The sequence below is a fragment of the Lathyrus oleraceus genome, chromosome 4, assembly GCF_024323335.1.
Source record: "Lathyrus oleraceus cultivar Zhongwan6 chromosome 4, CAAS_Psat_ZW6_1.0, whole genome shotgun sequence".
NCBI classification, from domain to species: domain Eukaryota; kingdom Viridiplantae; phylum Streptophyta; class Magnoliopsida; order Fabales; family Fabaceae; genus Lathyrus; species Lathyrus oleraceus.
In genome coordinates this window covers 424,883,959-424,956,047 of record NC_066582.1, presented here as the reverse complement: position 1 = coordinate 424,956,047, position 72,089 = coordinate 424,883,959, and positions in this window count along the sequence as shown.

The following is a 72,089-nucleotide window of genomic DNA, read 5'->3' as shown; positions in this document are numbered from 1 at the left end:
AGATCCTTCTGAGTTCATCTGCAACATGATCATTGTGAAGTTGTTATTTTGAACCCGTGACTTATGAAATTCATATGTTATATGGGCTATTTTGAAGAAGATCATGGAATGGATAAGCTTGGATGTGGCCATATTTTTTTGATGCCTTTTCTCTTCAAGATTAATATAATTGTGCATTTGTGTGTTGCTTGATTCTAAAAGTCCAAGAGAATTCTGGGTTTCTATTGACATTTTTGTCTATTGGATTGCTACCCATTTGGTCAGATCTTTTCAACTCTAAACTTTTAATTTTGTACATAGGATAGTCTCTTCATCTTCTCCACACGTTCTTTAATTTCAAAATCTCTCCCTCTCTTTTTCAAAACCTTCTTTGATTGAACTTGTTTTGTTCTAAACTTTGACCACTTTGCAAAAAAGGTAGAAACACTAGGCTTATGCCATTGCATTTTCAAACTTCTTTTCTTAAATCAAACTTGTAAATAAACTTAATTATACTTGACTTAAACTTTCAAAAAGACAAAAAGAACTAACTCATTCAAAACATTTTTAGGCCTTTGTGCCTTTCAAACTCAATTTTGGTTAAAAAGCAATGCATCCATTTTGAAATTTGTATCACGAACTACGAGGTTTTGATCCCTCATTTTTATGTTGGTATGTAGGCACAGGACCAAAGGTCTTGTCAAACACAAAAATATAATTAATTAATTCTTTTCTCATCCCCCCATTCTATTTGTTTGTAAACATCGCTTTATACCAAGTCCATATGCACTTAAAAAGGGCTCCTTGGGAGTACCTTGGACACTTTGGGTGCTAACACCTTCCCTCTGTGTAACCAACCCCCTTACCTGTAATCTCTGACATTTTATTAGTTTTGATTTAAAAATTTCTTACTTTTGGGTTTTGTTCGTACTTTTTCCCTTTTCCCTTGGAAACAATAAAAGCGCGGTGGCGACTCTTGTTATTTGATCTCTAGCTTATCCATAGCTTGATGATCATGAATTTACCGCTACAAAAATTAAGTGGCGATTCTGGTGGGGAGTAGTCTCAAGTGGGTTTAGCCTACTTTTGGTATGTATATTGTTGATTCTAAGTGTTGGCAGCAATTTTGGTAAAACTAAAGAGTGTTCACAAGATGTCATGTGTGATGTCTTAACATGAGATATCCTATGTACCTACTGGAGTTAAAGAATATATGCAAGCAGGATTGTTTCAGAATGCCACTTACATTGAGAAGGCGTCTGATATTGGTTGTACCTGCTGGAGCTTTTATGGAAGACATGCTCATGCAGGATTGTTTCAGATGACATACACAATGTCATGATATCTGATAGGGCTGTACCTGCTATAAAAGGAAATTGGATTATGCAGGATTTTTCCAGGATGTCAGACCCGATGTCATGACATCCCGTACACAGAACATTCAGTATGAATGTCTGGTGTTTTGTGATTGCACAATTACTGGCAATCATTGGATGATTGAAGATATGGCTAGCTGGTGCATTCAATCATGGATTACAACCAGATTTACATATTTTCCAAGGAGATCTCTACAGCTGTTATAAAAAGATTTGATTGGAAAATATATTTAGGGTTTTCAAGATGTCCAATGCTTCTATAAAAAGGGACTTAGAAAACCTGTTTGTACACACAACCAAGACTAGGCGAAATATAGAGAGAGAGCTAGGGTTTGTGTCTGTTTAGTCGTAAGACTTGTAAGCCTCAAAAAATGTAAAAATTAGAGGTGTGTGTGAGGTAAACCTCCTAACCTGTGGGAAGGTTACCAGGTGTTTCTCAGTGCTTGAAAGCATGAGATTATTTGTAACTTAAAGCCTGTAGGCAAGAGTTGTTATGTTCTTGAACGAAGCTGTGAAGCATGTTCAAGTTGTCCAAGCATTACATGGTAAATGTAGTGATAGGAATGGAAATTGGAGGTTTCTATCTAGGAGTGCCTAGGAATAGATTGCATTGGGTAGGGATTAAGTGAAGAGTTGTAAACGGGGGAGTTTAACTCTGAATTAATACTGCTAATAGTGGATCTTCTTCCTGGATTGGTATGCCCCCAGAGTAGGTAATGTTGTACTAAACTGGGTTAACAATTCTGGTGTTTTTACCTTCTGCACACTATATTTTGTCTGTTATAACTCAATCTGTTTCTAGTCTGTTTATGGAGGCAATAACAGACCTGACACATAGCCTGCAGTCTGAATGCAAAACAGAATGTTATGACATTCATTATTGACTGTTAATACTGATGTATAGACTGGTCTGTTACAGTTCACCCATCTGTAATGTTGAGACAAGTGATGTTCAAATCAATGTTGAGACATCATGTTGATAACTTGGCAGGAACAATAAACATAAGGGTTATGTTTGATCTCTACCGTGTCTTTGCACTAGATGGACAAAACAGGATGTTCTTCTTTCCATGGTGGTATTTTAGCAGATGTCTTGACATCTGTGACTGGGTGCATATGAGTAATGGGTTTTAATTTGTATAGTTGTCTTGCTGTATTAGTAACAATGTTGGATCAGATGTCATGACTTCGTGTAGAACATCTGAACTCTGACTATACCAGAATTTCATATATATTTGTATATATGTGATGTTTGTATATATGTATGTGTGATATAATCTGCTTGTTGTGCTTGGTGATCTCTGAATGGTGAGATAAGTTCTAACCCGAACATGAGTGCAATTAAGATAGGAGGATTATATAATCATGTTCGACTTGTGTGGAGTAGTCCTTAACAAGTTTACTTGAGACCCATCTGGTCAGTGGAAACTCTTTTGGATTTAGAAATGTCACACAAGTATTTGTGGTTAGGCATTACTATCTCTAATTCGGTCTGAGAAGCTGGGACCGTAGAACATCTACCCCCTCTTGGCCTATTTAGGACATAGTGCGGATACTGTTCAAGTGTAGACTTGATAACTGTTGTTACGTGATACTACACTCAGACGAGTTTCTCTTGAGAATATTATGGGTCAATGAGTCAGTCATCTTAACCTGTAATATCCGATAGATGGAATTAAGACTCTGGGAACTTTTTAGAACATGATCTATAGATTTTTATCCTTAGTTCACTCCTTTGGTATGGTTCTTACCCAGACTCCATGCTCATGACTCACAACAAACCCTTGATTCTTGGTTGATCCAATCAAGTCTTGTCAATATCAATGGAACTTGGGTGTTGATAAGGTGTAAACCATAATCCACCAAAATGGATGATTGATCTTGACAAGGACTTGATTCATCCCTTGACCTTTGTTTGTTTTCCTTGTGTATGATCCCTTATTTGTGATTGTTGCATTCATGCATTCATGCACATCATAACATTCATCACACGAAAATTTCAAGGAACTAAGGTATCATTTGCAAATATTTTTAGACTATGGATTATGGATGAAGGAACACTAAGAAGTACAGTTTCAGATGTCCCGACTTGAAAGAGTTAAGGAAGCTATCATCTTTTGTATTAGATCCCTTGGACTTCAAACAAAGTCATGGGAAGCTTCTATCCATCTTGTCTGCCGATGTGGTTGAAGGACTTTTGAGTGTGCTAGTGCAGTTCTATGATCCTCTCTACCGTTGTTTCACTTTCCCAGATTTTCAGCTTATGCCTACCTTGGAGGAGTATTCTCATCTTATGGGGATACCTGTTTCTAGTAGAGTACCTTTTAGTGGATTGGAGGAGATTCCCCGATCTAGTATTATTGCTGAAGCTCTTCACTTGAAGAAGTCTGAGATAGAGGCTCATTGGGTGAAGAAAGGAGGGTTATTTGGGTTGCCATCTGATTTCCTCATCAAGGAAGCTACTGCTTTTGCTCAAGCCGGTAGTGTGGATGCTTTTGAATATATCTTTGTGTTGCTCATTTATGGATTAGTTTTGTTCCCTAACATTGACAGTTTTGTTGATGTTAACGCCATTAGACTTTTCTTGATTGGGAATCCTATGCCTACTTTGTTGGGTGATATGTATTGCGCTTTGCATTTAAGGAATTCTAAAGGTGGGGGAACAATTGTCTGTTGTATCCCTCTTTTGTACAAGTGGTTTATTTTGCACTTGCCTCAGATGCCTGCTTTTGTGGAAAACAAACAATGTCTACGGTGGTCTCAGAGACTTGTATCTCTCAGTAATGATGATATAGTTTGGTATGATCCGTCATTGAGCAGTTTGGATATTAATGATAGTTGTGGTGAATTCTCTAATGTGCCTTTCATTGGTACACAAGGAGGAATTAAATACAACCCTGCTCTGGCTCGTTGTCAACTTGGGTTCCCCTTGAGAGACAAACCTAATAAGACTTTGTTAGAAGGTCTTTTCTATCAAGAGGGTAAAGATCCCCAACATTTGAAGTAGAAGATTGTGCATGCTCGGCATAATATGCATAGGAAAGGAAGATCCGAGCTTGGTCCGTGCAATTGTGTAGCTTTGGAAGCTTACACTCTTTGGGTGAAGAAGAGAGCTTTGGAGTTGAAGATGCCTTATTCTTGTGAAAGACCTATGTCTATGGTTGTGGTAGAGCCATTAACTCTCCCTAACCAAGATGTAGAGGAGTTGGAAGACGCGCTCATCAAGATGAAGCAAGAGAGGGATATGTGGGAAGAGCATTTTCGTGTTTTGAGCAAGAAGCATGAAGAGTTGCATCTTGAAGACCGAGTGACGAAGAGACAGAGAGAGCCCGAGGTTTCATCTTCTAGCATGCCTCAGCCTTTCGTTGCTTGGAAGAAGATTTTTGATCAGCTTGTCCTCGAGAAGACTCAGATGAAGACTTCTTTTGAAACCGAGATCCGTCGCATTCGAAGGAAGTACGCGCCTACAGCCAGATCTTCTGACATTGTTGTTAGGGATCCTTAGGATGATTAGTCTCCTTTTCTCTTGTATTTTTCATTTGGTTTCTAAAATTGTACTAAGTGTAATCCTTCCAATTATATAAATGAAAAGAGATTTTTGGTCATATGAAAATTATTTCAATGGTTAATATATATGTTTGCAAATGATATGGTAAGTTCCTTGAAAACAAAAATAAATAATCAAGCATTGCATTTCATGCATCATTTGCATAAGCAGGTTTTTGCCAGATGTCTGATTGGTGTTTCTTCTGTGCTGAAGCCAAGCTGACTCACCGGTACAATACCCGAGCCAATCATCTGAGAATTATGGAGCATTTAGAGTAAGAGAACAGAGAGCTGAAGGACGAGATCGCCCGCCAGACTGCCATGATGGAGTCAGTTCTTGCTGCTCAGAGTCAATGTTCTCCAACACTTGCAAATCCTACCGCGAGGATTGTTACTTCAATGGTGACTACCTCTACCATGCCTACTACTACCGCCCACTTCGCGCCAAATATGCCTTCCGGATTCCCGTGGTGAATACCTCCTAACTTTGTGCCCGAAGGCTTTGCGCCTACTTTTTCTTCCATGCCGGCATCTAGCCCAGTCATGTCCGTGCCACCTCCCGTTATGCACACCTTGCCTCGTGTAGAGGATACCATCTATCATTCCGAGCCGTCTGAGGGTCCGGATGTTTATGAGAAGATGGATGAAAGTAAATATCAGTTTCTTGAGTTGCGCAAGGAAATGAAGACGCTGAGAGGTAAAGACATGTTTGGGAAGAATGCTGCTGAGTTGTGCTTAGTGCCCAACGTCAAGGTCCCGGTGAAGTTCAAAGTGACTGACTTCGAAAAGTATAAGGGGAACTCTTGTCCGCTCAGTCATCTTGTGATGTATGCTCGCAAGATATCTACTCAGACCGATAATAATCAACTTCTTATCCACTACTTCCAAGGTAGTCTGACCGGCACTGCACTCCGTTGGTATACGGGATTGGACAGTGCCAGCATTCGCACCTTCAATGACTTGGGGGAGGCTTTTGTCAAGCAGTATAAGTATAATGGGGACATGGCGCCTGATAGAGACCAGTTGAGGTCTATGTCTCAGAAGGACAAAGAGACATTTAAAGAGTACGCGCAAAGATGGAGAGAATTGGCTGCCCAGATCACTCCTCCTTTGGAGGAAAAAGAGATGACAAAGATCTTCTTGAAAACTCTGAGTTCATTTTACTATGAACGAATTATTGCTAGTGCCCCCAGTGACTTTACCGAAATGGTGAACATGGGGATGAGGCTTGAGGAAGGATTCCGAGAGGGACGTTTGTCAAGAGATGAGGCATCAAAGAGAAAGAAGTATGGCAGTAATTCCGGTAAGAAGAAGGACAGTGAGACGAACGCAATAAGCAGTGGGAGGCAGAGGAGGCCTCAGATCAGAAGGAACCCAACATCCCGTCAACATCATCATCATCAAGTATCCTCGGTAATTCCGGTATTTTCTAATCCACAAGCAACACCAGTTCAGCAACAACAACAACAACCGCAACAACGAACAAACACCTACAACCACAACAATACTAACAACAATCATCATCAACAGAACCTTGAGAGGAAGAAGGTCTCTTTCGACCCGAGGAACCCATCGCAGATTCCAGAACCACTTCCTTGGTGGTATAAACCTGAACTCCGTTGTTCTTTTCATCAAGGAGCACCCGAACATGATATTGAAAACTGCTATCCATTGAAGTATGAGGTTCAAAAATTAATGAAGAGTGGTATGGTGTCCTTCGAGGACTGTGCGCCAAATGTGAAAGCAAACCCGTTGTCCGCTGTAGCAGGGTATTCGTTACCTTTAGATTTATTGACTAAATCAAAAGTAAATCATACAATTCGAGTCGCCACCGCACTTCTATTTATCCAAAGGAAAGGTTAGAAAGCAAACAAAAATCGAGAAGTTTTATCAAATCAAAAACTAATAAAAATGTCAGAGATCGGGGTAAGGGGTTGGTTATGCAATGGGAAGGTTTTAAGCATCCAAAACATCCTAGGTACTCCTACGGAGCCCTTTTTACAATTGTTGTAAGGTAGGTTGGTATTTGTGAAAAATTATTTGTGCAAACATGATTGGGGAGATGAGAGAAGAATATATAAGTTATTTACAGTTTTTGTGTTTGAATGGATGAAACCATTGTCTACGTACCATCTTAAAAAGATTAGGATCAAAACCTCGTAGTTCGGGGTAAAAATCTCAAAACAAGTTGGTAAATTGATTGGTCCAAAAGCCTTAAGGTCTTTTGTTATCAAAGGGAGAACACTCAACCTAAAACCACAAATCCACCATGTGAGGAGAGCTTCAACATGCTAGTGAGGGGTTAACCCTATAATAAGCATGGAAGTCTTATGGTCCATCACTAAGGATATAGGTGAGTATTATATCAACCTCAAGGATAACTCAAACCTAATAGCTAATGTTTATGAAAAGCTTTGGTAAAAAGTGGTCATTGAAACCACAAAAACAATTGAGTGAGTTGTATTTACCAATGAAAAGTATTTACAAAGGATGGTCAAAGTTGACTTAAGGATTCAATTCAAAATAAGTGTTATGAAAAGAAGTTGGAAAATAAAAAGCATAATGTTTAGGTTTCTAGGTTTTGAAAACAATGTCAAATGTTTGCACAATTTTTTTGGCTTGGGTTAGAGTGGAGGGAAGAAGAAGAATGGCTAAGTCCTAAACATACAAAGATGAAGGAAGAGAAAGAAAACCATAAATGGAGTTCCCTTCTTGAGATCATAGTGATGATCCAAGAAGCTCCCATCCTTTGGAGTAGCAAGCAAATAGAAAATAACTCAAACAATCAAGCACACAAATCAAGCTCCTAGGAATCTTCTAGTGGCTTTTGTATCTCTCACTTTGGATGCTCATGACAATGGTTTTTCTACTTGGCAAGTTTTGGAATCCCTAGCACAAGAACACACAAATCAAAAAGTCCCACAAAACAAATAAAGAATGGACAAGAGGGAGTTTAGAATTTGGGCCTTTCAATGTTCATCTTCAAGCTTTAAGCATTCTAAAGGCATGAGGCCTAGTTGCTCTTTGACATTTTAAGCACTCTAAAGGCATGAGACCTAGTTGCTCTTCAAGCTCCATTAGCTTAGGTGAGGTCCTAAAATCTAAGTCCTTTGTCCATTTGTATTTGGTTTCACACAATCAAAACAAAACAAGCACAATATTATATACACAATAATGTGCTCAATTGAGCAAAAGGAAAATTGCATTAACATAAACATGAGCTCAAGTGAGCAAAGGGCAAAAGCAAATGAATTATATGTACAAGAATATTAAATTTGCATTAAAGTAAATTGCAAGAATTAAATGACTTGAATTAAAAGTTAATGGTAAATAGTTAGTGTTAGTGTGCCATAAGGCAATTTAGTGCTATGTTAAGCAATCGTAAGTGGACTAATGTAGTAGTCGCACCTATCTGAGGCCGGTTAATAAAACTATAGGCAACAAACACAAGTGAGAGACCTTGACTAGTGATCCAAGCTCCTACCACTTGCCATGCCAAAAGAAAAGAATAATGATCTTGTATTGATTTAGGTTTTTTGCTTGACCAAGAAGCAACCTATCCTTAATGCAAAGCCACTCACTTGATTTATGATCAAGATGAATTAGATTTGAATCAAGGAAGGTTAATCCTCCCATATGTCAAGGCTTACCACCAATCTCTAACTCATTGATCAAAAAGAAAAAGAAGAAGAAGAAGATGAATAAGAATGTACATGAATGGAATTCAAATGAAATAAGCAAAGTCCATTGACCAAAGATAAATGGAATCAAGGTCAAACAATAGTAAATAGAAGCAAAATGAAACTTAGAAGTCAAGAAACAAATAAAATATTTTTGGTATTTTTCAAAATTAAAATAATACTTGAATTAAAATAAACAATTAGAGGTCAAACTTCAAATCCATTTCAAATCAACTTTGAAAAGTCCAAATGGATCATCCTAAGTTCAACAAGGTCAAACAAAGTTTGACAAAAAAATTCAGCATTTTTAGAAACCAGAAACTATTTTTAAACAATTAAAAATGAATAAAAAATAACCTAATTGAACTAAAATCTCAAATAAATCTCAAATCAATTAATAAATTGATGAGAATATTTTTCAAAGATCCATCATCATTCAAAGAGGTTAAGAAAATATTTTTGCATTTTTTTGAATATTGGAAACTATTTAAAATGAATTAAAAATAACCAGAAAAGAGAAAATTCACAAAAAATATCAAATGACAAAATAAAAAATGTTAAAAATCATTTTTAGAAACTAGAATTTAAAAGGGAAATAATGCAATTGGTCCCATATTTTTTGGAATTGAAATGAAAGAGTTATGATTTTTTGAAATAAAATGGAATTAAGAAAATAAAATGGCTTAATTCAAAAATAACAAAAATCCTGGCGCGTTGGATTGAATCTCATTAAATGACATGGCATATCCAAGGATGGAGTGAGACGCGCGCACCAAAGGCATGAGTAAACTGAGTAACACAACGCATTTAAAAAAGTCATAACAAGGAAAGGTTGAGATTAGATCTGGGGATTCAATCACACGGTCCAGATTTAAACTGGCAAAGTGTTGGTTCTAAGTGTTGGCAGAAATTTTGGTAAAACAAAGAGTGTTCACAATATGTTGCATGTGATGTCTTAACTTAAGATATCTATGTACCTGTTGGAGTTTAAATGGAAAACATAATTATGCAGGATTGTTTCAGAATTTCATACATCATGTCATGGCATCTGATATTATGTACCAGCTGGAGTTTAGAAACATAATTATGCAGGATTGTTTCAGGATGTCATACACAATATAATGGCATCTGATATGTCTGTACCTGCTGGAAATTATAAATGGAATTATGGAATTATGCAGGATTCTTCCAGGATGTCAGACCCGATGTCATGACGTCCTGTACACAAAACATTCAGGGAGAATGTTATGTGTTATGTGACTGCGCATTTAATGGCAATCTATGTATGATTGAAGATTCGATTTGCAGGCGCATTCAATCATTGATTACAACCTAATTTACTTATTTTCCAAGGAGATCTAACCAGCTGTCATGAGAAGATTTAATTGGAAAATAGTTTAGGGTTTTCAAGATGTCCAAGCCCAGCTGAAAGCTTCTATAAAAAGGGACTTGGAAAACCTGATTTGTACACAACCAATACTGAGCAAAATACTGAGAGAGAGCTAGGGTTTGTGTCTTGTTTAGTCGTGAGACCTGTAAGCCATTCAAGCCATCCATAGATGATTGAATTGGTCTGATTTGTGGGTTGTAAATTGTCACTCTAAGCTTTTAAGCAAGAGTGTGTGTCTACTTGATCAAAGTTGTTAAGCAAGATCAAGTGTGTGTCTACTTGATTGAAACTGTGAAGTAAAATCAAGTGTGTGTTATTGAAAAGTGTTTTCTTTTCACAAGGAATTGTTGTTTAAAATCACAGGTGTGATTGTAGAGAAGTGAATGGGTTCTCATATCTAAGAGTGCTTAGGTAGAAATTGCACGGGTAGAGATTAGGTGAGAAAGACTGTAACTTTTTGAAGTGTACGGAGAGTCTTTGAACTGATTCTATTTTAGTGGATTTCCTTCTTGGCTTGGTAGCCCCCAGATGTAGGTGAGTTGGACCGAACTGGGTTAACAATTGCTTGTGTCTCTTGCATTACTATACTCTATCTTTATCCTGTTTGCATTACTCAGATATTAGTGTCGTGACATTACCTTCGACATCTCATATTTGATACCAGAATTTCACAAAGGGGCGGTGGTATACACCACCGTCTTCTCCGACGAGCTCAAGGATTCCGGCCAGAGTTGCAGCTATGGAAAACTTAACCAAATGAAGTGATCCTCATATCATTGGAAAGCTGGGGTGATGTGCATCACCCCTGTACCATTGGTTCCTCCTCTAGACTCTCATGGAAAGAGAAATCAGAGAGAGAAAATCATGGAGTTCAATCTGAACTTAACAGATTTGCAAAATTAAACACACAATTCAATTGCCTCTTATGAGAGGACTTCATACCAGCCAAGAAACACAAGAAATGATCTATAATCAGTGAGTTTCGATTGAAAAAAGTTTGAGCATCAACCTTGGAAATGCAGATGTATGGAGCACGATCCTTCTCCAATCTTGATTGCAGTGTGTTCTTAAGACGGAGATAAAGCAAGGCTAAGGAATTTAAGTCCAATGATCAACCAATGAAGTTGAAAATTGGATCTGAAAAATGAAAGAGAAATTGCACAATTCCTTTGGTAGGGTGTGGGGATTCACTTCTGCAGTATCTAAGGCGCCTTAAGGTTGGAAAATGATGAAGGTATGCAACTCTATTTATAGCAAAAGGCAAGGCAAGTGCATGTGTGATGAGGGCCTCCATACATGGGCCTGTACAGGCGCATGGAAGGCCCAAATCCAATGGGAAATGCAAGCTTAACCTCAGCATAATAGTTTTGGACGTGCAAATATGATGTAATTGGAGTGTGCATGAAGTTTGAACAAAGTTTCCATAATTGCACCAAAATCTTCTCCTCTTCAAAAATGCATCTTCCCAAAATAAAACAAGGCCTTGTGGGTAATGGTTGGAAAGGTCTTGGCATGAAGATCAATTGTTATGTTGAACAAAAATCCATTTGGAGTTGGGAAATTAATGAAAATTAATAAAACATGTGCATGTGAAATTTTCCAAAATGGACCAACTTCAAGCCTTTATGTTCCAATGATGCAAGCCTCAAATGACAAACCCTTTAACATAAAAGTTGTATATCTTTTCAAGACAATCATTTTGGACTCAAATTTTGCATCATGTGTATTTTTGATGAGAAAGTTATGGGTACTTGAAGTTGGACTTTTTCACATTTCAATGCCTTTGGTCCAAAGTGACCTATAATGTTTTGCATTATCATATGTATTTCTTTTAGGATTATGAAAATTTGTTCAACATAACAAATGAAGTAGACATCTTAACCTTTCCAATTCATTTGATCCCACCTCAAAATCATGAAAAATGAATGAATTAGGTCCTTGGGAAGTTGACCCAAAATTAGGGTTTCAGTCAAAATGACCTATAATGTTTTGAAATGGATGATGACCTTCCAAGCTTCAAATAAATTTTTTATGAACATTAACGTTGTTCATATGGTTCTCAAGAACTGTTTTTCTCTTGGGGTCATCTTCATTTGACAAATACATCCAATGTTAGGTCTCAGTGGATTTCAAAATAGTCAGATGAATTGACTGATCAACTTCTCAAGTCCAAACTACAAATCTTGATGAATTGATGATTAAGGACACTCAAATAAGCTCAAATATGCATGAAATGATGAATGAAAGGACTTCCCTTTATTTTATTTGATCATGGGTTGAGGTTGCTTCATGGGCAAGGCACAGTTGATGCATATTTGAATTAGGGTTTCCTTGAGAAACAAGCCTCAAGCCCTTTGGTTTGATTTGATCAAATTGACAAATTGAGATACTTGGGAGGCATATATGATGAATGAGAGCTTCGGGAAACATTTTCATGCTTGCTTTCACCTTCATCTGGCCATATCATAGAGCATAGGTGCCTCCTAGGAGCCTCAGATCTTATGATTGCTCAAGCTACAAAACAAAAGATGTTAGTGACATATTTTTGTGCTTTTTGTTAGTAAACAAAATAAGAAAAGAAATAATATACAATTCAAGCATGCTTGGTGGTATCAAACCAACTCACACAAGTCTCAACCCTAATGTTATACGGTGAACTGACTTTTGTGTTTTGCTTTGAAAAGCAATGTCGCGGATAGCAAGAGTCGCCACCGACTTTTCTTTTATCCAATAAGGAAAGACGGAAAAGAACAGGAAAGACCTTGATTAGATTTTGAGTTCGGGAGGTACATTATACAAAGGGAAGGTGTTAGCACCCTTTGTATCCATGGTTATCCATGGGCTCTTAATTGCTTAACTCACTTATGTTTTCCTTGTTTGAGAAAGTGTTTGGGAAACTGTTTTGAAAGGAGAATTTAACTTTGTAATGATTCTTGTATGAATGTATACAAAGTGTTTATCTCGTTTGATTCTGAAAGATGTTTAGAAAAATATAACTCGACAATGATTCCGGTGCGAATGTATACCAAGTGGTGATTTTCTACAAAAGATGTTTTTGAAATGTATGAGGTGTGAAAAGTATTTTAAGCCGTGAGCAAGCGTTTAAGAGTTATACTTAACCAAGGTCTTTATAGGTATTTCCTATCCTTAGGAGGGTAAAACCGTCCTTACTATTGAGAAGTGAGTAGTCTTATCCTTTGGATGTAAAAGGACATCGTAGGGTCATCGATTGGTCATTGAAGGCAACATTTGTAAGGATACCTTAGCATTCGAAGGGACGATCATCATTTAACCGTAGGCTACCACGAGGGGTCATCGAGGGACAAAGTCATGTATTCGAAGGCAACATTCGAGGGACTATGATCTATCTTGTAGGGACATGACGATTTAACCGAAGGGTCTTTGCTAAGGGTATCCTTACATTTGTGGGACATAACCGTAATATCATAAGGCAACAAAGAGAGGGCCAAGATCATATGTGCGAAGGCAATGTAATTAGTCAAGTAATTAGAATAAATCTTCACAAGGGTATCCCACAAATAAAGTGGAATACCTAGCAAGCTGTCTCTTAGGAGTATGCGAACCCTCGCAAAAATTCAACAAACGGGTTAAAATACCAAGCTAGGGTGCAACCAAGAGTTGCACCGAACAAAAGAATCACAACAATAATAGTGTCAAGCAAACAGCGTGCTGATGCAATAGGAAACATGTCAATCGAGTACAGAACATATTAGAATGCAAACGAAAAAAACAAATACTATCATGTTCGTTACTGCCTCGCCTAGCGAAGGCTTGGCGAACTCTCGCTACATGTTCGCTCAACGAAGTGCTAGCGAACGGCTGCGGGTTCTGGGTTCTTCTTTGATAGCAGTGCGATTTCAGGAACCCCAAACCCTATGGCATCCATTACAGAAATTACATGGTTAAACATTCAAGATATTGTGTTACACATTCATGTATACTTAAACCCATATGCAAAACCTAAATGAGAAATTCAATCATAATGCCTCACGTATTTACAAATGTCAAATTAGGAGCATAAAATTAGTGGGGGTGTGGCAAACCTGTTTGCAATTGCAATTGCACCGCTGGACTTGCAGATCACTCTTATGGTTTGTACCGGATTGAGTTGGGCGGAGGTAACCTTTGTGCAGATGAGTTTCCTTCGGGGTATCCGGGGGTTACTCTGAATTCTCTTCGTTAGCCTCCAGGGTTTTTCCGGTTGCCTCTGTTAGGGTTTGCTTGTTCCCTCTCTATCCTCTCTGGCTTTGTTTGTTCCCCTGTGTGTCCCCTCTTTTTTGAATAAAGTTCTGATATTTATAATAATTGTGTCTTGGTGGGCTCAGAATTAAGCCCAAAATTTTCTGGTATTTCGTGAGCTCGCTAGGCGAGTGAGGTAGCGAAGGATTCGCCTAGCGAAGGGTTTGCTCGCCTAGCGAGCATGCCAGTTTAGGTCATCTTCTGGATTTGGTAACCTGTGCGTTGGACCCTTGTTCCTTTAACATTAATGCCTTGAAAATGGATTAGAATGTCTTGAAAAATGTCCTGAAAACTTAACGGGAAAATTTTGGGGTATGACAGCTGCCTCTGTTCAATATTCATAAACCGAGAGAGTTAGAATGGTATGTATGCCATTCGTGATCTGGAGGTGTAAGATTATTGAACACTTAGAATGCCCCAAAAATTTGCGCTTGTTAATTAAAAGTTAGCCTTGATGGAGATGGGCTTAGAGATGCCATCCAGAAAGTATGATGATGGGGGCTTCAGAGTGCGTCGTACATTAGACCACATCTGAAGACGTGGGTGTCATACTGGGTCGCACGCTAGGCCGTATAATGAGTCATCCATCAGGTGATGTTAGGGTGAGCTTAACTTGATGAGATAAGGATCAGAGTGGGTCATACGCTGCTGGGGATAAAGGATCAGAATGGATCATACGTTAGATCGTATCTGAATTGCAGAATGAACCGTCCGTTAGACTGTATCTGGAGAGGTAAAGATCAGAATGGATCGTACGCTAGATCGTATCTGAGTAGCAGAATGAGTCATCCATTAGGCGGGTGACTTCACTGGGGATGAAAGATCAGACCGGATCATACGCTAGATCGTATCTGAGTAGCAGAATGAGCCGTCCATTAGGCTGTATCTTAGATAAAAGGTAGTCGTACGCTAGACTACATTTCAGAATACACCGTATGCTAGGTAGTATCTGGATAGCAGAATGAGCCGTCCATTAGGCTGTATCTGGAGAAATAAAGGTCAGAATGGATCGTACGCTATATCGTATCTGAGTAGCAGAATGAGCCGTCCGTTTGGCTGTATCTGATGATAAAAGGTAGTCCTACGCTAGACTACATTTCAGAATATACCGTACGCCGGGTAGTATCTGAGGAATAAAGATCAGAATTGATCGTACGCTAGATCGTATATGAGCAGAATGAGCCATCCGTTAGGCTATATCTGATGGTAAGGGATAGTCGTACGCTAGACTATACTTCAGAATGTACCGTACGCTAGGTAGTATCTGAGGGGATGAACATCCAAATGGGTCGTACGCTAGACCGTATTGGAACAGTTGAAGGAACCATACGTTAGGCAGAATCAGAATGAGCCGTACGTTAAGTTATATCTGATAATGTTTGTATATGTTGTATTCGCGATAAATGTCTGGGATGGGCTTAAAGATGCCATCATTAGGAGGATGTCAGAATGCTTATCAGAATGAACATTCATATGGATTATATCTGAAAGACGCATCTGAATCTCAAATGTAACCGATGAGGGTGTCCGTCTGAATGAACCTTTATTTTGACTGTATCGGGAGGATAATTAACCTGAAAAAAAGTTAGCCTCATGCCATGTCATGATGCATGAGATGTTTTATGCTTTTGAAAATAAATACGAACATTGCATGCATGTATATGATGTGAAATGATGCGTGAATGAATTATGCGTCCGAAAAACTTTGCCAGGGGAAAATAAATCCCCATATTCTGGTTGGAGATATTTGTATTGATGACCCTTTCTTAGCTGGGGATAATTGATTTCTTGCTTGATGGTAGAAATATTCAACAGGACCTGGCTGGGGGATGAAAGAGATGACTAGTCTGTCTAGTGATGCCAATTTCTTCTGGGAAATAACCGGTTTTGCTGGGGAATAGGATTAGCAACCGGATTCATCGGAAAGCATGGTTAGACTCTATCCTCGACCCTAAAGTCTTTTAGTAACTGCTATTTCTATTTTATGCATGTATTTTCGGTAAACATAAATCATGTTCAAATGCATATACTAATTTGAATTAAATCAATGGACGTTTATGCAAACAAAACGGAGAAGGTAAAACAAAAACATCTTTTTGGAAATAAAATTGTATTGATTTTGAAAGAGGCCCTATAAACAGGCAATTTGAGTACAAGGAGACAGAGATCCTAGTAAGAGGAAATTGTCAAGGAAACAAAGAAAAAGCTATGAAGAAAAAGTCCTATTGATTTTAATTTCACTACTGTCATTATGTCTTCAAGCCTCTCATCTCCTGCTGTCGGATAGAAGTGATTGGCTTGTTCAGTCCCTTTGACTTGGGTGAAGCTGACCGAGAACGGGACATAGTCATACGCTTTAATCCCTAATTTTTGCCTGGACCACCTTTTCAGATTTTCAGTCCACCAGGATACCCTTTTTTGCCCAAGCCGCCTTTTCAGGTTTTCGACTTGCCGGGTGTACATTTTTATATGTTTATCCCTAATTTATGCCCGAACCCTTTTGGTTCGCCGGGATGCCCTTACTTTTTCCTAGATACGTCGACCTAGCGGGTCTCTTTTATGCGTAGTATTTTTTCACTATGTCCGCGTTCACGGGATGCGGGAAGTCTTCGCCATCCATTGTAGCAAGCATCATGGCTCCACCAGAGAATACCTTCTTAACTACAAATGGCCCTCGTATGTGGGAGTCCATTTGCCTCTAGAATCACCTTGTGGTAGAATGATACGCTTTATTACCAAGTCGCCAATTTGATATACTTGTCTCCTGACTTTTTTATTAAACGCCTGGGTCATGCGCTTCTGATATATCTGCCCATGACAAACAACCGCAAGTCTCTTTTCATCAATCAAATTTATCTGATCGAGTCGAGTCTGAATCCATTCATCCTCATCTAAGCCTGCATCTTTCATAATTCTTAGAGAGGGAATCTGAACTTCCACTGGTAAAATGGCTTCCATTTCGTAGACTAAAGAGAAAGGAGTTGCCCCTGTCGAAGTGCGCACTGAAGAGCGATAACCATGAAGAGCAAAGGGTAACATCTCATGCCAGTCTTTGTATGTTACTGTCATTTTTTGTATGATCTTCTTAATATTTTTATTAGCAGCTTCTACGGCGCCATTCATCTTTGGTCGGTACGGAGAAGAGTTATGGTGTTTTATTTTGAACTGCGTGCAGAGTTCAGTAATCATCTTGTTGTTCAAATTAGTACCATTATCAGTGATAACTCTTTCAGGGATGCCATACCGACAAATAAGACTATTCTTGATGAATCGTGCCGCCATATTCTTGGTGACAAAAGCAAATGAGGCTGCCTCTACCCACTTCGTAAAGTAATCAATAACAACAAGAATGAAACGATGTCCATTAGAAGTAGTAGGTTTAATCTCTCCAATCATATCAATGCCCCACATTGCAAAGGGCCAAGGTGTTGTCAACACGTTCAATGGAGCAGGAGGTACATGTACTTTGTCCGCATAGATCTGGCACTTGTGACAAGTTCTGGAGTGATGGTGGCAATCAGCTTCCATGGTAGACCAATAATACCCTGATCTCAGAATCTTCTTGGCCATCGTATGTCCACTAGAATGAGTCCCAAAAATACCGTCATGTATGTCTTCCATAATCTTTTCTGCTTCCCTTTTATCCACACAGCGAAGCAAAGTTGAATCATGATTACGTTTGTATAATACTCCATTACTCAAAAAGAATTTAGTGGAGAACTTCCTCAGAAATTTTCTGTCATTGATGGATGCCCCTTCAGGGTATTCCTGAGTTTCTAAATGTATTTTTACTTCATGGAACCAAGGTTTCTCTTCTACTTCGTCAGTATTAAGTTCATAACAATATGCTGGTTCATCTAATCGTTCAACGGTGATCATGGGAGCTTCATCATCCCATCTGACTCTGAACATAGATGACATGGTAGCCAATGCGTCTGCCAACTGATTCTCTTCTCGTGGAATATGTTCGAATGTAATCTCTTCAAAGTATGGGATTAATGGTAACACCCGCTCTCGATAAGAGATGAGATTCGGATGTTTAGTGTCCCATGCTCCTTTGATCTGACTGATTACTAAGGCTGAGTCTCCGTACACACTCAAAAACTTGATTCTCAGGTCTATAGCAGCCTTGAGTCCCAAAATACATGCTTCATACTCAGCCATATTGTTGGTACAATCAAAACATAGTCTAGCAGTGAAAGGCGTATGGCAACCCCTGGGAGAAATAATTACAACACCAACACCATTGCCCAATGCATTAGAAGATCCATCAAAAACCATAGTCCATCGGGATCCCAGTTCGGGTCCTTCATCTGGTCCAGGTTCTTCATAATCAGTAACAAGCATGACATCCTCATCTGGGAACTCAAAATTCATAGATTGGTAATCATCAACTGCTTGATGAGCCAAATGATCAGCTAACACGCTTCCTTTGATTGCTTTCTGAGTAGTATATTGGATATCATACTCTGTTAAAATCATCTGCCATCTTGCTATCCTTCCGGAGAGGGCAGGTTTCTCAAATATATATTTGATAGGATCCATCTTAGAAATCAATAAAGTGGTATGATTCAACATATACTGTCTTAGTCGGCGAGCGGCCCAAGCCAAAGCACAACAAGTTTTCTCGAGCAGTGAGTATCTTGTTTCACAGTCGGTAAACTTTTTGCTAAGGTAGTATATGGCATGCTCTTTTCGACCAGACTCGTCATGTTGCCCCAACACACACCCCATTGAATTTTCTAACACGGTCAAATACATGATTAGAGGTCTTCCTTCAACTGGTGGCATCAGAATTGGAGGTTCTTGGAGATACTTCTTGATTTTGTCAAAAGCTTCTTGACATTCATCATTCCATATCATCTCTTGATTTTTCCTCAATAATTTGAAGATGGGTTTGCAGGTAGCAGTCAAATGGGAGATAAATCGGGCAATGTAATTCAAGCGTCCCAAGAAACCTCTGACTTCTTTATCTGTACAGGGAACCGGCATTTCTTGAATAGCTCTCACCTTAGCCGGGTCAACCTCAATTCCTTTACCACTGACAATAAAGCCCAAGAGTTTACCGGATCTTTCCCCAAAGGTGCATTTGTTCGGGTTCAATCTTAACTTGTACTTCTTCAACCTCTCAAACAGTTTGTATAAATGATCGAGATGTTCTTCTTCAGTATGAGATCTGGCTATCATGTCATCCACATATACCTCTATTTCATGATGGATCATATCATGGAACAAAACCACCATAGCACACTGGTATGTTGCCCATGCATTCTTTAAACCGAATGGCATAACTTTGTAACATAAAGTGCCCCATTGCATCACAAACGTAGTTTTCTCCATGTCTTCAGGTGCCATCTTAATCTGGTTATAACCTGAGAACCCATCCATGAATGCGAATACCTTGTGTTGAGCGGTGTTATCTACCATAACATCAATGTGCGTAAGTGGAAAGTCATCTTTGGGACTCGCTTTATTCAAATCTCTGTAATCTACACACATTCGCACCTTACCATCCTTCTTTGGCACTGGTACCACATTAGCAACCCATTGAGGATAAGAAGTAACAGCCAGAAAACCTGCATCAAATTGTTTCATAACTTCGACTTTGATTTTCTCAGACATTTCAGGACGCATGCGACGAACCTTTTGCTTAACAGGATGACAATCTTCCTTCATTGGCAAACAATGCACTACTATATCAGTATCCAGCCCTGGCATGTCTTCATAAGACCAAGCAAAAATCTCTACATAGTCATGTAACATCTGAATCAACTTTTCTTTGACACTGTTTTCCAAGCCTGCTCCTATTTTGACTTCTTTCTTGTCTACTTCAGTACCCAGATTTACCATTTCAATTGATTCCTCATGCAGCTGTATAGTCTTTTCTTCTTGCAGTAACAGTCTGGCAAGCTCTCCAGGTACTTCACAATCTTCCTCACTTCCATCCTCGGCTTGGTAGATCGGATTTTCAAAGTCATAATGAACAGTAGCAAAATTATTATCAACAGGATCCAGAGTGGATATGGTTCTGCAATTTGTTACGTGAGTGTGTGTAAGAAAGCATAGCTTGTTTAAAAGATGACAGGAAAGATAAAGAGCGCAATATTTGAATGCAAAAAGTCCATTGATTTATTGAATGTGGATATGCTTATGAAAATGACAAAACCCTTAACAAATTAGCTATTTGTGCCCCGGGCATAGACACAATGCTTTAAGAAGTTCAATTGTTAAAAATTAAAAATTTGCTACACTAAAATGGGCAATAACAATTACTCCTGACTAAAGGAAATCGGGATAGTGTCTTCAGCCTTCCAATTATTGAGTCTGTCACCAATTGTTGGGAAAATCCAGCTATCCAGGTCGCAATCGCTATCAGCATCTTCTACAGCATTAATCTGATCTTCGACTACCTTTTCAGAGCTAAATCCCAGGCCAAATCTATCAGACTTGTACGGTACATCGATCAGTTGACCCCAACCAGTACGACCACCATCTTCGACCACAGCTTGAGCGTCTTTCAGAGAAGTCATGGCAGGAGGAGCACGAATAACCTTGGGCACACGGGAAGTTGGCTTAAGGACAGGACTGGTCGGCGGAACTACTTCAAATGACTGAGAAGGAGTCTCAAAGAATTCACCATCCATCTCGACGTATCTGAAGGTATGCACACTACTGACAATATACTCTTCTTCTCCACACACAGTGACAATCTTACCCTCTATTGGATACCTCAGCTTTTGATGGAGAGATGAAGCTACAACACTTGCCCCATGAATCCAAGGGCGTCCCAGCAAGCAGGACTAGGCAGGACTAATGTTCATTACGTGAAAGGTAGTGTTGAAGACTTGAGGTCCTATCTTGATAGGGAGAACCACTTCACCATGGACAACGCTCTTCGCGCCATCGTAAGCACGCACCACAACGTCACTAGGTTTCAGTTTAATGCTTTTACAGTCAAGTTTATCGAGCACAGCTTTCGGTAGCACATTCAAAGAAGAGCCATTATCGATCAACACATGAGACAAGGTGATCCCCTTACACTCAATGGAGATATGCAAAGCTTTATTGTGATTCTTTTCTGCTGGTGTCAGGTCAGCATCGGAAAAGCCTAGGCCATTGTCAACAGCCAAGTTAGCAACATAATTTTCGAACTGATCGACAGATGTCTCCTGAGGTACATGAGCGGTCTTCAAGAATTTGATCAATGCATTGGCATGAGATTCAGAAGATAACAACATCGAAATTTCAGACGGAGTATGCCCCAACTGTTCTACCACATCAAAATCACTCTTGCGGATGATTTTCAGCATTTCATCCATTTCCTGTTTGGCAACATCTTCGGTAGTAACTTCGACTGGCGTCCTTGACTGAGAAGGATTGATTACTGGTTCCTTTCCTCGAGTTTCAGGGACAGGAGGTGATATTTCTGGAGAAAAGATCCTTCCGCTTCGAGTAATTTTACTAGTCCCAACAATGCCAACGTCATTAGGATTAGCAGAATTATCATCTTGCTTTATGTCGTGGATGTAAACATCACCTCCATAATTCCACGGAATGGCTTTGCTTGAGGAATACGGTACTAGGCCAGGTGCAGTAATAATTAGGGGAGCTACCTTGGGCTCAGCAGCAATCTTCACAGGCACTCTAGTAGCGGTAATCTTCACTGGAACTTTGGACCTAGCAATCACAGATATTTCTTCAATAGGGTTTTCCACCTTAGGAATCTTTTCAAAGAGAATTGTACGATCATCCATCAGCCGTTGAATACCATTCCTCAACTTTAAGCAATCATTGGGTCGGAGTATACAGAGATCGCAATCTTCAGCACAACCTGGAAATAAACCAGCTTGCAATAAATTCTTCTTGATGATCAGGAGAGGAGATGCTAAATCAGCTACATTAGAAATATGAGAATCGTCATCCACAACATTAACAGTCTTGTCATGATTAGGCATAGGAGCAGTGATGACATTAGGAGTCTCCGGAGGATCAAATTCGATTTCTCCAGCGTCGATCATATCCTGAATCTTATTCTTCAACAACCAACAATCGTTTGTATCATGCCCGGGGCTATCGGAGTGATATGCACACCTGGCATTGGGATTATAACGAGGAGAAGTAGTGTTGGGGTTTGCAGAGGGATCTCTGAGGGTAATTAAATTTGCTTTTAGCATGCCCTGCAGTGCTTGTGCTAAAGTCATATTGATCTTCGTAAATTGTCTTGTTGGCCTGTCTTGTCTGTGTTGGAAGTTTTGAGATGGCGGTGCTGCAATCGTAACTGCTCCAATAGTATGGTCACGATTTTTCTTGTTATGACCCCTTTGACCGTACACAACATTTGATTCATTCCTTCCCTGATAGGACTTTTTGGTGCTTGCAGAGGTAGCCACCTGTATCTTTCCACTTCGAATGCCACTTTCAACACGTTCACCTGTTAATATAAGTTCAGTGAAACCCGATGAGGAACTTCCCAATAGATGGCTGTAGAATGGGCCAGTCAGTGTACTCATGAACATGTCCACTAATTCTCGATCAGTCATAGGGGGTTTGACTCTGCCATCCAAATCTCTCCATTTTTGAGCATATTCTTTGAATCTTTCTTTAGATCCCATAGTCATATTCTGCAACTTTAGTCGAGTAGGCGCCAATTCAGAATTATACTGGTAGTGCTTGTAGAAAGTTGTCGCTAAATCAGTCCAGGTGCGGATGTTAGAGCTCTCGAGCTGATAATACCACTCTAACTGTGTGCCAGACAGACTCTCTTGGAAGAAATGGATCCATAGCTTCCTATCAGTGGTATACGGCTGAATCTTTCTCACATAAGCTCTCAGATGCATCTGAGGACAAGACGCACCATCATACTTAGTGAAAGCGGGGACCTTGAATTTGCGGGGAATGACCACATCAGAGACCAGACCTAAGCCTTCGAAATCCAGACCGGGCACCTTCTGACCCTCCATAGCTAGCATGCGTTCTTCCAGCAACTTATACTTATCATCTTTTGGAGAGTACTGTTCATTTTCATAATCTTCATCGTTCTCCTCCAGGTTGAAGGGATCAACATTCTCCTCTTCCGAATCATTTTCTGTCTCCTCTCCTTGATCCTTCCGAATTCTAATCTTGACTCCTGCGGCCTGTCCTTTAAGCCTTCTTCCCGGGTTAATGTAACTCACAGCTTTGTTGTCTTTCTTCTTCTCGAGCAAAAGAGCCTTCAGCTCCTCCTGCCCCTTGGATAAGTTCAAGATCATCTCCTGGAATTGAGCATTCTGAGCCTGGAGATCTTTGACAGTTTGTTCGAGAGCCATCTGTTCTGTTTAGAAGGAAGACCGTGAGAACATTGATCCTTTAGAATACCTGTTATGCAATGTTATGTTATGCTATGCAATGTATGAAATGTTTTCAAGGACTTTTGGAATTTAACTTTGCGTGAACCACCAAAAGAGGGAAACTTTTATTAATAATTTCTTTAATCAATGTTCATTACAAAAAATAATAATAAAAATACAATGAAAGCTCAAGTCTCCCAGGGACGGCTCCTTTTTGGGCGGAGATATGCATTGAGTCTTCGTTCCTCATTAAGCTGGCTGGTGAGCTCTAATACTTTCTTCCTTTCTGCACCGAACTGAGTTTCAAAAGTATTCCTTTCCTCTCTCAACTGGATTCAGGATTTCTTCAATTCTTCAACATTGGTAGGCATATCTGGATAAGGAATGATCTGAGGGGCACCTCCTTCAACTTTTGGTTCGACAATCAGAGGTCCGATTGCAAGATATGGCATGGCAAGCTCATGAGCTCTGGCGCGTACCCATCTGAGATAAGGTTCCATAGGAATAGAGTTTTTCTGTCCTAAAGTACTTCTTTTCACCATGCCCCAAGCTCGTACAAACCTTTGACGGAGACCTTGAGAGTCGTTGTCATAGTCAAACACAGTGCCTTGAATAATTATTTCATGTGGACCATCTCTTCGAGCATAACCAAACTGACGTAGGGCTAAAGCTGGGTTATAAGTAATACCTCCTCTTATCCGCAAGAGTGGTACGTTAGAGAATTCTCCACAATGGTCAATGATGATAACATTTTCTTTGGGTTGGGGACACCAATGGATGTCTGAATGGGAGAGCGACATTATCCTTTGAGACCATTTCAAATTTTGCTCATTCTTCAAGACTGATTGAGGAAGGTGCGAAATAAACCACCTAGATAATAAAGGTACACAACACATGAGAGTTCCTTGCCTTTTCATAGTACGAATGTGAAGGGAATGCAAAATGTCTCCAAGCAAGGTAGGCACAGGGTTATGAGTGAGAAATATCTTAACAACATTCATGTCTATGAATTGATCCGGATTAGGAAATAGCACCAAACCATAGATTAGTAATGCTAGAACATCTTCGAAAGCATGGACATTCATAACTTTTAGGAATTCTCGGGCCTTATTTATCAGAAATTTGGCAAGTAAACCCTTAACTCCACTTCTTGTTTCCCAATTAGTTTCAATGTCGGACTTTGTCATGTGTAAAGCCGCGGCAACTTCTTCAGACTTCGGAATCTTTTCTAAACCACTGAAAGGTGTTTGATCAAGGATAGGTATCCCAAGCAGCCTGGAAAATTCTTCTAATGTGGGTACCAACTGATAATCTGGGAAGGTGAAGCAATGATGTTTAGGATCGAAGAAATGGAATAGAACTCTCATCATATCTTCTTTGAAACCGGTGGTAACTAAATTGAGGAGAGAACCATGTTTCTTGATGAACTGAGCATGATCGGGAAGCTCTGATACTAAATTCTTGAGTTGAGGAGAGATCGCTACAAGATTGATCCGGATGGTCTTCCTGGAAGCCATAGCCTTACAAAACAGAGCAAAGTTAAATCCCTAAGTCCTTGAAATGGTTAGTACAATGCCATGATGTCATGATGTTATGATGTTATGATGTTATGATGTTAAGTAAGTAACAAACACAAACAAGTGACACCGCAATCATTCCTAGGTTTTAAGGCTTGCATGAGTTCCATAGGTAAGTACCCTCCCCACTGAAGTTTGGTTGGTTCCACCTGTCCTAGAATAGTAACCGGGTTCTAGAAGGATCTCAAATCATTGACCTTTCCTTATGTCCACTTCAGTGCAACACCAAGCGGTTGACCAAAATTTCCATAAAGTCCAATCTCAAAGAGCGTAGTATCGAGTATCAACCAACCCCAGTCGGAACCGAAGTCAGTTATCTCACTACTTTCTAATGGCTAGGATGAGTCAATTAGGGTTCTAAAGGTCTGGTTAATGCTTTGATGACACCACGCAGATGCCAAATTTTTCCTCAAGTAAACATGAGGAACATCAGGACATCTAGAGTGTCACATTAACCGTAGCCATCATTTTAACCATTCCAGTATACGCCGGACAGCCGCGATGATCCCTTGCTACTTACCTAAGGTACACTAGATCCGGGTGTAGGATATTTCACTCAAGCATAGAATACCCAAACAATCCCTTAAAAGTAAATCAGACAAAGGAACAATTCGAAAACATAAATGACCTTATATTTTTTAAGGTAACCTCTCTTTTTAAGTCCCCAGCAGAGTCGCCAGTTCTGTTATACGGTGAACTGACTTTTGTGTTTTGCTTTGAAAAGCAATGTCGCGAATAGCAAGAGTCGCCACCGACTTTTCTTTTATCCAATAAGGAAAGGCAGAAAAGAACAGGAAAGACCTTAATTAGATTTTGAGTTCGGGAGGTACATTATACAAAGGGAAGGTGTTAGCACCCTTTGTATCCATGGTTATCCATGGGCTCTTAATTGCTTAACTCACTTATGTTTTCCTTGTTTGAGAAAGTGTTTGGGAAACTGTTTTGAAAGGAGAATTTAACTTTGTAATGATTCTTGTATGAATGTATACAAAGTGTTTATCTCGTTTGATTTTGAAAGATGTTTAGAAAAATATAACTCAGCAATGATTCCGGTGCGAATGTATACCAAGTGGTGATTTTCTACAAAAGATGTTTTTGAAATGTATGAGGTGTGAAAAGTATTTTAAGCCGTGAGCAACCGTTTAAGATTTATACTTAACCAAGGTCTTTATAGGTATTTCCTATCCTTAGGAGGGTAAAACTGTCCTTACTATTGAGAAGTGAGTAGTCTTATCCTTTGGATGTAAAAGGACATCGCAGGGTCATCGATTGGTCATTGAAGGCAACATTTGTAAGGATACCTTAGCATTCGAAGGGACGATCATCATTTAACCGTAGGCTACCACGAGGGGTCGTCGAGGGACAAAGTCATGTATTCCAAGGCAACATTCGAGGGACTATGATCTATCTTGTAGGGACATGACGATTTAACCGAAGGGTCTTTGCTAAGGGTATCCTTACATTCGTGGGACATAACCGTAATATCGTAAGGCAACAAAGAGAGGGCCAAGATCATATGTGCGAAGGCAATGTAATTAGTCAAGTAATTAGAATAAATCTTCACAAGGGTATCCCACAAATAAAGTGGAATACCTAGCAAGCTGTCTCTTAGGAGTATGCGAACCCTCGCAAAAATTCAACAAACGGGTTAAAATACCAAGCTAGGGTGCAACCAAGAGTTGCACCAAACAAAAGAATCACAGCAATAATAGTGTCAGGCAAACAGCGTGCTGATGCAATAGGAAACATGTCAATCGAGTACAGAACAGATTAGAAGGCTTGGCGAACCCTCGCTACATGTTCGCTCAGCGAAGTGCTAGCGAACGACTGCGGGTTCTGGGTTCTTCTTTGATAACAGTGCGATTCCAGGAACCCCAAACCCTATGGCATCCATTACAGAAATTACATGGTTAAACATTCAAGATATCGTGTTACACATTCATGTATACTTAAACCCATATGCAAAACCTAAATGAGAAATTTAATAATAATGCCTCACGTATTTACAGATGTAAAATTAGGAGCATAAAATTAGTGGGGGTGTGGCAAACCTGTTTGCAATTGCAATTGCGCCGCTGGACTTGCAGATCACTCTTATGGTTTGTACCAGATTGAGTTGGGTGGAGGTAACCTTTATGCAGATGAGTTTCCTTCGGGGTATCCGGGGGTTACTCTGAATTCTCTTCGTTAGCCTCCAGGGTTTTTTCGGTTGCCTCTGTTAGGGTTTGCTTGTTCCCTCTCTGTCCTCTCTGGCTATGTTTGTTCCCCTGTATGTCCCCTCTTTTCTGAATAAAGTTCTGATATTTATAATAATTGTGTCTTGGTGGGCTCAGAATTAAGCCCAAAATTTTCTGGTATTTCGTGAGCTCGCTAGGCGAGTGAGGTAGCGAAGGATTCGCCTAGCGAAGGGTTTGCTCGCCTAGCGAGCATGCCAGTTTAGGTCATCTTCTGGATTTGGTAACCTGTGCATTGGACCCTTGTTCCTTTAACATTAATGCCTTGAAAATGGATTAGAATGTCTTGAAAAATGTCCTGAAAACTTAACGGGCAAATTTTGGGGTATGACACCTAGGGTTAACGAGTCAAGATGCTATGATCCTTGAGGCAAATGCAAGGTGCAATGATATGATGCCATGAGGGATCTTAGGGTCAAAATTAGGGTCTTACACCCACTCATGAGAACTCTTCTATGAATATGGTGGATGGTTGTCCTGGGGAATTCAAAGTTTTTGATGTGCGTTTTATCAGGACGTCCTTAGTGCAGATGCATAAGGATGTTTGTTTGGTAAGTGAATGTGAGCACGAACATGATGGTTGTGATGTTTGTAGTGTTAACCCGAGGGGTTGCGAAGTTATGAAAAGGGACATCCAAAGACTGATGGATGAAGGCATGATCCAGATTGTTCAGTCCCGTCATGTAGATGACAATGTTAATGTCATAGTGCCCGTTTTCAAGCAACAAGAGCGGTTTGTAATCCAGTATGACTCCAGTAACAACAACGGTCAAAGGTCAGTATCGCTGTTGGTAATACGGTTAGCGAGCCCAGTCCCATATTCATCTGATAAATTTGTGCCATATCAGTATAATGCTACAATGATGAAGGATGGTTAAGAGGTCCCGTTGCCTACGACCAGTCCAGTAGTGAGCATTGTTGATGTTACAAAGGTGACCCGCAGTGGTCAAGTGTTTGGGCCGATGTTCCCAAAGGATAGAGAAGAATCGATTGTTGGACAGAAAGTGGGAGTGCCTGTTGTAGATCCAGTCGGCTGTTCAAAAGATAAGTCTGGTGAGTCCAGCAATTTGAAAACCAATGATGATGATGAGGTACTCCGACTAATCAAAATAAGTGAGTTCAATGTGGTGGAGCAACTACTCCAAACCCCCTCAGAAATATCAGTGTTGTCTCTACTGATGAATTCTGAAGCGCACAGAGAAGCACTGCAGAGATTTCTAGAACAAGAATTCATAGAGCATGATGTTACTGTGGATCAGTTTGATCACATTGTGGATAACATCACCTCTTGCAATAATCTGAGCTTTTGTGACGAAGAACTCCCTGAGAAGGGCAGAAACCATAATCTGGCTTTGCATATTTCCATGAATTGCAAGGAAGATGCTTTGTCAAACGTGCTTGTTGACACCGGGTCGTCACTGAATGTGCTTCCGAAGTCAACTTTGTCGAAGCTATCTTATCAAGGAGCACCCATGTGGTATAGCGGTGTAATTCTCAAAGCCTTTGATGGTTCGCGCAAAATGGTAATTGGGTAAGTTGACCTTCCGGTCAAGATAGGTCTGAGTGATATTCAGATTACTTTTCAAGTAATGGATATCCACCCGGCCTATAGTTGCTTATTAGGAAGGCCATGGATCCATGAGGTGGGAGGTGTTACTTCCAAGTTGTACCAGAAATTGAAATTTGTCAAGAATGGGAAGCTGGTGATTGTTGGTGGAGAGAATGCCCTATTGGTTAGCCATTTGTCATCTTTCTCTTATGTTGAGGCTGAGGATGAGGTTAGAACTTCGTTCCAAGCCTTATCTATTGCTGCTGAAAAGAAAGTTGGGGCACCTATGTCCTCATTAAAAGATGCTCAAAATATTGTTGAGGAAGGAAATGTTGATCAGTGGGGGCGCATGGTAGAGGTCTCCGACAACAAGGGCAGAACTGGTTTGGGGTTCCAGAAAGGATCATCAACTGTTACATCAGAAGATATGCAACTTAGCTTCCGTAGCGGAGGGTTCATTCATGGCAATGAACAACACTTAGCTGTTGTGCTAGAGGATGTAATGCATGGAAAGACGTGCAATAATTGGATTATTGTTGATATTCCTGTTATTTTTCATCGATCTAAGTAATTGCTATTCTGTTTTTAAAAAAAAAATCCTTCTCCTATGCCTAAGGAAAAAGTTAACATTGTTTGGGCATTTTCAAACTGATCATTAATAAAATTATTTCTATTCATCCACATCTATGATGTTTTGTTTTTACTTTTTTCTTTATTCTGAAAATGGTAATCATAAAAAAACATAAATAAACAATATAATTATCCATCTGCATAATATTTAGTCACAAATTCACTTCTCTAAAATCAAAATATCAAATCATTATGCAGGTTGGTTCCTAACCCCATTGAATACAATGATCCTTCTTCTTCTCCAAATTTTGAATTCCTTGTGTTTGAGGCCAAGGAGGAAAGTGATGTAGAAGTGAGTGATGAATTATCTCATCTTCTTGAGCAAGATGAAAAGACCATTCAGCCGTTCGAAAAGCAGATTGAGCTAGTCAACTTGGGTTCCGAGGATGATGTGAAGGAAGTCAAGATTGGGTCTCGCCTGTGTCTAGATGTTAAGACGGGGTTGATTGATCTTCTTCGAGAATATTCAGATGTGTTTGCTTGGTCCTATCAAGACATGCCTGGGTTAGATTCTGAGATTGTGGAGCATAGATTACTATTGAAACCAAAATGCCCGCCAGTCAAGCAGAAGTTGAGAAGAACGCATCTTGATATGGCTGTGAAGATCAAAGAAGAAATGCAGAAGTAGATTGATACCGGTTTCCTTGTGACAGCTGAGTATCCGCAATGGGTGGCCAATATTGTGCCAGTGCCGAAGAAAGATGGAAAAATCCGCATGTGCGTTGACTATAGAGTTTTGAATAAAGCCAGTCTGAAAGATGATTTCCCTCTACCACACATTGATATGTTGGTAGACAATACTGCTAAATTCAAAGTATTTTTGTTTATGGATGGATTTTCCGGATATAATCAGATCAAAATGGCACCCGAAGATATGGAGAAGACTACATTCATTACATCTTAGGGAACATTCTGTTATAGAGTGATGCCTTTCAGTTTAAAGAATGCTGATGCAACTTACCAAAGAGCAATGACTACTCTTTTTCATGATATGATGCATAAAGAGATAGAAGTTTATGTCGATGACATGATTGCTAAATCGATTGACGAAGAGGAACATTTTGAGCATTTGTTGAAGCTATTCCAGCGTTTGAGGAAGTATAAACCCCGCTTGAATCCCAAAAAATGTACTTTTGGTGTTTGTTCTGGTAAGTTGTTGGGCTTCATTGTCAGAGAGAAGGGTATTGAGGTTGATCCTGCCATGGTCAAAGCAATATAGGAGATGCATGCGCCCAAAACTGAGAAGCAAGTCAAAGGTTTTCTCGGCCGCTTGAATTATATTTCAAGATTTATATCCCACATGACTACCACGTGTGAGCCTATATTCAAGCTTTTTCGAAAAGATCAATCTTGTGATTGGACCGAAGACTGCCAGAAAGCTTTTGATAGTATTGTAAGACCCCAATTTTGACCCTAAGATCCCTCATGCAATTCCATCATAAGCATTAGCATTGGGATCATACCTTAGCATCCTCCTTACCCCTCTTTCATCGGGTTTGTTTTGGGAGAGATCACCAAGCACTTGGTAATTATATCATACTTGTATTTTATCATTTCACTAACCAAAATATCAAAAATATGTCTTTGCATTTGCCTAACTCTTTTGTAGGAAGGGCATGATCTCATAGATTCATTAAGTTCACATCTAGGGTTTGAGACCCTCATGAACAAAAAGCACAACCAAGAATTGATTCAAGAAGGGTTATGAGCATCATATATGAGTTCCATTGATTCCCACATCTTTTATTGATTTCTTCAAGTGTTTGAAGGTGATTTACCTTGGAAACCCTAGTTTAACTAGGTATCATGAGTAACTTCTCCAATAAGCTATCTCACCGATTGATCAAATCTCTCAAGGGAAACTTCAAAATTCATCATATTATGCATATATGATCTACCATGACCCTAAAAAGTCAAGAGAATTGAAAGTTAGCAAGTTGGTTGATGGTGGTTGGCCAGATGGATTCATCTGATCAAAATTGGGTCTCTGTAGACCCTATCTCCTACAATTTTCACCATATGAAAATTATTTCAAGAGAAAACTTACTCTAAATTACATTCCAAACAACTTTCATGTTTAGACCTAGAGCTATTTTTGCTTGGAAAATCATTTTCTATGTTGAAACATTATAGGTCATTTTGTCTAAACCCTAATTTGAAATTCAACTTCCAAAGGCCATAACTTACTCAATTTTTATGAGATGAAAGATTTACAAGTTAAACAATCAAATTAAATGTGTCTACTTCAACTTTGATTCTTGGAGTGGGAGCTAATTCAACTTTTTTGAGCATGTGATATGAGGTTACATTATAGGTCACTTTTGACCTATACGATTGATCAAGTGATTTTTCCAAACTTCAAAAATGCATAACTCAGTCATTTCAAGTCCAAATGACATGAAATTGGTGACCATTTTGAAGGTATTTGAGAGATCTACAACTTTTATGAAGAGACGTTTCTCATTTTAAGCTCATATGAAAAGTTAAGCAAGGTGGAATATTGAGACATATGGCTTGACATTTAGAAAAAATTTGATATGTCAAAAATATCCAAACTTCCACCTCAAATTTATCCAAGTTCCAAGCTCCAAATGAAAAAGTGTTGAACATGAAATTTGTTCCTCTTGATCTCACCTTTCCAAAGAGCTAAAATTCAGTCATTTTGGACAATAAATGCATAGGCTGCACATGGCATAAACATGGTGATATCACTTGGCAAGGATCAAACTTCAAACATCAATGCACACTTGCCTTGCAATCCAAGCTTATGTCAGACCATCCAACATTCATTTGTGGACCTCAAGCAATGATTTGATGGACTTGTGGGCGCCCATACACCCTTGCATCACCATTTGCCAAAATTGGAAAGTGATTTGAAGTGTGCAACTATCAACTATTTTGGGTATAAATAGAGCTGCAATTGCTCAGAAATGAGAACGCATTCACGCCATCTTTGATCCCCCATCTCAAACCCTCACTTTGCAAAGGATAAGCCTTAGAAATTCTCTTGAATTTGAGGTTGAATTTCCACTGTTTTGAAATTCAAATCTCCAGGAATCCATAGCCTTTCAAGCATCTAATCCTTCTTCTGCAAGCAAGTGGAGTGAGATCAAGCACAAGGAAGATCAATATCAGTTGAATCCAGACCTTCATTGAAGGTATTTTCCAGAAATTTTGAACTCTTCGATTCTCTCAAATTCTTGCTCAATTCTATTGATTCTTTGGTTGTCTGAAGTCATATCAATGTAGGCAAAAAGATTGAGTTTCTTTGAGGCCAAATTGAAGCAACTTAGTTCATGTACCTCAAATTTCAAATCCATGTATCTCTCAATATACTTGGAGTTAGAGTGAATTGAGGCCAGATTCGAGCTCAATGTCATTTTTACATTAAAATCATGTCCTTGTTTTTCATTTTGGTGATGGTTGATGGTGGACCAGTCCGGTGAGGTCCACCGGAGAAGATGACCGGAGCTCTAGCTCCGGCGATGCGTTGGCAAGTCTTTGAACCACATGATCCATTCATTTTGTTTTAATCCTAGGCGTTGGTTTTGATTACCATATGTGCTACACGTTGACTAATGACCACATGGAACACGTGCTAGGGACCATCTGATATGCCATCTCAATTAATGAGGGAGATCAGATGGTCCGCGTATTTTTTATTTTCTGAATTTTCATTTTAATTTCATTATTTTCAATAATTCATATTAAATTCAATATTGATCCAAAAAATATGGGACTTTCACCAAAAAATTTCAAATATTTTTCTCTTTCATATTCTGAACTAAAATTATTTTTTGGATAATTATTAATATTTTTCATGAATTAATTGATTTTGCATTTGTTTTTAATTGTTAAAAAATATTTTTAAATGTCCAAAAATTATGAATTTTTTCCTCCAAGGTCCTTTGACCTTGTTTGACCTATGATAAATCTGATGGCCATTTCTTTGGTGTTTTGATGAGATTTTAGGAATTAGACAAACCATATTTAATTTAAATGCAATATTTTGTTATGTGTAATTGAATAAATACCAATTGTGATGACTTTGTTTATGTTTGACTCTTATTGTGGGGCCTTGGTCAAGGTTGATTTGACTTTGTCAAATTAATATCATTGGATTTAGGGGATTGAAGGAATGTACATTCCATCTCCCAAAATGAATGAATGATATTAATTTGGTAAAAGTCCTCCTTTGACCAATTTGTGATTTCATTCATCCCCCTCCCACTTCATGTTATTCCTCTTCTTCATTCATTCATTCCAGTTGGCCTATGACATCTCAAAGTCCTAATGCTAGTTGGTTGAAAAATTGACATGAGTATGGATGAGATTAGGCCACACATTTTGCATATTCTTTTTGTGTGTGGTATGTTTCATGAGCATAGTCCATTATACTATGTCTTTAACATGCATTAACACCAAAACTCTATTGCCCGACCTCAAATAGTTGTGACTTCTATATAAGTCCAATTATGATTGCTTAACATAGCGCTAAAATTGTGACATAAAAGGCATAAGCATTCTAGTTAGTGAGATTGTAAGTCTCCTATCTTTCATGGTATTGTGTGGAAACTTGGCCTTCTTTCCTTCCTTTGGAAGATGTTTTGGTTCAAGGGTCCATGCTTGTGATAAGTGGGTTGAGTGTTCTCCAAAGAATGTCTTGAAATGAAAAGCAAAAGCAAAACAATACTAACTTCTATCCTATTAACTACTAACTTTTAATTTCAAGCTTTTATTTTAATGCAATTTACTTTTAGCACTCTATTTCATTTACCATTGTTCATATCATTCTAATTGTTTATGTTAATGCAATTTTCACTTTGTCCATTTGGACCATATTGCATGATATTTTTTTTGTGTGTATACTTTGCTTGTTCGTGTGGTCTTTGACCATTAATGTATATAATAATAAAAAAAAACCTAAAAAACTTTTGAGTTGACTGTTGGCTTGATCTTGGACAAATGGTATTAGAATCTAGGCAACCTTCCTATGCTAATGGACTTGGCCAATGCCAATTTGTTGAAGAACCAAGTGCTTGTAATTTGAAATTCATCTGATACATCTTTGAAGACCTCTTTGAGTTCATCTGCAACATGATCATTATGAAGCTGTTATTTTGAACCTGTGACTTGTTGAATTCATATGTTACATGGGTTATTTTGGAAGAAGATCATGGAATAGTTAAGCTTGGATGTGTCCATCTTTATTTTATGCCTTGCTCTTCAAGATAATATAATTGTGCATTTGTGGGTTGCTTAATTCTAAAAGTCCAAGGGAATTCTGGGTTTCTATTTACATTCTTGTCTATTGGATTGCTACCCACTTGGTCAGATCTTATCAACTCTAAACTTTTAATTTTGTACATATGATAGTCTCTTCATCTTCTCCCCGTTTCATTAATTTAAAAATCTCTCCCTCCATTTTTCAAATTTTTCTTTGTGTGAATTACTTTTGTTCTAAACTTAGAGCACTATTGCAAAAAGATAGAAACTTTAGCCTTATGCCATTGCACTTTCAAACTTCTTTTCTAAATCAAACTTGTAAATAAACTTAACTATACTTGACTTAAACTTTCAAAAAATCCAAAAATAACTAACTCATTCAAACCATTTTAGGCCTTTGTGCCTTTCAAACTTAAATTTTATTAAAATTAATGCATCCATTTTGAAATTTATATCACAAACTACGAGGTTTTGATCCCTCATTTTTATGTTGGTACGTAGGCACAAGATCGAAGGTATTGTCAAACACAAAAATATAATTAATAAATTCTTTTCTCATCCCCCCATTCTATTTGTTTGTTAACATCACTTTGTACAAAATACATATGCACACAAAAAGGGCTCCCTAGGAGTACCTAGGATACTTTGGGTGCTAACACCTTCCCTCTATGTAACCAACCCCCTTACCTGTGATCTCTGACTTTTATTAGTTTTTATTTGAAAACTTCTTACTTTTTGGGTTTTGTTCGTACTTTTTCCCTTTTCCCTGGGAAACAATAAAAGAGCGGTGGAGACTCTTGTTATTTGATCTCCGATTTTGATGATCATGATCATGTATTTGCTGGAAAGAAAGAATTTGCAATTTACTACCTCAGTAAGAAATTCACCGACTGTGAGACTCAGTATTTGATACTTGAGAAGACTTGTTGCGCATTGGCTTGGGCTACTAAGCGACTGCGCCAGTATATGTTGAATCATACCACTTGGTTGATATCCAAAATGGACCCAATCAGAGTATGATATCGAATACCGATCTCAGAAAGAGATCAAAGGTAGTATCTTGGCTGACTATTTGGATCACCAACCAATTAAAGATTATCAGTCAATGCAGTATGATTTTCCTGATGAAGAGATTTTGTACTTTAAAATGAAGGATTGTGATGAACCATTGCTTGAAGAAGGGCCAGAATCTGGTTCCTGTTGGGGCATGGTATTTGATGGAGTTGTTAATCAATATGGAAATGGAATTGGGGAAGTGATTAGTACTCCTCAAGGCACACATTTACCATTTACAGCTAGATTAACTTTCAAGTGTACAAACAACATGGAAGAATATGAAGCTTGCATTATGGGGCTTGAAGAGGCCATAAATCTCAGAATCAAGTATTTGGATGTCTTCGGTGATTCAGATTTGGTTGTGAATAAAATCAAAGGTGAATGGGAGACGAATCAACCCGGCTTGATATCGTATAGAGATGAAAGGTTGAGTTTCATCATATCCCTCAAGATGAAAAACGGATGGCAGATGCTCTTGCAACATTGGCATCAATGATTGTGGTGAAGTATTGGAATAAAGTTCCCAATTTATCTGTAATGCATCTTGATAGGGAAGCTCATGTGTTTGCTGTTGAAGAAATCAAAGACGAAATGTCGTGGTATTATGATATCAAATGGTTCCTTCAAAGTCAGATTTACCCTCCTGGGGCATCTTTGAAAGATAAGAAGACTTTGAGAAGATTAGCCGACAATTTCTAGTTGAATGGTGATGTACTGTACAAGAGAAACTTCGACATGGTTTTGCTCAGATGCGTGGATAGACACGAAGCATACTTGTTGATGACCGAAGTGCACAAGGTTCCTTTGGTACTCACTCCAATGGACATGCAATGGCGAAGAAGATGTTGCGAGCAGGTTATTATTGGCTTACAATGGAATCTGACTGTTGCAAGTTTGTGAAGAAATGACACAAGTGTCAAATATATGCTGATAAGATTCATGTTCCTCCGACACTATTGAATGTTATCTCTTCCCCATGGCCCTTCTCCATGTGGGGAATTGATATGATTGGGATGATCGAGCCCAAAGCTTCGAATGAACATCGTTTCATTTTGGTGGCAATTGACTACTTCACAAAATGGGTTGAAGCGGCGTCGTATGCAAATGTAACCAAGCAAGTTGTTTTAAGGTTTATCAAGAATCCAATTATATGCCGTTATGGTGTGCCAAGCAAGATCATTACTCATAATGGATCGAACTTGAATAACAATATGGTGGAAGCTCTTTGTAAAGACTTCAAGATTTCACATCATAACTCTTCTCCCTACAGACCTAAGATGAATGGGGTTGTTGAAGCTGCGAACAAAAACATCAAGAAGATTATTCAGAAGATGGTTGTCACGTACAAGGATTAGCATGAGATGCTCCCATTTGCTTTGCATGGGTATCGTACATACATTCGCACTTCAACAGGGGAAACCCCTTTATCTCTTGTGTATGGTATGGAAGCAGTGCTCCCCGTGGAGGTTGAGATTCCTTCATTGTGTGTGCTCATGGAAGCCAAGTTAACTGAGGCTGAATGGTGTTAGACCAGGTTTGACCAGTTGAATTTAATTGAAGAGAAAAGGTTAACTACCATGTGTCATGGTCAGTTATACCAGTAGAGAATGAAGAAAGCTTTTGATAAGAAGGTCAGACCTCGTGTGTTCAGAGAAGGTGACCTTGTGCTCAAGAAGACTCTATCTTTCAAACCAGATTCTAGGGGAAATGGACTCCTAATTATGAAGGCCCCTATGTTGTTAAGAGAGCCTTTTTAGGCGGTGCTTTGATTCTTAAAACTATGGATGGTGAAGAGTTCACTCATCCTGTGAACGCAGATGCAGTCAAGAAATACTTCGCCTAAAAAGAAAAGAACAACTCACTAAGTTGAAAACTCGAAAGGGAAGCTTAGGCTAAAATGAGTGTCTCGGTGGATTGAAAACCCGAAAGGGCGATCCAGGCAAAAATTAGAGACATAAAACAGAAAGAATTTCCCGATAAGTTGAGTACCCCACCTTGGGGCAACTTATGCAAAAATTAGGGATTGTGGCAAGTAACTGCACTCTGCTGATCTTCAAGGTTTCGAAGACTTGTTTAAGCATAAGGGCCAGCACCAACTCATCCTAGAAATGGTCAAGAGCAAAATGGATATCAAGAGTTGGTAGAAGGATTAAGGATCATTTGTATTCAATGTAACCCTTTTCCATATAAATTACCATTTTCAACTTTGTAAAAATCTATGGAGTCTTGTCATTTACAGACTACCATTCCATTAAATAAAGTTGAGCTTTTATCCAATTGTTTATACTCTTATTTACTTCATCCAATAGTTTTAAAATTTTATTATGATAATTTTGGAATTAAATTTAAGCATGGTGAATGAGATCATTTGAAGCTCACATAAAAAGTTAAGCAAGGTGGAATATTGAGACATATGGCTTGACACTTAGAAAAATTTTCAATATGTTAAAATTTCCAAACTTCCACCTCAAAATTATTCAAGTTCCATGCTCCAAATGGAAAAGTGTTGAACGTGAAAGTTGTTCCTCTTGGTCTAACCTTTCTAAAAAGTCCAACTTCGTCCATTTTGGACAAGAAATGAATAGGCTGTGCATGGCTTGAACATGGTATCATCATTTGGAAAGATTGAACTTCAAACATCCATGCACAATTGCCTACCATTCCAACATGACTTCAGCCTTGCTTACACTCAATTATGGATCAAATGGAGTGATTTCATGGGCCTGCACACGCCCATGCACTCATGCATCACACATTGCTAATTTTGGAAGTTCACTTCAAGTGTGCAAATATCAATTGAATTGGCTATAAATAAAGCTCCATATGCTCAGAATTTCACACACATTCGCGCCAGATTTGATCCCAAACCTCTAACCCTCTCATTCCAAAGGATAATCCTGAAAATTTCACTTGAAATTGAGTTTGAATTCTCACTATTTTGAGATTCAAAACTCCAGGGATCCAACACCTTTTGAGCATTCAATTCTTCTTCTGCAAGCATTTGGAGTGAGATCAAGCACAAGTCAAGGCAAGAACAGCTGAATCTAGCCCTACATTGAAGGTATTTTCCAGAAATTTTAATCTCTTCAATTCTCTCTCAATCTTGCTCAGTTCTCTTGATTCTTTGGTTGTCTGAAGTCCTACCAATGTAGGCAAGAAGATTGATGCTTTGAGGCCAAATCAAAGCTACTCAGTTGATGTATCTCAAATTTCAAATCCATGTATCTCTCAATATACTTGGAGTTAGGAGAAATTGAGGTCAAATTCGTGCTCAGTGCCATTTTTACTTTGAAATCATGTCCTTTTTAATTTTGGTGATGGTTATGACTGAGTCAGTCCGACGAGGCTCTCCTGAGAAGGAGACTGGAGTTGTAGCTCCGGTGGTGAGTTGGCATGTTCAGAACCACATAATCCATTTGAAATGAAATAATCTCGTGCGTTGGTTTGAATTACCTTTCCTGTGGCGCGCTGACTCAGGCGTATCGTGGATTGTGCGCTTGTGACCACTTGATCTGCCACCTCAATTAATGAGGGAGATCAAGTGGTCCACGTTTTTTCTGATCATTTAATTTTCATTTTAATCCTTTTATTTTCATTCATTCATATTAATTTTAATATTGATCCAAAAAATACGGGAGTTTCACCAAAAAATTTCAAATAACTTCCTCTTTCATATTCTGAATTAAAATTATTTTTAGGATCATTATTAATACTTTTCATGATTTAATTGATTTTGCATTTGTTTTTAATTGTTTAAAAATACTTTTAAATGTCCAAAAATTATGAAAATTTTTATGCAAGGTCCTTTGACCTTGTTTGACCTATGATAAATCTCATGGCCATTTCTTTGGTGTTTTGATGAGGTTTTAGGAATTGGACAAACCATATTTAATTTAAATGGCTTATTTTAGTATTTTTAATTTGAATAAATGCCAAATAAATGTGTTGACCATTTATGATGACTTGTTTGAGTTTGATTATCGTTGTTGGGCCTTGGTCAAGGTTGATTTGACTTTGTCAAATTAATATCATTGGATTTAGGGGATTGATGGAATGTATATTCCATCTCCAAAAATGAACGAATGATATTAATTTGATAAAAGTTCGCCTTTGAACAATTTGTGTTTTCACCTATTCCCCTCCCACTTCATCTCATTACCCTTCTTCATTCATTCATTCCATTTGTCCTATGACATCTCAAAATCCTAAGGCTAGTTGATTGAAATATTAACATGAGTATGGATGAGATTAGGCCACACCTTTTGCATATTCTTTTTGTGTGTGGTATGTTTCATGAGCATAGTCTATTATACTATGTCTCTAACATGCATTAACACCAAAATTCTATTGCCCGACCTCAAATAGTTGTGACTTCGACATAAGTCCAATTACGATTGCTTAACATAACGCTAAATTTATGACATAAAAGGCATAAGCATTCTAGTTAGTGAGATTGTAAGTCTCCCCTCTTTCATGGTATTGTGTAGAAACTTGGCCTTTTTTCCTTCCTTTGGAAGATGTCTTGGTTCAAGGATCCATGCTTGTGATAAGTGGGTTGAGTGTTCTCCAAAGAATGTCTTAAAATAAAAAGAAAAAGCAAAACAATACTAACTTCTAAGATATTAACTACTAACTTTTAATTTTAAGCCCTTTACTTTAAATGCCATTTAATTCTATCTTTTATACACTTTCCATTGTTCATATCATTCTAATTATTTATGTTAATGCAATTTTAACTTTGTCCACTTGGACCATATTGTGTGATATATTTTGTTTGTGTATGTTGTGTTTGTTTGTGTGGTCTTTGACCATTAATGTACATAATAACAACAAAAATCCTAAAAAACTTTTGTGTGGACTATTGGCTTGATCTTGGACAAATGGACTTAGAATTTAGGCAATATTCCTATGCTAAAGGACTTGGCCAATGCCAACTTATTGTGAAACCAAGTTCTTGCAATTTGAAACTTCATCTGATACATCATTCAAGATCCTTCTGAGTTCATCTGCAACATGATCATTGTGAAGCTGTTATTTTGAACCAGTGGCTTGTGAAATTCATCTGTTACATGGGCAATTTTGAAGAAGATCATGGAATCGATAAGCTTGGATGTGGCCATCTTTATTTGATGCCTTTACTCTTCAAGATTAATATAATTGTGCATTTGTGTGTTGCTTGATTCTAAAAGCCCAAGAGAATTCCGGGTTTCTATTGACATTCTTGTCTATTGGATTGCTACCCATTTGATCAAATATTTTCAACTCTAAACTTTTAATTTTGTATATAGGATAGTATCATCATCTTCTCCCCACTTTCTTTAATTTCAAAATCTCTCCCTCTATTTTTCAAAACCTTCTTTGATTGAACTTGTTTTTTCTAAACTTTGACCACTTTGCGAAAAAGGTAGAAACTTTGGCCTTATGCCATTGCATTTTCAAAATTCTTTTCTTAAATCAAACTTGTAAATAAACTTAATTATACTTGACTTGAACTTTCAAAAAGCCAAAAAGAACTAACTCATTCAAAACATTTTTAGGCCTTTGTGCCTTTCAAACTCAATTTTTGTTAAAAAGCAATGCATCCATTTTAAAATTTGTATCACGAACTACGAGGTTTTGATCCCTTATTTTTATGTTGGTGCGTAGGCACAAGACCAAAGGTCTTCTCAAACACAAAAATATAATTAATGAATTTTTTTTCATCCCCCCATTCTATTTGTTTGTAAACATCATTTTATACCAAGTACATATGCACACAAACAGGGCTCCCTAGGAGTACCTAGGACACTTTGGGTGCTAACACCTTCCCTCTGTGTAACCAACCCCCTTACCTGTAATCTCTGACATTTTATTAGTTTTGATTTGAAAACTTCTTACTTTTGGGTTTTGTTCGTACTTTTTCCCTTTTCCCTTGGAAACAATAAAAGCACGGTGGCGACTCTTGTTATTTGATCTCTAGCTTATCCTTAGCTTGATGATCATGAATTTACCGCTACAGGTACAAATTTAATGTTAGCGGATTGTAATACCCCAATTTTGACCCCTAAGATACCTCATGCCATCTCATTAACATGGCATTAGCATTGGGATCACACCTTGGTATCCTCCTAGCCTATCATTCATTGGGTTTGCATTGGGATAAATCACCAAATATTTGATTGTATCATACTTTATTTTCTTTTGTTTGCAAACCAAAATTCAAAAATATGTCTAGTATAGTTTTATTTCTTTTGTAGGTAATGTGTACATCCACTTGTGCCTCATCAAGCTCACATATAGGGCTTGAGACCCTCAATGTAAAGGATCAAGTTATCAAAGGTCTACATTGGTTCAAAGCATCATATATGGATCCCCATGTTCTTTATTTGTCATTTTGATCAAGAATTCATCAAGAGTTTGAAGCTTGTTTGTCAAGGAATCCCTAATTCATCTAGGTATCTTTTGTGCTTTCCTCAGCAAGTTTCTTCAACATTCGTTCAAAGATATCAATGGATACTAAACCGTACATCATCTTATGCATATATGATTATCCATGAACCCAAAAGAGCAAAGAAACTTCAAGGGCATGTGTCACTTGCAAGGGCATATGCCATGAGGAAACATTATAGGTCCATTTGGATCCTTATCATTGAACAAGAAATTTTCCTCAACTTCTAAAATCCATAACTCTATCATACAAGATCCAAATGGTATCAAATTTATGACCAAATGGAAGATAATTGAAAGAGCTACAACTTTTAAGATGGAACCAAAGTCATTTGAAGCTCATAGCAAAAGTTATTCAAGGTGGAAAAAAGGGTCATTTGACTTTTAACAGAAAATTTTCAAGTATGTTTGATTCCTCCAACTTCAAGGCCAGAATTTATCATGATCCAAACTTAAAATGGAAAAAGTCCCAACATCAAAGTTGTTTCCCGTGATGGTAGATTTCCAAAGATTCTAATTATGCATAAATTTGGAGTGGATTACATCATCATTTGGGCCTAAGCACATGCACATGCACATGCACCCATGCACACAACTTGCTATTTTTGGATTCAAATTTCAAATGGTGTGAAAATGAGTTCATGAGCCTATAAATACATGTGCATTGCCTCAGAATTGAAGGAGAACCTTGCCCAAGCTCTACTCAGCAATCCCCTAACCACCATTGAAAGAACACCTTGAAGATTTCTTTGAAACCGAACTTCTAGTTAAAATGTTGTTTATGAGCTAGAAATCCAAGGGTTCACATCCTTTTTCATCTCAATCATCTCCTATAAGAAAGAGGAAGCAAACCCAAGTAGAATTGCATCAAGATCGACCTCCACAGCTGCTACCCGAAGGTGGAATTTCTCAAACTTTAACTCTTCGATTCTATCTCATTTCTAAATATTTTGGCTTGATTTTTGGTTAGCTGAAGTCCTACCAATGTAGGCATTGAGATTGAGTTGCTTTGAGGTTGAATCGAACCAAATCAGTTATGGAACCTTAATTTTCAACTCTACATATCTTCTTATAGAGTGAGAGTTGGAAAAATTGGAGGTCATATTCGAGATCCTGGCATTTTTCTCTTCAATTTGATGTATGATCCCTATATTTTGGTGACATTTTTGTTAGACCGGTCTGGTGAGTGCGGCCGGAGAAGACGACTAGATCTAGGGCTCCGGGGGTGCGTTGGCATAGTCCAGACCATCTGATCCTTGGTCCATGTTCTAACCTAAGTCATCCATACTAATTATCATCCATGCGCGTGTGTTGACTTTGGTCCAGGGTGGATGTCATACACTTGGCCATCAGATTTGCCACCTCAATTAACGAGGGAGATCTGATGACCCTCGTTTTTTCTGATTTAATTCATTTTCCATTTAATATTTTAAATACCATATTCTCATTTAATTCACTATAAATTCGATTATAATCCAAAAAATATGGGAATTTCACCAAAATTTCACAAATAATTTCCTCTTCCCATTTCCGAATTAAAATTAATTTTGGGATTGAGTTTGATATTTTTAGTGAATTGTGTGATTTTTGACTTGTTTTTAATCGATTTTAAATACTTCTGACTTTCAAAAATTCCCAAAAAAATTAGTCTAAGGTCCTTTGAGATATGATAAATCCCTTGGCCATTTATTTGGTGATATGAAGGGATTTAAGGTTTTTGACCTTTTAAAATGTATTTTTCTTTGTTTAAAAATTGAATTAAAATTGTTTAATTGCTTTAAAGTTATGTTGAACTATTTGATTGACTTTGTGTTGACTCAACTTCTGTTTGGCCTTGATCTTGGTTGAATTGGACTTTAATGTGATCAATACCATTGGATTTAGTGGGTCGATGAAGTTTGAACGTCATCCCTCAAGATGAATGGATGGTATTGATCAAGTGAGGTTCATTCGTTGATCAATTTGGGATTTCTTCTACTTCATCTTCTCATCTTCATCTCATCTTCTTTCCCAATTCATCGATGAATCAACCTGAGCTTGATTGAGATAGTACCATCCCTTCTTATTTTTGTGTGTGGTGTGATTTAAGAGCTTGGCTCTTTATACCTTGTCTATAGCATTAATTAACACAAAAATTATTATTGTCCAACCTCATATAGTTGTGACTTCTACATAAGTCCAATTACGATTACTTAACATAGCGTTAAATTTGTCCCGAAAGAAATAACATTTTTGTAAGTGAGATTTTAAGTCTCTTATTCCTCATGGTATTGTGTGAAGATTTTACCTCTTTTCCATTTATGAGAGCTAGTGACATACTTTTTAATTTTATCCAAGTTGGGGTCCTTCTCATAGATAATATCTAAGTTCATATCTTCATGCTTGTGAGTAGATGGTTGAGTATTCTCCAAAGAATTACAAACAATTGTCTATTTCACTAACATTCACTAACAATTATTTGTATTGACTTTATTTTTAATGCCATTTACTTTAATGCAATTTAAATTCTTGCAATTTATCATTCATTGTCATTTACATTCATGCAAGTTGTTTATGTTTTAGTCATTTTCACTTTGCTCACTTGAGCCATTGTATTTGTGCTTGTGATATACTTTGTATGCTTGTGACTTTGTTTTGTTTATGGTATTAGGACCTTAAAATACTTAATATAAAAAGAACCCGAAAAAATATATTGGTGGATTGTTGGACCTCTGTCTGAGACTTGATCTGAACTTTTGGACTTAGAGTAGGCAACATCCTTGAGCTATAAAGAACTTGGCCAATGCCATTATTTGAGACCATTTCTTGGCCAATTCCATTCACCTGACACAAGCCTTGAGAGACTCCTTTAATTCATTTGTTATACTCATTCTCTCTTGTCTGAATTGTTATATTGGTTTATTGATATCATTTGATGTTTTGGTTTGAGTATGTTTCAAGGGATATTTCAACTGATACATCTAAAGGACATTAAAGATTGCTTGTTTTGGAGTGCTTGCTTGGATGTTTGGTTATCTTTACTTGGTACCATTGGTCCTCTTATTAATTGATTGGTTGATTATGCTTGTTGCTTGCTTCGCAATCCAAAGGAAATGGGGTTCTATCTGACACTATTGTCTTGTGGATGCTTCCCACTGGTTAGATCGTTTCAACTATAAACTTTTAAATCTTTTCTAGGATAGTCCCTTCATCTCCTACTATCCTTCTTTAATTTTAAAATCTCTCCCTCATTTCAAAACCTTCTTTGTTTGCGTTTTCAACTTAGACTTGTTTTAATGAGTATCAACTTTAGCCTTATGCCATTGATTTTCAAAACATTTTCTGAATCAAATTTGTAAATAAATTTAATCATATTGACTTTAATTTCAAAAAGACAGAAATAACTAACAGCCTCATCTAATCATTTTGGCCATTTGTGCTTTTTCCTTTTAACTTTTTCAAAAGAGAGCATTTAGATTTGAGTTATCTTTGGTTGAGATATTATTCTCCCATTCCATGATATATTGATTGTAAGACTTTCCATTTATTAGGGGTTAGTGGCATAATTGTTATTGAATCCAAATTAGAGCCTTCCCTCTTAACTGTTGTAAAGCCCTAACTATCGGTGGATGTTTGGTTGGGTATTCTCCTGTTTATAACAAAAGATCTTTAAGCATTTGTAAAAATCAATCCACCCATCTTTGAAATTTTTACCATGAACTACGAGGTTTTGATCACTCGTTTTTAGGTTGGTACGTAGGCATAAGACTGAAAGTCTTTTCAAACACAAAATTGTAAATAAATGAATTATTTTCTCATCTCATCACTCTATTTTTTTAGCAAACATCTTTTCAACTAAAACACTTGCATGCAAAAAAGGGCTCCCTAGGAGTACCTAGGACACTTTGGATCTTAATACCTTCCCTCTGTGTAACCTACACCCTTACTGTAATCTCTAACATTTTATTAGTTTTAATTTGAAAACTTATTATCTTTGGGTTTTGTTCATACTTTTTCCCTTTTCCTTTGAAAACAATAAAAGTACGGTGGCGACTATGGTTTTATTGACATTGAGCTAACCAAAAGCTCAATGGTCATGAATTTACTGCTACAGAAAGAAAGTGGAGACTCTGCTAGGGAGTAGTCCTCAGTGGGTTTAGCCTATTTTGTGTGTGTGTGATATTTTTTAATTATTGATGTTTGCGTATTTGTATATATTGTTTGTGTGATACTCTTTGTTTGTTGTGCTTGGTGATCTATGAGTGGTGAGATAATTTCTTACTCGAAGTTGAGTGTAATTAAGATAGGAGGATGGTATAGTCATGTTCGACTCATGTGGAGTAGTCCTTAATGAGTTATCTTGAGATCCATCTAATCAGTGGCGACCCCTTTGGAATTACTGATGTCGCACATGTAAGTCATGGATAGGCATTAATTTTTATGACCTGGGAGTCCGAGAAGCTAAGGACCATAGAACATTTAACCCAACTTAGTCTATTTAGGACGTAGTGCGGAGACTATTCAAGTGTAGACTTGATAACAGTTCTTACACGATACTACACTCAGACGAGTTTCTCTTGAGAGTACTATGGGTTGATGAGTCAGTCATCCTAACATATAGTATTCGATAGATAGGATCACGAATCTGGGAACTTTTTAGAACATGATCTATACAGGTTTTTATCCTTAATACACTCAATTGGGATGGTTATTAACATGACTCCATGCTCGTGACTCAGAACAAACCCTTTGATTCTCGGTTGATCCGATCAGTTATCTTCGAAATCAATGTAACTTGAGTGTTGGTAAGGAGAAAACCATAATCCACCAAAATGGATGATTGATCTTGATATTGACTTGATCCATCCCTTGACTTTGTTTGTGTTTACCTTGTGTGTGATCCCTTGCGTGTGAAGAAAAGAGGGATTTGAGGGCTAACTTCTGAGTTTCTCATTGGTAGAGCTACCGCTTTTTCTCAAGCTGATAGTACATACGCTTTTGAATCCATCTTTGTCTTGCTCGTCTATGTTTTAGCTTTGTTCCCTAACATTGACAACTTTGTTGATGTTAACGCCATTAGAATCTTCTTGATTGGGAATCTTGTTCCGACTTTGTTGGGTGACACTTATTTCTTTATGCATTTAAGGATTTCTAATGGTGGAGGAACCATTGTGTGTTGCACTCCTCTTCTGTACAAGTGGTTTATTTCGCACTTGTCACATAAACCAGTCTTCTTGGAGAACAAGCAATGTATATGGTGGTTTCAGAGACTTATGTCTCTCACTAATAATGATATTGTTTGGTATGATTCTGCATTTGATGGCTTGGAGATTATTGACAATTATGGTGAGTTCTCCAATATGCCTCTTATTAGTACACAAGGAATAATTAACTACAATCCTGCTTTGGCTTGTCGCCAGCATGGATTCCCCTTGGAGGATAAACCTAATAACATTCAGTTAGAAGGTCTATTCTATCAAGAGGGTAAAGATCCCAAAAATTTGAAGAGTAAAATGGTGCATGCTTGGCATAATGTTCATAAGAAGGGAAGAGATGAGCGTGGTCCGTGCAATTGTGTAGCTTTGGAAGTTTACACTAGTTGGGTGAATAAGAGATCTTTGGAGCTTAAGATGTCGTACGCTTCCGAAAGACGTATGTCTATCGTTGTGGCTGAGTATCAACTCTCCCTAACCAAGATGTAGAGGAGGTTGAAGACGCACTCGTCAAGATGAAGCAAGAGAGGGACCTGTGGGAAGAATGATTCCATCCTTTGAATTGAAAGCAAGTGGACTTGCAGCTTGAGTTAAAAGACAAAGATGTACTCATCGAGATTCCTCAGGAGCATGCAGTGAAGAGACAGAGAGAGCCATATGACTTATTTTCCTCTATATTCCTCGACCTTCCAGTGCTTGGAAGAAGATCTTCGATCATCTCCTCATTGAGAAACCTCAGATGAAGATCGCTTATGAGTCAGAGATTAGATGCGTTCGAGGGAAGTATACTCCCTTGGCCAATTCAGCTGATTCAGTTGTTAGGGATCCTTAAGATGATACTTTCCTATCTCTTGTATTTGTATTTTTGTTTTCTATAATTATACTCAGTGTAACCCTTCCAAATTTATATGAACAAAAAAAGAGATTTTTGATTATTATTATTGAAATATTTGCATGTAAGGCTTTGAATGTTCCTTGAAAATAAAATATATAAAAACACTGCATTTCATGCATCATTTGCTTAGTGCCGTGTGAGTGCCCCGACGTGTATGAGAAAATGGATGAAATGAAGGACCAATTTCTAGAGATGAGAAAGGAATTGAAGACCCTGAGGGGTAAAGATCTGTTTGGAAAGAGTGTTGCTGAGTTGTGCTTAGTGCCTGTAAGACCCCAATTTTGACCCTAAGATCCCTCATGCAATCTTATCATAGGCATTAGCATTGGGGTCATACCTTGGCATCCTCCTTACCCCTCTTTCATTGGGTTTGTTTTGGGAGAGATCACCAAGCACCATGTGATTGTATCATACTTGTATATTATCATTTTACTAACCAAAATACCAAAAATATGTCTTTGCATTTGCCTAACTCTTTTGTTGGTAAGGCATAATCACCATTGATCTATCAAATTCACATCTAGGGTTTAAGACCCTCTTTACTAAGAGCATAACCAAGGAATGATCCACAATGGCTCTAAAGCATCATATATGAGTCCCAATGATCTCTACATGTTATTTTGGTCAAGCATTCTTCAAGAGTTTAGAGTTGATCTGTCTTGGAAACCCTAGTTCATATGGGTATCTTGAGTAACTTCTTGTTGGTATCTTGAGTAACTTCTTCAACAAGCTTCTTCACCAATTGATCAATTTCTCAAGGGGAAACTTCAAGTTTCATCATCTTATAAATATGTGATCTACCATGAGACCAAAAAGTCAAGAGAATTACAAGGTAGCAAGTTGGTTGATGGTGGTTGGCCAGATAGATTCATCTGATCAAAACTATGTCTCCCTATAATTTTCATCATATGAAAATGATTCCAAGAGAAAAGTTACTCTAAATGACACTCAGAACAACTTTCATGTTTAAGTCTAGAGCTAATGATTCTTGGAAAGTCATTTTCTATGTTGAAACATTATAGGTCATTTTGTCTAAACCCTAATTTGAAAGTCAACTTCCCAAGGCCATAACTTGATCAATTTTTATGATATGAAAGATATACAATTTTAACAATCAAATTAAAGATGTCTACTTCAACTTTGATGTTTGGAGTGAGAGCTAAATCAACTTTTATGAGCATGTGATATGAGGATATATTATAAATCATTTTGGATCAATGCCATTGAACAAGTGATTTTCCTCAACTTCACAAATGCATAACTCACTCATCCTAAATCTGAATGATGTCAAATTGGTGACCATTTTCAAGTTTTTTGAAAGAGATACAACTTTGATTAAGACACTTTTCTCATTTGGAGCTCACATAAAATGTTAGGCAAGGTGGAATAATTGAATATGTGACTTGACACTTAGAAAATATTTTGACATGTTGAAATTTCCAAATTTCCACCTTAAAATTCACCATGATACATGTTCCTAATGGAAAAGTGTTCAACACAAGAGTTGTTCCTCTTGATCTAAGCTTTCCAAAAAGTCATAATTCTTCCATTTTGGACCATGTTTGATGGGTCTGCGCATGGCTTAAACAAACCTGTATTAGTTGGCAAGATTCATGATTCAAATGTTCAAACAACTTTTCCTTTCCATCCAAGCTTCATGCAGACCTCATTTCAGTTGATTGTGGACCTAATTGGATTGCTTCATGGGCCTGCACATGCCCATGCAAGCATGTGCATTACATTTCCATTTTTGGAGAATTTTTCAAGTGTGCAAATAACATTTCTTATTGCTATAAATAGAGGTCCAATTCCTCAGTTCAAATGATCTTGCGCGCCATCTTTTCCCCCAATTCTTCAAACCCTCTCAATTCAAAGGAAAACCTGAGAAATTTCAATTGAAATTTGAGTTTGAATCTCACTGTTTGGAGATTCAAAAACTCCAGGATCCAAAGCTTTGCATTACTCCTAACCTACTTCCACAAGCTCTATAAGCAAGATCAATCACGAATTGAAGCAAGAGAGATCCAGTTCTGCACAACATTGAAAGTATTTTGTCAGATTTTTCTTCTCTTCGATTCTCTCTCAATTCTCATCAATTCTCTTGGATCCTTGGTTGTCTGAAGTCCTACCAATGTAGGGAAGACGATTTAGTTGCAATGAGGTCAAATCGAAGCAACTTAGTTGAGACACCTCAAAATTCAACTCCACGCATCTCTCTATATATTTGGAGTTAGTTAAAATTGAAGTGATATTCGTGATCTACGCCATTTTTTCTTTAAGATCATGTCCTCTTTTTTCATTTATGATGTGGTGATTATAAAACCAGTCTGACCAAGGTCATCAGAGAAGATGACCGACCTTTGGCTCCGGCGATGAGCTAGAAGTGTTCAAAGCCATTAAATGAGTTTAAAATGTTTTAATCAGGAGCGTACATTGTGATTACCCAGCGTGTGATCAGTTGACTCAAGCGCATCATAAAACTCGCGCCCTCCACCAATTGATTTGCCACCTCAATTAATGAGGGAGATCAAGTGGTCCACATTTTTTTGATTATCTGATTTTTATTTTTATTCCTTTGATTTTCATTAATTCATATTATTTTTAATATTGATCCAAAAAGCATGAGACTTTCACCAAATTTTTTAAAATAAAATCCTCTTTCATTTTCTGAATTAAAATTATTTTTTGGATCATTATTAATATTTTTCATGATTTAATTGATTTTGTGATTATTTTTAATTGTTTAAAAATGTTTTTATGTTTCCAAGAATTCTGAAATTTTTTCTCCAAGGTCCTTTGACCTTGTTTGACCTATGATAAATCTCATGGCCATTTATTTGGTGGTTTGATAAGGTTTTAGAAAATTGACCAACCATATTTAATTTAATGCATTATTTTTAATATTTTTAATTGTTTAAATGCCAAATTAATTGTGTAGAGCCATTTTAATTGACTTTGTGAGTTTAACTTGTGTTGTTGGGCCTTGGTCAAGATTGATTTGACTTTGTTAGGTTAAGATCATTGGATTTAGGGGATTGATGGAATGTACATTCCATCTCCCAAAACGAATGAATGATCTTAACTTGGTAAAAGTCCTCCTTTGTCCAATTTGAGTTTGATCCATTTCTCCTCTGTCTTAATCTTATTCTCCATCTCTATGCATTCATGTCATGGACCTATGATATCTCTATATCCTAAGGCTAGTTAATTGAAAAATCAACATAAGTATGGATGAGATTAGGCCACCCCAATTTGCATATTCTTTTTGTGTGTGGTATGTTTCATGAGCATAGTTCATCATATTATGTCTCTAACATGCATTAACACCAAAATTCTATTACCCGGTCTCAAATAGTTGTGACTTCTACATAAGTCCAATTATGATTGCTTAATATAACGCTAAATTTTGACATTAAAGGCATAACACTCTAGTTAGTGAGATTGTAAGTCTCCCTTCTTTCATGGTATTGTATGGAAACTTGGCCTTTTTTCCTTCCTTTTGAAGATGTCTTGGTTCAAGAATCTATGCTTATGATAAGTGGGTTGAGTGTTCTCCAAAGAATGACTTAAACAAAAGAAAAGCAAAAGCAATACTAACTTATAACTCATTAATAACTAACATTTAATTTCAAGTCATTTACTTTTAATGCAATTTAATTTTTTAGCTTTATTCATTTTCCATTATTCATACCATTCTAATTGTTTATGTTAATGTCATTTTCACGTTGTCCACTTGGACCATATTTTGTGATATATTTTATTTCTGTATATTGTGTTTATTTGTGTGGTCTTTGATCGTTAATGTACTTAATAAGAACAAAAACCCTAAAAAATATCTTGTGTGGATTGTTGGTTTGATCTGAGACAATTGGACTTAGAATTTAGGCAACATTCCTTTTGCAAAGGACTTGGCCAATGCCAACTTTCATGTAACCAAGTGCTTGTAATTTGTAACTTCATCTGATACATCATTGAAGATCCATTTGAGTTCATCAACAACATGATCCTTGTGAAGCTGTTATTTTGAACCTGTGATTTATGCATTATGGAATTCATCTGCTACATGGGCAAATTTGAAGAAGATCATGGAATTTCTAAGGTTGGATGTGGCTATATTTATTTGATTCCTTCCTCTTCAAGTTGATATTTTGTGCATTGTTTGTTGCTTGATTCTAAAAGTCCAAGGGAACTTGGGTTTCTATATGATATTCTTGTCTATTGGATTGCAGCTCATTGGTCAGATCTTTTTAACTCTCAACTTTTAATTTATTCTTAAGCTTTGTCTCTTCATCTCCTCCCCATGTTTTTAATTTCAAAATCTCTCCCTCCTTTTAAAAATCTTCTTCGATTGTATCGGTTTTTTTCAAAACTTTGACTACTTTTGCAAAATTAGAAACTTTGGCCTTATGTCATTGCATTTTCAAACTCATTTTCTTAATCAAACTTGAAATTCTGGTATCAAATATAAGATGTCGAAGGTAATGTCACGACATTGATATCTGTTAATACACAATGGATAAATAAATAGAATTGAAAAGCAAATCACACAAGCAATTGTTAACCCAGTTCGGTGCAACTCACCTACGTCTGGGGGCTACCAAGCCAGGAAGGAAATTCACTATAATAGAATTAGTTCAAACACTATCCGTACACTTCACCAAGTTACAGTCTTTGTCACCTAATATCTACCCGTGCAATTTCTACCTAAGCACTCTTAGATATGAGAACCCACTCACTTCCCTTACAATCATACACCCGTGATTTTAAACAACAATCCCTTGTGAAAAGAAAATACTTTTCAATTACAATATTCTTGATTTTACTTCACAGTTTCAATCAAGAAGACACACTCTTGATCTTGCTTCAAAGCTTTGATCAAGAAGACAAATCAGTCCAATTCAATCATCAATGGATGACTTGAATGACCTACAGACACAAACCCTAGCTCTCTCTCTAAATTTCGCTCAGTCTTGGTTGTGTATTCAAACAGGTTTTCTGAGTCCCTTTTTATAGAAACATTGGATAGCTTGAAAACGCTAAATATATTTTCCAATTAAATCTTTTCATATCAGCTGTAAAGATCTGCTTGGAAAATAAACAAATCTGGTTGATATCCCTGATAGATTGCGCCAGCTAGCCATATCTTCAATCAACCAATGATTGCCACCAATTGTGCAATCACAAAACACCAGACATTCATACTGAATGTTCTGTGTAAAGGATGTCATGACATCGGGTCTGACATCTGGAAAAATCCTGCATAATCCAGTTTCCTTTTATAGCAGGTACAACCATGTCAGTTACCATGACAATGAGTATGTCAACTGAAACAATCCTGCAGCATATGTCTTCCATATATGCTCCAGCAGGTACAACCAATATCAGAAGCCTTGTCTTTGTATGTGGCATTTTGAAACAATCCTGCTTGCATATCTTCTTTAACTCCAGTAGGTACATAGGATATCTCATGTTAAGACATCACACATAACATCTTGTGAACACTCTTTGTTTTACCAAAATTGCTGCCAACACTTAGAATCAACAAACTCCCCCTTTGGAAAATTTTGGCTAAAACATATATCGGTCCTTTTTGTTCACAAGGCAAACTATTAGCAGTTAAACCACTAAACAGTAGTTTAATCAGCAGCAGAAGCAAAACAATTACTAGTTATGGCTACTAGTAATACACACATGCACAAGGGTACTTCTCCTCCCCCTAAAACTATGCAACAATCATTAGAATTACAAGTTATGGATGCAACTAGTAAGACACACAAATGCCCAATGCACCAGGGTAATTCTTCTCCCCCTAAATCTGTGCATTCACCAAAAACAGCTACTGTAACTCCAGCACCTGTACCAGCCAGAATGTCACACTGACATCTGCTGTAACATCAACACCTGTGCACCATATCAGACATCCTCTTTGACATCTTCTAACAGCCCAACAAAAACATTATGTTTTAACACCTGTGCATTTCTTCCAATAATGGATGTACTTCTGTTTATCCATCTCAGCCAGTACCCAGCTTCACCCAGCTCCACCAGCTCCATATACTTCTCCCCCTTTTTAGTCAAAATTGACCAAAGGTAAATAAATCTCATAGAATCTTTACACCAATCACATCTCTCGCTATACCATACCTCACAAAACTCCATACTCTTTTTGTGAGAACTATCCCCAAACTCCTTTGATTGCTATAGATTCTCATACACACAGATCTCCAATTTTCCTCTTAAACATTCAAATTGATTGGCATCCAAGGCTTTTGTGAATATGTCAGCTAGTTGCCTCTCTGTAGGAACATGCTCCAGTGCTATGATCTTTTCTTCCACAAGTTCTCTGATGAAGTGATGCCTGATATCTATGTGCTTAGTCCTGCTGTGCTGAATAGGATTCTTGGAAATATTTATAGCACTCAGGTTATCACAGTATAATGTCATGACTTCTTGTGTGACATTGTATTCAGACAATATTTGTTTCATCCATACCAGTTGAGAACAACTACTTCCCGCTGCTATGTACTCAACTTCAGCAGTGGATAGAGATACACAGTTCTGTTCCTTACTGAACCATGAAATCAGATTGTTCCCTAAGAAGAAGCATCCTCCTGATGTGCTCTTCCTATCATCAGCACTTCCACCCCAGTCTGCATCACAGTATCCAGTAAACATAGATCCAGATCCATGAGTATATAGCATCCCATAGTCACTGGTGCCATTGACATATTTCAGTATTCTCTTTACTTGGTTTATGTGACTGACTTTTGGTTCAGCTTGATATCTACCACACACACCAACAGCAAATGCAATGTCAGGTTTGATTGTTGTGAGGTATAGCAGACTCCCTATCATGCTTCTATATAGACTTTGATCTACACTGACACCATTTTCATCTTTGGAGATTTTTACATGTGTAGGAGCAGGAGTTCTTTTATGACTTGCATTCTCCATGCCAAACTTCTTCACCATGTTCTTGGCATACTTGCTTTGAGATAAGAAGATAGAGTCTTCCATCTGTTTGACTTGTAGCCCAAGAAAGTAAGTCAGTTCTCCAACAAGGCTCATCTCAAATTCAGATTGCATTTGTCTAACAAAGTGTTCAACCATCTGCTCTGACATTCCACCAAATACTATGTCATCTACATATATTTGTGCCACCATGAGCTTCCCTCCTTCATTCTTCACAAACAGAGTTTTGCCAATACCTCCTTTCCTGTATCCATTGTCAGTGAGGAATACTGTGAGCCTCTCATACCAAGCCCTGGGAGCTTGTTTTAACCCATAGAGGGCTTTCTTCAATCTATACACATGTTTAGGAAGGTTTGGATCTGTGAAGCCTTTAGGTTGTTCAATATATACTTCTTCATTTAGGTAGCCATTTAGAAAGGCACTTTTCACATCCATCTGAAACAGTTTGAATTTCAGAATACATGCCACTCCAAACAGTAATCTAATGGACTCAAGGCGAGCTACAGGAGAAAAAGTTTCATCAAAGTCAACTCCTTCTACTTGAGTATATCCTTGGGCTACCAATCTAGCTTTGTTTTTAGTAACAACCCCTTGTTCATCAGATTTATTCTTGTATACCCACTTTGTACCTATGACATTTACTCCTTCAGGTCTAGGAACCAATTCCCATACTTTATTCCTTTTGAATTGACCTAGTTCTTCTTGCATGGCATTGATCCAGAACTCATCAGTCAAGGCTTCCTTGATATTTCTGGGCTCAATCTTTGACACAAAGCAGGCATGTGAGATTACTTCTCTTGATCTAGTAGTGACTCCTTTATCTGGGTCTCCTATGATAAGGTCTTTGGGATGATCCTTCTGAATTCTGATAGAGGGTCCCTTGTTGATTTTGTCATCTTCAGGTTCAGTTTGAGGTGGTTCTTCTTCCTTATTCTTGTCTGAGGAGTCAGCTGGAGAATCATTCAGAGATGTCTCGACATCGTCTGTGACATCAGTCTGTTGATCATTAACCACTACATTAATGGATTCCATCAACACATTAGTTCTGGAATTGAAGACCCTATAGGCTCTGCTGTCTTTTGAATAACCCAAAAATATTCCTTCATCACTTTTGGGATCCATCTTCCTTTTTTGCTCACGATCAACTAAGATATAGCATTTGCTACCAAATACATGGAAGTATTTTACTGTAGGTTTTCTTCCTTTCCAGACTTCATAGAGAGTTGTGGGAGTCCCTTTCTTTAATGTCACTCTGTTGTGGACATAACAGGTTGTGTTCATGGCTTCAGCCCAAAAATGATAGGGTAACTTCTTAGCATGAATCATAGCTCTGGCTGATTCTTGCAGAGTCCTATTTTTCCTTTCCACCACACCATTTTGTTAGGGAGTGATGGGGGATGAGAACTCATGATGAATTCCTTCTGAAGAACAAAATTCAGCAAATTTGTTGTTCTCAAACTCCTTTCCATGATCACTTCTAATTTTGATAATAGGACTTCCTTTTTCCCTTTGAAGCTTCAGACACAACTCCTTAAAGACTTCAAACACATCAGATTTTTCTCTTATAAAATTGATCCAGGTGTATCTGGAGAAATCATCCACCATCACATATGCATATTTCTTACCACCAAGGCTTTCTACCTGCATGGGTCCCATTAAGTCCATATGAAGTAGTTCCAGGACTTTGGTAGTTGTGTCATGTCTGAGCTTCTGGTGTGACATCCTTGTCTGTTTTCCAATCTGACATTCCCCACAAATTTTTCCTCATCAATCTTTAAGTTGGGAATCCCTCTAACTGCTTCTACTGATATGTTTCTCTTCATACCTTTCAGGTGCAGATGGCCTAATCTTTGATGCCATATCTTCACGTCTTCTTCTTTGGCTAAGGTACACATTGAAGAGTATCCAGTTTCTTGAGAGCTCCACATGTAGCAGTTGTCTTTGGACCTAACTCCCTTCATGATTACTTTATTTTCTTTGTTAGTAATCAGACATTCAGTTTTTATGAAGTTTACATTCAGACCTTGATCACATAGTTGACTGATGCTTATGAGATTAGCAGTTAATCCCTTAACAAGTAGAACATCATCAAGGTCAGGAACTCCAGGGCAATCTAGAATACCCATTCCCTTGATTTCCCCTTTTGCACCATCACCAAAAGTAACATAGCTCATGGCATGAGGATGAAGTTCAGTCAACAGGTTTTTGTTCCCAGTCATATGTCAGGAGCAACCACTATCATTATACCAATCTTATTTGGCTGAGACTCTGAGGGAAGTGTGGGCTATTAGACTTGTGACCTTTGTCTTAAGAGCCCATCGCTTTCTGCTGACAGTCTTGTGATGTTTGGACCTAGATTGGTGTTGAGACTGAACAGGACCAGGATAGCCATATAGCTTATAACAGAAGGGCTTCAGGTGGCCAAATTTTCCACAATATTGGAATTTCCATCTTTGATGGTTCCCTTTCTGCTGTTGTGACATCTGATGTGACTTCTCAGATTTGCTTCTACCATGACTGCTCTTAGGTTTGGATTTTGATTTTCAACTGCACTCACCCTTGAATCCAATGCCAAATTTGTTTCTAGTTATTTGCCCAGTCTGGAGAATCTTGTCAAGGGTGGCAGATCCATTGTTAAGCATTTTTACATACTTAGTCATCTCATCTAGTTTGGAATTCAAGAATACAGCCTCAGTTTCCAATTTTGAGATGGTTTCCATATACTCTTTCTTCTCATTTTTCAGCTGAGCTATCACTTCCTCCTGTCTTTTAACTTGTCTGCACAATCCTGCCCTTCTGTGGCACCACTCTTTGTAGGTAGTGTCCAGCTCTTTAAAGGATCTTTCATCATCAATTGACTCTTCCTCAGACCCCCATTTTCCTGTCAAAGCATTTACATGACTTGTAGTTTCTTCAGTTTCACTTCCATCACACCAAGAGGCTACAAGACTCCTCTTTTGTTTCCTGAGGTAGGTCCCACATTCAGTTTTAATATGACCATACCCATTACACTCATAGCACTGAACTTCTTTGTGCTTTTCTTCAGACTTTGTGGTCTTACCAAAGCTGTTGGATTTATTGATGTCAGATGTGATGTTTTTGACATTGCCCTTAGCTCTGACATCTACCTTTTTCATTAGTCTGTTGAACTGTCTTCCCAACATTGCTATCTCATTTGCCAGGTCTTCATCAATGTCGTGACCACCTACCTCATCTTCCTCTTCGGTGTTTGACACAAATGTTATGCTCTTGGCCTTCTTTTCAGCTCCATCACATATTCCCATCTCAAATGTTTGGAGGGACCCAATCATCTCATCCACTCTCATATTTAAGATATCTTGAGATTCTTCTATGGCTGTGACTTTCATAGCAAATCTCTTGGGGAGTGATCTTAATATCTTTCTTACCAGTTTTTCATCTGACATCTTCTCGACCAAGGCTCCAAAGGCATTGGCAATTTCAAGAATGCTCATGTAAAATTCATGAATATTTTCATCTTCTTTCATTCTTAAGTTTTCAAACTTGGAGGTGAGCAGCTGAAGTCTAGACATCTTTACCCTAGATGTGCCTTCATGAGTGGTCTTGAGAGTGTCCCAAGCCTCTTTGGCTATTTCACAGTTATTTATCAGCCTGAAAATATTCTTGTCCACTCCATTGAAGATGGCATTCAGAGCTTTAGAGTTTCCAAGAGCAAGATCATCCTCCTCCTTGGACCATTGTTCTTCAGGCTTCTTCTCAGTGGTGACTTCTCCTTCTTTAGTAATGACAAGATGCACCCAACCTGTTAGCACAGCTTTCCAAGCCTTGTTATCAAGGGATTTCAGAAACGCTACCATTCTAGGTTTCCAATAGTCATAGTTAGAACCATCCAAAATTGGTGGCCTATGAACAGATCCTCCATCTCTCTCCATTGTACGAGAAAGTATTGCCCCTAGATCTCACCCAGAACCAGAGCAGGACGCCTGCTCTGATACCAATTGAAATTCCGGTATCAGATATAAGATATCGAAGGTAATGTCACGACATTGATATCTGTTAATACATAATGGATAAATAAATAGAATTGAAAAGCAAATCACACAAGCAATTGTTAACCCAGTTCGGTGCAACTCACCTACGTCTGGGGGCTACCAAGCCAGGAAGGAAATTCACTATAATAGAATTAGTTCAAACACTATCCGTACACTTCACCAAGTTACAGTCTTTCTCACCAAATCTCTACCCGTGCAATTTCTACCTAAGCACTCTTAGATATGAGAACCCACTCACTTCCTTTACAATCACACACCCGTGATTTTAAACAACAATCCCTTGTGAAAAGAAAATACTTTTCAATTACAATATTCTTGATTTTACTTCACAGTTTCAATCAAGAAGACACACTCTTGATCTTGCTTCAAAGCTTTGATCAAGAAGACAAATCAATCCAATTCAATCATCAATGGATGACTTGAATGACCTACAGACACAAACCCTAACTCTCTCTCTAAATTTCGCTCAGTCTTGGTTGTGTATTCAAATAGGTTTTCTGAGTCCCTTTTTATAGAAACATTGGACAACTTTAAAACCCTAAATATATTTTCCAATTAAATCTTTTCATATCAGCTGTAAAGATCTCCTTGGAAAATAAACAAATCTGGTTGATATCCCTGATAGATTGCGCCAGCTAGCCATATACTGAATGTTCTGTGTACAGGATGTCATGCATCGGGTCTGACATCTGGAAAAATCCTGCATAATCCAGTTTCCTTTTATAGCAGGTACAGCCATATCAGTTACCATGACAATGAGTATGTCAACTGAAACAATCCTGCAGCATATGTCTTTCATATAAGCTCCAGCAGGTACAACCAATATCAGAAGCCTTGTCTTTGTATGTGGCATTCTGAAACAATCCTGCTTGCATATCTTCTTTAACTCCAGCAGGTACATAGGATATCTCATGTTAAGACATCACACATAACATCTTGTGAACACTCTTTGTTTTACCAAAATTGCTGCCAACACTTAGAATCAACAAAACTTGTAAATAAACTTAACTATACTTGACTTAAAATTTTAAAAGCCTAAAAGAATTAACTCGTTCAAACCTTTTTTAGGCGTTTAGCCTTTCAAACTTAAGATTTTGTTAAAAGCAATGCATCCACTTTGAAATTGATACCACGAACTACAAGGTTTTAATCCCTCATTTTTATGTTGGTACGTAGGCACAAGTCCAAACGTCTTATCAAACACAAAAATATAATTAATGAATTCTTTACTCATCCCCCGTTCTATTAATTTGCAAACATCATTTGTACAAAAAACACTTATGCACACAAGAAAGGGTTCCCTAAGAGTACCTAGGACACTTTGGGTGCTAACACCTTCCCTCTGTGTAACCAACCCCCTTACCTGTAATCTCTGGCATTTAATTAGTTTTTATTTGAAAACTTCTTATTTTTGGGTTTTGTTCGTAATTTTTCCCTTTTTCCTTGGAAACAATAAAAGCGCGGTGACGACTCTTGTTTATTTGATGTCTAGCTTATCCATAGCTGGATGACCATGAACTTACCGCTACAGAAATTAAATGGTGACGCTGTTGGGGATTAGTCTCCAGTGGGTTTAGCCTACTTTTTTGTGTGTATATAACTGTATATCTGATGTGTGTATATTTGTTTGTGTGATATAATCTGCTTGGTGGGCTTGATGATCTCTGAGTGGTGAGATACGTTCTAACCTGAATTTGAGTGCATTTATGATAGGAGGATGGTATAGTCATGTTCGACTTGTGTGGAGTAGTCCTTAACAAGTTGCATTGAGATCCATCTGCTCAGTGGAGACCCTTTTGGATTTGGAAATGTCACACAAGTATTTGTGGTTAGGCATTACTATCTCTGATTTGGGGTCCGAGAAGCTAAGGACCGTAGAACATTTAACCCCTCTTGGCCTATTTAGGATGTAGTGCGGAGACTGTTCAAGTGTAGACTTGATAACAGTTGTTACACGATACTACACTCAGACGAGTTTCTCTTGAGAATATTATGGGTTGAGGAGTCAGTCCTCCTAACCTGTAATATCCGATAGATGGAATTAAGACTCCATGCTCGTGACTTGCAACAAACCCTTGATTCTTGGTTGATCCAATCAAGTCCTATCAATATCAATGGAACTTGAGTGTTGATAAGGTGTAAACCAAAATCCACCAAAATGGATGATTGATCTTGACAATGAATTGATTTATCCCTTTACCTTTGCCTTTATAATAACATTCATCACATCAAAAAAAAAGTTCAAGGAACTGAGGGGTTATTTGCAAATATTTTCAGACCATAGATTATGGAGGAAGGAACACTGAGAAGTACAGTTTCAGATGTCCCTACATCAAAGAGTTAAGGAAGATATCATCTTTTGTATTAGATCCCTTGGACTTCAAACAACGTCATGGAAAGCTTCTGTCTATCTTATCTGCTGATGTGGTTGAAGGACTTTTGAGTGTATTGGTGCAGTTATATGACCCTCTCTACCGTTGCTTCACTTTTCCCGATTACCAGCTTGTTCCTATGTTAGAGGAGTATGCCCATCTTTTGGGAATACCTGTTTCTAACAAAGTTCCTTTTAGTGGATTGGAAAAGATTCCCAGATCTCATCTTATTTCCGAAGCTCTTCACTTGGAGAAGTCTGAGGTAGAGGCTCATTGGGTAAAGAAAGGAGGATTGTTTGGGTTGCCTTATGATTTCCTCGTCAAGGAAGCTACTAACTTTTCTCAAGCCGGTAGTTTGGACGCTTTTGAAGCTATCTTTGTCTTGCTCATCTATGGATTAACTTTGTGCCCTAACATCGACAGTTTTGTTGATGTTAACGCCATTAGAATTTTCTTGATTAGGAATCATGTGCCTACTTTATTGGGTGATATGTACTTCTCTTTGCATCTAAGGAATTCTAAAGATGGTGGAACTGTAGATGTTTTTGATTGGCTGCATTTTGTGTTAAAACACTTACTGTACTCTGATGTCTTGACTGATGTCATGACATGCTTGAGTAGTATGCTGCAGGATTAGCTAATACAGGATTTAATGAATGTCAAAATGAATGTTATGACATTCATCCCTGACAGCAGAAACTGAATTATAGGCCAGTTAGTTTTTCTGGTATAGTTCAGTATTTATTACAGGCTGTTGTTTCAGGAAACCAACAACTGCGCTAGAATTAAAGCTGTCTAGCATATGGCCTATTGTCTGGATGTCAAACTGAATGTTATGACATACATTCCTGACAGCATATGTTGAAGTGTAGGCTAGTTAGTTTTTCTGTTATGATTAAGTATTTATCTCAGGCTATTTTTCAGGAATCTAACAGCTGAGCTAAAATCCAGGAAACTAACAACTGTGCTACAATTAAGAGGCCTAGCATATAGCCTATTTGTTAGCACCTTAATGTTTGGAAATTAGGTTAACTTACTTTTCCTTAATTTTAGGAAATTCAAGTAAAAGGCCCAAGTGCTGCATTATAAAAGGATGGCAATCCTACTTTAAGCAACTCAGGGGTTTGAAGCGTGAAACATTTATTATATCATCATATTTTACTGTTGTACTTTGATTGTGTCTTGTATTAGATTTTACTTGTGAGCCAAGCAATTATCACCTAGATGATTGCATTGGACTAGGGTGTTCATTGAGTTGTAATTATTGTGTCACTCTAAGCTTTTAAGCGTGAGTGTTGTGTTTCTTGATTAAAGCTTTTAAGCATAATCAAGATTTGTTTGAAGTATAACTTCACCATTGACTTTAAACTAATTAAAGGTTGTAATCACTGTGGTGACTGAGGGGGAGTGAGTAGGAACTCTGGTCTTAGTTTAGATTGAAATTCCATTGGGTAGGTCTTAAGTGATAGGATTAAACAGTTGGTTTAAGTCCTGAATTAATACTGCTTATAGTGGATTTCCTCCTTGGCTTGGTAGCCCCCAGACGTAGGTGTGATTGTCACCGAACTGGGTAAACAATTGTCTGTGTCTTTTACTGCCGTTTTCATTTACCTTCTGCATACATTTCATGTCTGAGCAGAATTGGATGTAATAACATCCAGTGTGACATCGATAGTCTGTTACTAGAATTTCAGGAACGATTGTCTATTGCATTCCTCTTCTATACAAGTGGTTTATTTCGCACTTGCCTCAGACACCTGCTTTTGTGTTGAACAAACAATGTCTATGGTGGTCTCAGAGACTTATGTCTCTCACTAATGATGATATAGTTTGGTATGATCCTTCATTAAGTAGTTTAGAGATTATTGACTGTTGTGGTGAATTCTCTAATGTGCCTCTCATTGGTACACAAGGAGGAATCAACTACAACCCTGCTTTGGCTCGTCGTCAAGTTGGGTTCCCCTTGAGAGGCAAACCTAATAACACTTTGTTAGAAGGTGTTTTATAGCAAGAGGGTAAAGATCCCCAACATTTGTAGCAGAAGATTGTGTATTCTTGGCATAATGTGCATAGGAAAGGAAGATCCGAGGTTGGTCCATGCAATTGTGTAGCTTTGGAAGCTTACACTCGGTGGGTGAAGAGGAGAGCTTTGGAGTTGAAGATGCCTTATCCTTGTGAGAGACCTATGTTTATGGTTGTGGTTGAGCCATTAACTCTCCCTAACCAAGATGTAGAGGAAGATGAAGCCTCTGGCTCTCTCTGTCTCTCCCTAACCAAGAATGTTTCCATGCTTTAAGCCGAAAGCATGAGGAGTTGCAGTTGAGTCTAAGGACAAAGATGCACTTATTGAGCTACTTGAAGATCGAGTGACAAAGAGACAGAGAGAGCCAGAGGTTTCATCTTCCTCTAGCATGCCTCAGCCTTCTGTTTCTTGGAAGAAGATTGTTGACCAGCTTGTCCTCGAGAAGATTCAGATGAAAGCTTCTTTCGAGACCGAGATTCGACGCATTTGAAGGAAGTACGCGTCTTCATCCAGATCTTCTGACGTTGTTGTTAGGGATCCTTAGGATGACTAGTCTCCTTTTCTGATGTATTTTTCATTTGGTTTCTGAAGTTGTACTCAGTATAATCCTTCCAATTATATAAATAGAAGAGATCTTTATGGTCATATCAAGTTTTTGCAATTATTGATGAATATATATAAAAGATCAATTTCATGAGTTGTGCAAGGAGTTGAAAACTTTGAGGGGCAAGGACTTATTCGAGAAGAGTATTACGGAACTGTGTTTGGTTCCAAATGTGAAGATTCTAGTGAAATTCAAAGTGTCTGACTTTGAAAAATACAAGGGGAATACATGTCCACTCAGCCACTTGGTGATGTATGGTAGAAAGATGTCTACTCAAACCAATAATGATCAATTGTGGATCCATTGTTCTCAAGACAGTCTGACCGGGGCCGCTCTGAGGTGCTATATGGGGTTGGATAGTGCGAGCATCCACACGTTCAATGATTTGCCCGAAGCATTTGTGAAGTAATACAAATATAATATTGATATGGCTCCAGATAGGCATCAGTTGAGATCGTTGTCTCAGAAGGACAATGAGACATTCAAGGAGTATGCATAGAGGTGGAGAGAACTTGCTGCTCAGATTACCCCTCCTTTAGAGGAAAAGGATATGACCAAGATTTTTCTAAAGACCCTGAGCTCATTTTACTATGAGCGGGTGAATGTCAGTGCCCCCAGTCATTTTACCGAAATGGTAAACATGGGGATAAGGCTCGAAGAAGGTGTCTGAGAGGGAAGGTTATCTAGAGAGGAGGTGCCATCCAGCAAGAGGTATGGAAACAATTTTAGCAAGAAGAAGGACAGTGAAGTTAGTGCAGTTTCAGTTGAGAGGCAAAAGAGGCCTCAGATTAGAAGAAGTCAACCACCCCGTCAACATCATCATCAAGTATCTTCAGTTATTCCTGTGTTTTCTACAAATCAATCAGCACCAATTCAACAACAACAATGTTAACAACAACAACCTCAAAAATGAACAAACACCTACAATAACATCAATATTGATAATCATCAGCAACAAAATTTTGAGAGGAAGAAGGTCTCTTTCGATCCTATTCCCATGACATATGCAGAACTTTATCCCTCTTTGGTTCTCAAGAACCTATTACAACCAAGAAAACCTCCGTAAATCCCCGGACCCCTTCCATGGTGGTACAAACCGGAACTCCATCGTGCTTTCCATCAAGGAGCTCCCGGACATGACATAGAAAATTGCTACCCTCTCAAGTATGAAGTTCAGAAGCTGGTAAAGAGTGAAATGGTGTCCTTTGAGGACGAGCGCCGAATGTCAAAGCTAATCCAGTGCCTGCCCATGGAAATTCTTCTGTTAATATGGTGGACGATTCTCCATGCGAGTTCAAGGTATTCGACGTCCGTTTCATAAGAAGATCCTTGGTAAGGATGCACAAGTATATTTGCTTGGTTAGTGATTGTGAGCATGACCATGATGGTTGTGCAATTGCGATGTCACTCCTAAAGGTTGTATGATTGTGAAGAGAGAAATCCAGAGGTTGATGGATGAAGGTTTGATTCAGATTGTTTAGTCCTGTCACATAGATGATGGTGTTAATGTTATAGTACCGGTTTTCAAGAGTCCTAAGAGAGTGGTTATTCAGTATGATAGCAACAACAGTAATAGTGTCTACAACAGATCGGTATCGTCGTTGGTTATACGGTTAGCGGGTCCAGTCCCGTATGCATCCGATAAAGCTTTCCCATATCAGTATAATGCTACTATAATGGAAGATGGTCAAGAGGTTACGTTACCTACAACCAGTTATGTTGTAAGCATTGCTGGTGTTACTAAGGTGACCTGCAGTGGTCGTGTGTTTGAGATGGTGTTCAGAAAGAATGTAGAAGATTTGACTATCAGTAAGAAGGTGGATGTACCTGTTGTAGAATCAATTAGTGCTCCAAGGTGTCAGTCTGGTAAATCCAGCGGCTTGAAGCCTATTGACGATGATGAGGTAGTCAGGCTCATAAAGAAGAGTGAGTTCAATATGTTGGAGCAACTGCTTCAAACCCCCTCAAATATTTCAGTATTATCTTTGTTGATGAATTCAGAAGTGCATAGAGAAGCACTACACAGAGTTCTAGAGCAAGCGTTTGTGGAACATGATGTTATGATGGATCAGTTTGATTATATTATTGCTAACATCACTTCCTGTAATAATCTCAGTTTTTGTGATGAAGAACTCCCTAAGGAGGGTAGGAATCATAACATGGCTTTGCATATCTCCATGAACTGCAAGGATGACACTTTGTTGAATATGCTAGTTGACACCGGATCTTCGTTGAATATGCTGCCAAAGTCAACATTGTCGAAGCTGTCATACAAAGGAGCGCCTATGAGATATAGTGGCGTGATAGTCAAGGGTTTTGACGGTTCGCGCAAGACGATGATTGGTGAAGTGGACCTTCCAGTGAAGATAGGTCCGAATGACTTCCAGATTACTTTTCAAGTAATGGATATCCACTCGTCTTATAATTGTTTGTTAGGAAGGCCATGGATTCATGAGGCGGAAGTTGTTACCTCCATGTTGCATCAGAAACTCAAGTTTGTCAAGAATGGGAAGTTAGTCAATGTTGGAGGGGAGAAGGCACTGTTAGTCAGCCACCTGTCATCTTTCTCTTATGTTGAAGCTGAGGATGAGGTTGGAACTTTGTTCCAAGCCTTATCTATTGCTGTTGAAAAGAGAGTTGGGGCACCCATGTCTTCATTCAAAGATGCAAGAAAGATTGTTGAAGATGGAAATGTTGATCAGTGGGGACAGATGGTAGAGGTCTCCGATAACAAGAACATAACCGGTTTGGGTTTACAGCAAGGTTCGACAGCTATCAGATCTAATGATGCGCAAATCAGTTTCCGTGGTGGAGGGTTCATTCATGGCAATAAACAACACTTAGTTGTTGTGCTAGAGGATGACGAAGAGGAAGACTACGCCAATTTTGTGACGCATGGAAAAGCTTGCAACAATTGGATTGCTGTTGATATTCATGTTATTATGCATCGATCTAAGTAATTGCTTTTATTTGTTTATTGAAAATCCATCTCCTATGCCTAAGGGAGAAGTGAGCAATGTCTAGGCAGTTTCAATTTGATCATTAATAAAATATAATTCTATTCATCCATATCTATGATGTTTTGTTTTTACTTTTTGCTTTATTCTAAAAATGGTAATCACAAAAAAAACATAAATAAACAATATAATTGTCCATATGCATAATATTTGGTCACAAATTCACTTCTCTAAAATCAAAATATCAAATTATTATGCAGGTTGGTTTCTAACCCCATTGAATAAAATGATCCTCCTCCTTCTCCAAATTTTGAAATCCCTGTGTTTGAGGCTAAGGAGGAAAGTGATGAAGGAGTGAGTGATGAATTGTCTCGTCTTCTCGAGCATGAAGGAAAAGCCATTCAGCCATTAGAAGAGCAGATTGAGCTAGTCATCTTGGGTTCCGAAGATGATGTGAAGGAAGTCAAGATTGGGTCTCGACTGTGTCCAGAGGTTAAGATGGGGTTGACTGATCTTCTTCGAGAGTATTCATATGTGTTTGCTTGGTCTTATCAAGACATGCCTGGTTTAGATTCTGAGATTGTGGAGCATAGATTGTCGTTAAAGCCAGAACACCTGCCAATCAAACAGAAGTTGAGAAGAACTCATCCTGATATGGTAGTGAAGATCAAAGAAGAAGTGCAAAAGCAGATTGATGCCGATTTCCTGGTGATCGCTGAATATCCGTAATGGGTGGCCAGTATTGTGCCCATTCCGAAGAAGGATGGAAAAGTCTGTATGTGCGTTGATTATACAGATTTGAACAAAGCCAGTCTGAAAGATGATTTCCCTCTGCCACACATTGATATGTTGGTAGACAATACAAATAAATTCAAAGTCTTTTCGTTTATGGATGGATTTTCTGAATATAATCAGATCAAGATGGCACCTGTAGATATAAAGAAGACCACATTCAATACACCCTGGGGAACATTCTGTTATAGAGTGATGCCTTTCGGTTTAAAGAATGTTGGTGCAACTTAGCAAAGAGCAATGACTACTCTTTTTCATGATATGATGCATAAATAGATTGAAGTTTATGTCGATGACATGATTACTATATCTATTAATGAAGAAGAACATGTTGAACATTTGTTGAAGTTATTCCAGCATTTGAGGAAGTATAAACTCCGCTTGAACCCCAATAAATGGACTTTTGGTGTTTGTTTTGGTAAGTTGTTGGGCTTTATTGTCAGCGAGAAGGGTATTGAAGTTGATCCTGCCAAGGTTAAAGTAATACGAGAGATGCCTGCGCCCAAAACTGAGAAACAAGTCAAAGGTTTTCTCGGCCGCTTGAATTATATCTCAAGATTCATTTCACACATGGCTACCACATGTGCGCCTATATTTAAGCTTCTTTAGAAAGATCAGTCTTGTGATTGGACCAAAGATTGCCACAAAGATTTGAGAGTATCAAGGAATATTTGCTTGATCCTCTGATTTTGTCTCCACCTGTTGAAGGAAGACTGTTGATCATGTATCTGATTGTGCTTGAAGAGAGTATGGGTTATGTTCTTGGTCAGCAAGATGAGACTGGAAAGAAAGAATTTGCAATTTACTACCTCAATAAGAAGTTCACCGATTCTGAGACTCGGTATTCTATGCTAGAGAAGACTAGTTGCGCATTGGCTTGGGCTGCTAAGCGTCTGCGTCAATATATGTTGAATCATACCACTTGGTTGACATCCAAAATAGATCCAATCAAGTATATATTGAATACTGATCTCAGAAAGCTATGAAAGGTAGTGTCTTGGCTCACAAACCAATTGAAGATTACCAGTCAGTGCAGTATGATTTTCTTGATGAAGAGATCTTGTACTTAAAAATGAAATATTATGATGAACTATTGCTTGGAGAAGGGCCAGAACCTGGTTCCCGTTGGGGCATGGTATTTGATGGAGTTGTTAATCAGTATGGTAATGGTATTGGGGCATTAATCATTACTCCTCAAGGCACGCATTTCCCGTTTATAGCTAGATTGACTTTCAAGTGTACAAACAATATGGAAGAATATGAAGCATGCATTATGGGGCTTGAAGAGACCATTAATCTCAGAATCAAATACTTGGATGTCTATGGAGATCCAACTTTGGTGGTGAATCAAATCAAAGGTGAATGGGAGAAGAATCAACCCGGTTTGATACCATATAGAGATTACGCGAGGAGGATTTCAACTTTTTTTACAAATGTTGAGTTTCATCATATCCCTCGAGATGAAAACCGGATGGCAAATGCTCTTGTAACATTGGCGTCAATGATTGTAGTGAAATATTGGAATGAAGTTCCCAATTTGATTGTGATGCGTCTTGATAGGCCAGGTCATGTGTTTCCTGTTGAAGAAGTCAAAGACGAAAAACCGTGGTATTATGACATCAAATGTTTCCTCCAAAGTCAGGTTTACCCATCTGGGGCATATTTGAAAGATAAGAAGACTTTGAGAAGATTAGCCAAAAATTTCTACCTAAATGGTGATGTGCTTTACAAGAGAAATTTCGATATGGTTCTGCTCAGATGCGTGGATAGACACGAAGCAAACTTATTGATGGCTAAAATCCATGAAGGATCCTTTGGTACTCATTCCAATGGACATGTAATGGCAAAGAAGATGTTGCGAGCTGTAGCGGTAAATTCATGATCATCAAGCTATGGATAAGCTAGACATCGAATAACAAGAGTCGTCGTCGCGCTTTTATTGTTTCCAAGGGAAAAGGGAAAAAGTATGAACAAAACCCAAAAGTAAGAAGTTTTCAAATCAAAACTAATAAAATGTCAGAGATTACAGGAAGGGGGTTGGTTATTAAGAGGGAAGGTGTCAGCACCCAAAGTGTCCTAGGTACTCCTAGGGAGCCCTTTTTTTGTGCATATGTATTTGGTACAAAAAATGATGTTTACAAACAAGATAGAATGGGAGCATGAGAAAAGAATTCAATTAATTATATTTTTGTGTTTGACAAGACCTTCAGACTTGTGCCTACGTACCAACATAAAAATGAGGGATCAAAACCTCGTAGTTCGTGATACAAATTTCAAAGTGGATCCATTGCTTTTATCAAAAATTAAGTTTGAAAGGCACAAAGGCCTAAAAATGGTTTGAATGAGTTAGTTCTTTTTTTGATTTTTGATAGTTTAGGTCAAGTATAGTTAAGTCTATTTACAAGTTTGATTAAGAAAAGAAGTTTGGAAATGCAATGGCATAAGGCCAAAGTTTCTATCTTTTTGCAAAATGGTCAAAGTTTAGAACAAAATAAGTTCAAACAAAGAAAGTTTAAAAAGGAGGGAGAGATTTTGAAATTAAAGAAATGGGTAGAAGATGAAGAGACTAATCCTATGCACAAAATTAAAAGTTAAGAGTTGAAAAGATCTGACCGATGCGTAGAAATCAAATAGGCAAGAATGCCATATAGAAACCCCAAATTCCCTTGGACATTTAGAATTAAGCAACACACAAATGCATAATTATATCAATCTTGAAGAGCAAAGGCATCAAATAAAGATAACCACATCTAAGCTTTAGCCACTCCATGATCTTCTTCAAATTAGCCCATGTAACAGATGAATTCCACAAGTCACAGGTTCAAAATAATAGCTTCACAATAATCATGTTGCAGATGAACTCAAAGGGATCTTGAATGATGTATCAGAAGAAGTTCCAAATTGAAAGCACTTGGTTTCACAAAAAAGTTGGCATTGGCCAAGTCCTTTAGCATAGGAATGTTTCCCAATTCTAAGTCCATTTGTCTAAGATCAAGCCAACAGTCCACACAAAAGTGTTTTAGGGTTTTTGTTGTTATTATGTACATTAATGGTCAAACACCACACAAACAAGCAAAGTATACACAAACAAGATATATCACACAATATGGTCCAAATGGACAAAGTGAAAATTCATTAACATAAACAATTAGAATGGTATGAATAATGGCAAATGAATAAAGGCTAAAATTAAATGACATTAAAGTAAATGGCTTGAAATTAAAAGTTAGTTGTTAATGAGTTAGAAGTTAGTATTGTTTTATTTTTGCTTTTCATTTTTAAGTCATTCTTTGGAGAACACTCAACCAACTTATCACAAGCATGGATTCTTGAGCCCAGACATCTTCCAAAGGAAGGAAAAAAGGCCAAGTTTCCACACAATACCATGAAAGAGGGGAGACTTACAATCTCACTAACTAGAATGCTATGCCTTTTGTGTCACAAATTTAGTGCTATGTTAAGCAATCGTAATTGGACTTATGTAGAAGTCACAACTATTTGAGGTCGGGTAATAGAATTTTGGTGTTAATGCATGTTTGAGACATAGTATAATGGATTATACTCATGAAACATACCACACATAAAAAGGATATGCCTAAGAGGTGGCCTAATCTCATCCATACTCATGTTGATTTTTCAATCAACTAGACTTAGGACTTTGAGATATCATAAACCAAATGATATGAATACGTAAAGAATGGGGATGAGATGAAGAGGGAGGGGAATGGATCAAAACTCAAATTGGTCAAAGGAGGACTTTTACCAAATTAATATCATCCATCCATTTTGGGAGATGGAATGTACATTCCATCAATCCCCTAAATCCAATGATATTAACTTGACAAAGTTAAATCAAACTTGACCAAGGCCCAACAACAAGAGTCAAACTCAAACAAGTCATCACAATTGGTCAACACAACTAATTGGTATTTATTCAAATTAAAAAGACTAAAATAATACATTAAAAATAAATAAGGTTTGTCAAATTCATAAAAC